The 57,730-nt window shown below is 43.5% G+C and overlaps 1 protein-coding gene across 2 annotated transcripts; it reads left to right on the forward strand.

The window, feature by feature from the left end:
* The first annotated feature begins 9,049 nt into the window (after window positions 1-9,049).
* HSPH1 (heat shock protein family H (Hsp110) member 1) lies at window positions 9,050-33,008 on the forward strand. 2 transcript variants are annotated; one of them, XM_069602242.1, is made up of 18 exons: window positions 9,127-10,101; window positions 12,502-12,559; window positions 14,783-14,923; window positions 15,660-15,782; window positions 18,231-18,330; window positions 19,437-19,570; window positions 19,996-20,240; window positions 20,823-21,051; window positions 21,428-21,534; window positions 21,783-21,916; window positions 23,630-23,838; window positions 25,481-25,612; window positions 27,952-28,089; window positions 29,344-29,469; window positions 30,463-30,570; window positions 30,671-30,790; window positions 31,020-31,181; window positions 32,101-33,008. In XM_069602242.1, exons 1-18 carry the CDS (start codon window positions 9,995-9,997, stop codon window positions 32,305-32,307), a joined length of 2,580 nt encoding a protein of 859 aa, XP_069458343.1. In that variant the 5' UTR covers window positions 9,127-9,994; the 3' UTR covers window positions 32,308-33,008. The 2 variants fall into 2 exon arrangements, with proteins under 2 accessions (XP_069458344.1, XP_069458343.1); XM_069602243.1 differs by lacking the exon at window positions 25,481-25,612 and having other exon boundaries at window positions 9,050-10,101.
* Window positions 33,009-57,730: the final 24,722 nt, after the last annotated feature.

Raw genomic sequence — 57,730 nt, forward strand, 5'->3', positions numbered from 1 at the left:
AGTTTTATTTGGGGGCTTCCTGAGGACGATATAGCCCAGGAGCCACCCTCTCAGAGGGCTCAGAGGAATGGCTCCCAATAGGTAAAGGGCGGGGGTTAGCATGTTACCAAAAGTGGGGAGCTGGCTACTCACTGCTCAAAAGCCAATAAGGAGGCCAGGCTGGTAGAAAAGAAAGTTTGCTTTAGTTTGGAGGCCTGTAATGGACTCCTGTACGAAGGCTGATCCCTCCCATAGACAATCCGCGCAAGAACTTTTATAGTTGGAGGGAGGTGGCTGCGTGCAGAAACAGCACAGGCAGCTCCGACAGTCATCTTGGAATTAGTCATCGGTGGCCTGAGCAGCAGCATCCTGTTTTAAGTACAGTTAGCCTTTAGTCTCGGGGTCGGTTTGTTCCCATCTCTTTGAGGCTGGCTCTCAGAATAGTAGCAGCTATGTCATGTCCACAGTCTTGTCATCATGTAGTTAATTTCTCTGCCTGATGGGGGTTTCAGTATCTATAAGACAGTTCATAGGACATGGCTCAGAATATTATCTGTAGCCCTTAGGAGGGACGAAAGTGCTTGACTATCCTTAATGACTAAACTCTTATGATTTAATCTTGTTGGAATGTTTTCCTTTTTTTTTTTTTTTGCATTTTCTCACTTCTCTGATTAAAGTTATTCTTTGGCTAAAGTTTATCTACACACAAAAGGCAGGCTGAAAACATGGGCAGGGTGGGGAAAACCATAGGGTCCTACTCTGTTTCAAGCACACATGTGATTTTCAAGAAGAGGGAGGTGCAAGCACATATCTTAGTAGATAGAAGGTTACTGCTAGTCACAAGGCACAGATACCTTAATGATTTTAATGCTTTTCTAAGTATGAGAAGATGCAAGAAATTGGGTTCATGAAATTTTCTCCTGAAAATATCTGTGCGTAAGGCCTGTTCTGCCAGTTCTCCCAGAGCACAGAGGGCTTCATCCTGATCTCTATCCTGAACTTTCAAGGTGTATCGAAGGTCAGCAACTGCAGTGGTTAATGACTGAATCCCTGTAGAGCTGGATGACGAGTGCCTTTCTTTAATCGGCAAAGGGGAAGAATTTATACTGTCAGAAAATGAAAAGAGTTCATAAACGGTGAACTCCTCAGAAGAGACATTTTGCACGCATAAAACAAACCCGGTAACATATTTGTGGAGTGTCCTTATTTTTTGTTTAAATGAAAAATAACAGTTTACAGGGAATTGTACAGCAATCTAGGTTAGGAGGTGGTGGTTCCACTGCCAGGTTCAGTGCTTGGCCGGGGAATCAAGATTCTGCAAGCCTTGTGGTGAGGCTCCCCCCAGAAAAGAAGAAGAAAAAGAAAGAAAAGAAAAAAAAAATAACAATTTACAAACTTCCTCAGGAAAAACACATTTAACATTTCACAATTTAAATAGCTGGTTTCAGGGTCCTTAGTCAGCAATACCAGCTTCCGAAGAGCAATACTGTGTTTTTTTTGGAAGCATTTGCTCCCTTGAACATACCTTAAACCTTGCGCTTGCTGATGGAGAAAGCAGCCAGAAGGAAGGTGCAATAATTTTGGAGTGCCTCATCATTCTAAAGAGCCTCTTGATGAGGATGAAAGAGGAGGGTGAAAAAGCTGGCCTAAAACTCCACATTCAAAAAAACTAAGATCATGGCATCCACTTCCATCGCTTCATGGTAAATGGATGGGGGAAAAATGGAAACCATGGCAGACTTTGTTTTCCTGGGCTCCAAAATCACTGCAGACAGTGACTGCAGCCGTGAAATTAAAAGACGCTTGCTCCTTGGAACAAAAGCTATGATCAACCTAGACAGCATATTAAAAAGTAGAGACATTATTTTGCCGACAAAGGTCCATCCAGTCAAGCTATGGTTTTTCCAGTTGTCATGTATGGATGTGAGAGCTGGACTATAAAGAAGGCTGAGTGCCAAAGAACTGATGCTCTCAAACTGCGGTGTTGGAGAAGGCTCTCAAGAGTCACTTGGACAGCAAGGAGATCAAACCAGCCAATCCTAAAGGAAATCAACCCTGAATATTCATTGGAAGGACTGATGCTGAAGCTGAAACTCCAATACTTTGGCCACCTGATGCGAAGAGCCAACTCACTGGAAAAGACCCTCATGCTGGGAAAGATAGAGGGCAGGAGGAGAAGGGGACGACAGAAGATGAACTGGTTAGATAGCATCACCAACTCAATGGACATGAGTTTGAGCAAACTCCAGGAGATAGTGAAGGACAGGGAAGCCTGGCGTGCTTGACCAGTAACTGTAGTCAAGGGGAATGAATGTGCTGATTGACTCAAGCCAAACAGTAACCACCCTCTGGTGCCAGGGTTTAGTTGTGAATAACTAAACAAACACTGGCATTGCAAGAAATACCCTTTTTGCTTTTTATGCTTTGTAATTAAAAGGGAATTAAAGGACCTCCCTGGTAGCTCATCTGGTAAAGAATCTGCCTACAGTTTGGGAGACTTGGGTTCAATCCCTGGGTTGGGAAGATCCCCTGGACTGAGTGACTAAGCATAGCACACAAAGTAATTTTAATTTGCATGTCCCTTAGTTCTCTCTCTTCCACATTTTTCTAGTTGTCCACCATGAGACAACTGACTGTTAGTGATTTTATCCATTCTTGCCAAGATTTCACTTTGCCATCAGGTGGCCAGCTCTTCCAAAGTGTCTTGAAGGAGGGATTTCATTTCATGTGGTACAAACGAGGTAAGAATAGCCCGACATGACTGATGAAATCAAATCCTAAAAAATGCTATTCACTTTACCACTCCCACCCTCCTGAGTGGATTATTAATTCATTGGGGGGAACTGAATACACCCTTGGGTTCAAGAACTTAAGGTGTCCTATACCGATGGCATCCATCATGAATGCTAACATCTCTGGAGTTCAGAAATATCCTGGTTTCAGAATTTATCTGATTTAAAAACAAACAAACAAACAAAAAAAACACAACCAACATTTTGGTGGTTATTTCCTTGTTGAAAGGAAGGTGCTTCCTTTCAACAGGGCAAATCCAGTCTGTACTGAAATGACTCATCTTTAAGTATAAGACTTGACCCCATTATAGTTCAGAACAGAGTAGACACAGGCTCCTCTTTCTTCCTTTGCTTTTTCTCCCATGTGTTGAAGAAACAAAGGAAAGAGAAAAAGGGATCTATTTATGGCATGTGAATTTAGTTTCAGGGTGAAAAATGAGAATGTAAGGCAGCAATGATCCTGGTTATTCAAATGCTAAATTTCTTGATTTTTTCTAGTAAAGCAGAATGGTTAAGGTAATCAGAAATGATTATTTAATAATTTTCAGCAAATGTGCAGGCATTCAAATTATTACTTCACAAGCAAGGAAAAACTAAGGAAAGGAAAGGTGGTGAGTTATACATACTTGCCTGAGGGAAATAATTTATAATCGCAAAAATACGTCTCAATTGCAGTCAAAATGAACTCCTTGGAGTGGACAGGTCACGTTTTCACAACAACCAGTATGTCCTGTAACTAAATGGGGGGCAGCCTACCCCTCCTCATCTGCTGAACCAAATACAAGCTGACATTGCCTGTTTCATTCATAATGAGCTCATCATTCTTCCCATCTCTTATTCTCTGTGGTTCAGAAATCAGACGTTACTTTGTTTTCGCTCAAAAACATGTCCTGAGGCTATGCCTTTTGGGGATTTCCCTGGTGGTCCACTGGCTAAGACTCTGTGCTTCCCAGGGGCCCAGGTTCGATCCCTGGGGTCAGGGAACTAGATCAGGGAACTCAGTCCCACACACTGCAGCTAAGAGGTCACATACCACAACTAGACCAGTTCCTGCAAGCTGCAACTAAGACCAGGTCAGCCAAATAAAACAAATAAATATATTTTTTTAAATGACTGTGTCCTGTTTGCACCAATGAAGCTTAAATAAAATCTTACAGCTGTGGGTCTTAATCAGGGACAGTTTGGGGTGGGGTGGGGTGGAGAGTTGCTACTACTGGTATCTAGTGGGTAGAGGGCTAGGATGCTCTGAAACATCCTATAATGCACAGGACACCCTCCACACACACACACACACACACACACACACACACACACACACACACAGAGCCAAGAATTATCTGGTTACAGGAAAACTGATACATATCCCTTTTCCCTAATAAGTTTATAACAGAAACAAGGTCATTGACTTTCTGAGCCATACAACTGAAAAAGAAAAAAAAAGTTAATGAATAAATAAATAAGCAAGATAATTGCAGCTTGTGGTGCACACTGGAAAGGAAATAAATGGATTAACAATAGAAGATGACTGGGTAACCAGGAGACACTTCAGATAATAAAGCCAAGGAAGCCCTCCCTTACAGAGGAGATTAGGATATTTTTGTCAGCAGATAAAGTGTTAGTTGGTCATTCATGTCCGATTCTTTGCAACCCCACGAACTGTATAGCCCACCAGGCTCCTCTGTCCATGGGATTCTTCACGCAAGAATACTGGAGTGGGTTTCCATTCTCTTCTCCAGGGGATCTTCCTGACCCAGGGATTGAATCTGGGTCTCCTACATTGCAGGTGGATTCTTTACCATCTGAGCCACCAGAGAAGCCTGTCAGCAAGTAACAAACTCCCAATTCAAGCTGACTTAAACTGTAAGGAAATGTATGGTTCATGGAATTCAAAGCAGAGGTGGGGTGGGTTTTGGGGTTGGCTTAGGCCCCTGGTTCCAATGTCTATCCAACTCCACATTGCAGCTTCTTTTTGAGGATGGTAACATCACTGTGATGTCATAACCTCACAAGAGTGTGCCTGGAGGAAATAGGAGGTGGTGGGGGGCACAAAGATGGATAGGGGCAGAGAGGTAAGGCTCCCATCCCTACTATCTTTCTTCTTTAAAAATTATTTATTTGGCTGTGCTAGGTCTTGGTTGCAGCACGTAGAATCTTTGGTTGTGGCATGCATACTCTTATTTTTGGCATGCAGAATCCAGGTCCCGAAACAAGTATCAAACCCCAGCCCCCTGCACTGGGAGTATGAAGTCTTAGCCACTGGACCACCAGGGAAGTCCCCCCATCTCTACTTTCTGAGTGATGGTACTGAGAGTCACCTTGTTGGACTGAGTAGGTCACGTGCCTACCCCTGAACCAATGACTGTGGTTCAGAGGAATGAATGTGCTGATTGGCTCAAGCCAAAAAGTGACTACCCTCTGGTGCCAGGGTCACCTTAATAACTAAACAGACACTGGGTATTCCTTGGGGAAGGGTGATGTGCTTATAGGTTGGCATTCAGGAACTTCTGTGGGAGATGAGATTTATACTGAGCCTTGAAGAGTGAGAAGGAGCTGGCCTAGCCAGGAACCTGAGAAAGAGATTTTTAGACTAGACAAGCACAGAAGCTTCCAGGTCAGGTGAAAGGCCATGTGTGCTCCAGGGGAACTGGGTCTCAGTGAGCTTGGAGGGACAGATATGAGCATTATCCCATGATTTAAGTTTTAGCTTCACCACATTTGTTATAAAATATGATAATCCTTTGTAGGTTAGAGGGAAAAAAAACCCATATAGTCTTGGTTTTCTTCAGGATTTGTCCATGTATTTCTATTTTTAGGTGATCTAACATGACTTAGTTCAGTTCAGTTCAGTCACTCAGTCGTGTCCAACTCTTTGAGACCCCCTGGACTGCAGCACGCCAGGCCTCCCTGTCCATCACCAACTCCCGGAGTTTACCCAAACTCATGTGCATCAAGTCAGTGATGCCATCCAGCCATCTCATCCTCTGTCGTCCCCTTCTCCTCCTGCCCCCAATCCTTCCCAGCATCAGGGTCTTTTCCAATGAGTCAATTCTTCGCATGAGGTGGCCAAAGTATTGGAGTTTCAGCTTCAGCATCAGTCCTTCCAATGAACACCCAGGACTGATCTCCTTTGCAGCTGCTAAGTCGCTTCAGTTGTGTCCGATCTCCTTTAGGATGGACTTAAAAACAAGACAAAATAGAATCTGTGAGTACCAATTAATTTTTAAAGAATAAAGTTCTAGTTAATGTATGAGAAGGAAAAAGAAAATAAAGTCTTTAGAAAGCAGATACTGAAAGAGACTGAAATGGACAAGATTTCAGGTACTGACATTACAGAGAAGCTTTACCAAAGGCACCCTGATTTAGAACAACTTTGATACTTCTTCTGTAACCTCCTTCTGGCACCTCGCTGAATACAGAGGAGACCACAACATACTGGCTCACATCAAAAGCTGAAAGTCATAAGCACTTTCATGTATATTATTCTGTCTATATATCCACTCTTTGCCCATCTCTTCCTTCAAGGAAGTCTGTCACAGCCCTTTACATCTACTGCACATTATCTTTTGACATTTTGATTTCGGTTTTCCTTTTCTTAATGCTTGAATTTTTGTTTTATCTTTTTTTTTTTTTTTTTTTTGCTCTGTGGCATAAGATGTGATATCCTAGTCCCCTGACCAGTGATAGAACCCATGCCCCTTGCATTGAAAGCACTGAGTCTTATCCATTGGACTGCCAAGGACGTCCTCGTCATTGTTCCTCTTTGGGAGCTGTTTCTGCTTCCAGGTTTGAAAACCCTCTTTGTTCTTTAAGACACATATGGGGGAAAAACCCAGTAACTGCAGTGGTAGCCACCACACTTAGGATAAAGTCACCTTCATTCCCTGTTTACCTCTGGATCCACAAAGAGACAGCAATCTGTTGGGATTACTTTTATTTGGTTTCATTCTAAAATTTCTCACTCCATAATAGAAATAGTGTGAGAAACTGTATATATATTAAAAAACATAATAAATCAAAATAAATAAAATACAGTGAGGTAATAAAAATGATAAGGGTTTCAAGCATGTCATAAATGCATCATTAGATAATACATATGATGGTTCATATGGCCCCTACTCATTCACCTGTTCCAATAAATAAATAAGTGGACTGATTAAATACAAGAGGGCTATACAAATGTACAACTTGGCATCAACAACAGTATGAGTTGAGCTCAAAGTTCTGGCACTTGCTTTTCTTGAATAGTATTACTACTACATGGAGAAGGCAACGGCAAGCCACTATAGTACTCTTGCCTAGGAAATCCCATGGACGCATGAGCCTGGTAGGCTGCAGTCTATGGGGTTGCTACCAGTCGGACACGACTGAACGACTTCACTTTCACTTTTCACTTTCACACATGGGAGAAGGAAATGGCAACCCACCCCAGTGTTCTTGCCTGGAGAATCCCAGGGAAGGGGGAGCCTGGTGGGCTGCCGTCTATGGGGTTGCACAGAGTCGGACACAACTGAAGCGACTTAGCAGCAGCAGCATTACTACTACAACAACTTTCTGAATATCTGAGCTTCCCTGGTGGCTCAATGGTAAAGAATCCATCCGTCAATGCAGAAGAAAAGGATTGGGAAGATCCTCTGGAGAAGGAAAAGACAGCCCACTCCAATATTCTTACCTGGGAAACCCCATGGACAGAGGAGCCTGGCAGGCTACAAAATTGTTAGATAAGAGGTAGGGACTAAGCAACAACAATTGAGTATCTACTACCAAACTAGATGCTTTATTCATATCTAACCCTTCCAAACTCCCAAAACGATAGGTATATGTCCACTTTACCCATATTGAAACTGAAGCCCAAGGGAGAATATGAAGAATATTAAATAGTAAAATATTAAAATCAAGCAATAATGACCTATGTTTAGTGCTTTACACGTCCTTTCAATCACTACACATACCCTGTGGAGCGGGGAACAGGAAGGCTTAGTAATTATCTCAAAGTCACAGAGCTGGCAAATTATTGAGAAATATATATGGCCAGGATTCATGCCCATAAAATCTACTGTCAGGAGGCCTAGTGGTCTTATAAGCTGTATTATAAAACATATCAGTATTGCCCCAGGATTTGAACCTGATCCAAATTCTTCTGGCTCCAGAGACCTAGAACTGTTCCTTTCTCCTTTCTGCACAACAGTTTCCTCATATAAATGTGGGAAGCAGACCAAAAAAAAAAAAAAAAAAATCTCAAAGTTCTATTTCTGTTCAAAAGTGCTATGATTCCAGGGAAAAAAAATTTTTTGGGGGGGCCAGGACATGTGGCAAGAGGGATCTTAGTTCTCTGATCAGGGATAGAACCCGTGCCCCCTGCAGTGAAAGAGGGAAGTCTTTTAACTATTGGACAGCCAAGAAAGGCCCCATGGATTTCAATACAAGGTTTTGCTATGCAGGAAAAAAAAAAAAAGCGGGGGGAAGGGGAGGCAAAACAAAAAAATAACAAAAAATAAATATAGCTAACTATACTTTCAAATTTATGAATACAGTCACCTTTACTAAACTCTTCCAACCTTCAAGGTGAGTTAACTGAAGCATGTAACATTATCTAGCTTGTTTGAGCCAACGGGTACACTTGACTTTATTTGTAAGGTAAACCTGGCCTTCTAGTCTTGTCTCTAGAGGACAGACAGACTGTTAATGCTTTTTTTTTTTTTTTAAATTAGAGGATAATTGCTTTACAACGTTGCTTTGGTTTCTGCCAAACAAGAAGGTGAATAGGTGTAAGATTACATATATCCTCCCCCCTGCCCTAGACTGCCTTACTCTTAATTTATAAAAGATTCGATAATAGCAGCAAACTGCCACGCCGCCCCCCCCCCCCATTTTTAATGCTCACCTTCTAATAAAAAATAAGTAATAAGGACATAGCTTTGCAGGGAAAGAAACAAAAGCTGTTTCAGACCAAGTGAAAAGCAAAACTTATCATTTTGGCTTGGGAGTGGCAGGGCAGAATAATGTCTGTTCAAGTCAGATGGAGCAAAATTAAGCAGAAAGTGGTACCACAGATAGCTTTCCAAATTACGCCACACCTAAAATTCGCTTACAAAAAGTAAAACGAAAACGCTAACATTTTATTCCACAAAAGAATATCCTGCCGCTGATGAATACAAGAGCATTTAACACAAATTCTAGGATTGTTACTAGAAGTTGAAACGGAAATTCCTTCTTCTAATTCATAATTCACCAGCTGTGGCGTAATCAAGACAATAATAGAAGCGGATACCGAACAAGCACGCAAACAAAACAACGCTGTAACTGGAGAAAGCGCGCAAGAGCAGCAGAGAAACACGGCCTCTCCCGAGAGCCTCCCAAGACAAAGCCGGCTCCCAGCACGCACCGCAGCCAGGACTACACATCCCACCATGCAAGGAGACACTGACTCCCAGCTGGACTACGGTTCCCGACATGCTCTGTGACAGCGGGCCAGCCTCCCCAGCGTACGGGGGTCTCGGGTCTCCGCAGAAGTGGGGCGGGGGGTGTGTCTCCGGCACCTGAGCCTCTTCTCCCAATCTAAGGGTCAGACACCATCGCCCACTAGTACATTACGAAGATTACGACTTTTTCGAGTCATTCTTCGTTGCCCATTTTATTAGGACGGCAAAGAGCCGGCTAGGGCGGGCGGGGGCGTAGGCGGGTCAGCCTGGCCAGCTTGAGCCAATAGCGCAGGAGTGGCTTTCTGGCTGCCATGGCAACGGCGGCCTTCCCCAGGGGGACCAGCCACTCATTGGGTAGAATCTTTCGAGAAGGCTCGAGAAGAAGGAAGCGGAAGTAGCACGTGGAGGGGCCGGTGGAGGCGCCGGTGAGTAAATGCCGCAGATTCTGGAAAGTTCCGATCAGTGCGATACATAAGGCTGAGGCTCTGGGACCTCCCCTTCTGGGTCGGTAGTTCAGCGGCGCGCCGGTGAGCAAGCGGCGGAAGATCCGGGCCGGCAGCCCGCGCTGCGGAGCCACTCGCGGACACCGAGCGCCGCCTTCTCCCGTGGCTACTGCTCTGCGAACCACCACTGTCCCCGGGAAGCCGGAGGCGCCAGACCGGCAGACTGTCCGTGTGTCCGTCCGTCCGCGTGACAGGAGCGGACCCCACGGGAGCCGAGCGCGGCCGGGGCAGGAAGCGCGGCTAGAAGGACGCAGACCCAGACTCATACCGAGCCGAGGCGGAGGTGGACCAAGAGCCGGCCATGTCGGTGGTGGGGCTGGACGTGGGCTCGCAGAGCTGCTATATCGCGGTGGCCCGGGCAGGGGGCATCGAGACCATCGCCAACGAGTTCAGCGACCGGTGCACCCCGTAAGTGGGAGCCTGGTGGCGGGGGGCAGCCGGCGGGGGCTAGGGATCCTGGGGAACCCAGGCTTGCGGCTGGCCGCGGAACGCCGGCGGCGAACGGAGCGCGGTGTTGGGAGAGGTGCCCCCCTCCATGGGGATCGGGATGCGGGCTGCCTGGCCGCTGGGTAGGGGAGGGCGCCTGCAGCCGCATATCGGAGAGGGGGTGTCTCTGGGATTCGCGGAGGCCAAAGGAAGCCCGAGAATCTAGTCTCCCCGGGGTGGTCATTTCGGGCGGGCTTCCTCCTGGGAGCCGGTCGGGGGCCAAGCCGGAGACTTGGCTCCCTTTTCTTGGCGAGAAGTCTCTGCCAGCTCCTTCCGCGGCCGCCCCCGTTTCCCCACCCGGCTTCTCGGAGCTGGCTGAGCCGCCCCCAGCTCGTCCCCCTCTTTCCTAGCCTGTCTTTGCTCACCGCAGAGCTGGGGCTGCCGAGCCTTTTCTTCCGCATTGTGAATCTCGAAATGAGCTGGAAGCTTCCAGAGCCTGTATGCTGCTGCTTGTGCTGTGAGCCAGTGGATTGTTGTTAGCGACCACAGACTCACTGCTAAGATAGATGAGTGTATCTTCTTACTCACGCTTGGATCATTCGTGAAAGATGTAAAAGACCTTTTTGCTCGTTTTATGAAAGCCATTATAGAGGAATTGTGTTCTAGTTGTTTTTTTTTTTTTAATTTTGCACAGCTTAAATAAGGAGAGAAAATAAAAATTGCACACTTGCACCCTAGAATTGGATGTTGTCAATGGATTAAACAGTATATTCTGCAGTGGCATGGGGTGGGCAAAGGGTAACGTTTTAAAAAGCAACTTTTTTTGGAGAGGGTCTTAATTTTTGAATATAATGTTTATGGAATGAAGCATTGAGCCCAGAGGTGAAATGACTGGGCTTCTATCAATATTTGAGTGCAGATGAACATTTATAAAAGTGAATGGAAATGAGAAAGTACCCAAACAGAGACAGTGTCAGTACCAGTGGGAAGACATTCCCTAAGCATCTCATGCATCAACCTCTTTATAAATCTACAGTCTTTTCTTTAGCTGTGCCAACGTCTCTAATTGGGGTATAGTAAGGAAAAAGACAGAATCTCAGGTTTTCTTGCCTAGGGACAGTTTATATCTTTGTTCTCTTTTGTCCAATAAAAGGAAGAAAAGCTATTGTAGGAAAAAATTGTATTTGTGGTTATAGAGATCACTGTGAAAGTAAAGATGACAGGTGTGTCTCAAAAAATACAAGCGGAGGGCCGTATTGGAGTTTAATGTTTTATATAATAGATGTTTGACTCAACTGTGTTGGCTACTATTAATTTGTTTGGTGTAATTTATTCTCCCCTTGGAAAATGAGTAAATTCGTCGGGCAGCTGTATGTTTACTTTGAGTTGGGGGTGACTGTTTTCGGAAGGTATTTTAAAGGTCCAGCCTTTGCTCCAACAGGTCTCTGGCTTTTCGGAGGCTATTTAGCACCAGCTCAGATAATTTAGGTCTGAGATGTTTCTATTATAGCAAATTTGAATTTGATTCGGTTTGGTATTTAATGCCCTCAATGTATTCCCATTTTGCTCGTATCGCACTGTTACTCTTTTTCCGCCTTCTAATCTGAAACCTAAATCGCTTCCATCCTTCTGACAAGACTCTTGTGCTTGTCTCTGCTCTGTGTTGCCATTCTGTTCCCACTGCTCTGAAGGCTATTTCACAGTTACAAGTCACTTCATCTCTTAAAAGCTGACTTAAAATGTAACTGATTATTCAGTCGTTTTGCTCAGCATTTATACTTGGTTCTGTTGTGGTACTTGGTCTGCATTTTCCCTTGACTTGCTCAAGTAGAGTCTTCTGTATAGGACCCTATTTTGTGCTTTTAAATTCCGGAAGCATAATTTAGGCCCACTTGTTTCTCCTTATATAAAAATTTTCTACAGAGTCAAGTGGTCTATTAGAACAGCAGTAGGTAGGATAGTGATGTTTAGATTTCTATGAAGTTGGTAACTGCCATTATTTTTGTCAGCGGTGTCTAGGACCAAATTAATAATACACTTTAACTGTTGAAAACATTTTCAGAGTCCGCTTCCTAATGATTGGGGCCTGGAGAATTATGCTGGTACTTGTGCTCTTGGAAAATGTCATCTGAGCCTTGAGCAGTCTCGAGTGGGAGCTGGGGTTGGAGCAGTGGGAGTGTGGCTGCCACCTAGATAGCAGTTAAGTTGGAGCCCTCACAGGGTAGCTGACCAAAGCTTTAGGCTCCAAACTTGTGCTGGATTGTGTCCCCCTTGCCTAAGAATGGAAGTTTATAATTCCATTATAAATGGAATTATGTTAAAAAGCATCCACATTTGTGCTTCTTCCCATCTGTGAAACATGGGTTTTTTCATCTTTTCTAGATCAGTCATATCATTTGGATCAAAAAACAGAACGATTGGAGTTGCAGCCAAAAATCAGGTATGTTCAAGAGGATTCTGATCATTTTTGAAAGAAGTTTGATAAGTGAAATCTCAGAAACCTAGGAGAATATGAAATACCTAAGCCTGTGTATGTGTTTTGAGTTTGTGGACTGTAATGCAAGTATTCCTTATGAGTCCTTGCGTGTGTGCTCACTTGCTCAGTCGTGTCCTGCTCTTTGCAACCCCATCAACTGTGGCCGGTCAGGCTTCTGTGTCTATGGAATTTTCCAAGCAAAAATACTGGAGTCGGTTGCCATTTCCTACTCCACTTATGAACCCTTACATCCCTATTTTCCTTTTCTCTTCCTTTTGTTTTATTGAATAAGATATACTTTAACTCTGTAATCCTCCAACCTTAGTTTTTATTGGGTATCCTATTTTCTGAGACGTTTGACTTTTTAAAATGAGATACGTAAATTCTTTCAGGTGAAGTTTCTCATGATACTCAATTTAAGAGTTAAAGATTCCTTTTATAGAAGGAACTTCTAAGCAGTTCTGTTGTTTAAGAGCATTTTCAAGTTACTTAGTAATTAAGGAGAACTAGTTGTCTAGGCCTGTGGTGTCCTATAGAGTAGCCATTAAATACAGTTCTTGAGCACTTGAGATGTGCCTAATCAGATTAAAATGTAAAGTATGAAATACATGCAATTTTGAAGGCTTGAAATGAAATAAAAAAGAAAACCATCTCATCAGTTTTCTACAATGAGTACATGTTGAAATGACAGTATTTTAGATATATTAGGCTAAATAAGTTATTGGAATTAGTTTTACTTATTAAGAGGACTTGACAATTTACCTATGTGGCTCCCATTTAGGGCTCACATTATAACTTGAATTTTGGGGGTTGAGGAGAAAAATATGAAAATCTGAGAAAGGGACTGAAAGCAGTCCTATATATGTAAACATACCGAAGTAAACATACTCTGTATACCTTAAATTCACACAAGGTTATGCATCAGATTGACATAATTAAAAGAAGGTTGAAAAAATTCTTTTAAATACAAAAAAATAGTATTGCTACAAAGGAAACACAACTCTATAAACGCTGGAATTCTGTGTCACGGCTAGTTGGAAGCGAGGAACAAAAGAAAAGACAAAGCAGGGAGAGAAATGGGCATGCCACTCGGTGACCTACTCAGAAGGGAGAGCCTGGTGAGGTAACAGCCTCCCTGACTGGCTGTGGAGAAGACTGGCATCCCAGCCCTGAGAGCCGCTGCATTGTCGTTACACGAGGAGGTCCACGGAGGCTTCGATCTAGCCTGTAGAGTACTAGACATCTGTCATCTCAGTTCCAGAGTCGCAAGGAGTGTTAGCACATATACAGTGTTGGAGATACTCCGTATTATTTGAAAGCTAGTGTTGCCAAGCTGCATTTTTCCCCTTTATAAGAAGTAGACCAGAGAGAGAAGTAAACAGTAAACTGTTTTGCTGGTTTCAAACTAGTCACTTTAGAAGTCTTAGTTTTTCATCTTTTATTGTAATTATGTTTGTGCTTTAAATAAGGTTCCCACTGCTGGCATCTTTGAGTGAAGTATGCTATCAAGTGTGACCGTTGTATATCCAGAGCCTAACCATCAAAAATACCTACAAGCAGTTGAAAGCATTTCCTCATATGGAAACTTTGAATTATCCTTACCTTTTCAGAGTCCAGAGTGCTCAGCCTTACACCATGGAACCACTGGTCTATGCTCACCTTTTCTGCTTTTTGGTATAGATTATTAATATTCTATGCTATTGATACAAAAAGTAGCAATCCATACATTTTGTGACTCAGAATAACTTATCCTGGCCACTTAGCGACTTAATAGACTATAACAGTTAACTCCTTTTTAGAAATATGTGATTGGACTATAGGGCTTTCTAATTACCCCTTTTCAGTTATTTGTTAGGTGTAAAACAAGTTCAGTGGGAGAAAAGGAATGAAATGAAGTGATACATAAAGTTCTTGGGGCTTGTTCAGAGTTTTGGTTGATAGTTTCATTACCTTTGAGTTCATCTTGCAGATTTGGAAGCCTGTGTGTATAGTCCTCTCACTGCTTCCCTCCTGGCATTTCTGTAGGAAAAGGAGAGAAAATAAGGTGTTTTCACTGGTGGAGAAATTCAGGGCTCTTGGGCAAGTCACTTATATCCTGGTGATTTGAGTTGAACAAGTGACTTGCTTTTTAATTGCTGTAACTAGTGATAGATGTTGAAATTAGAATTTAATTTTTTTTTTTTCCAGCAAATCACTCACGCAAACAATACAGTGTCTAATTTTAAGAGGTTTCATGGCCGAGCATTCAATGACCCTTTCATTCAAAAGGAGAAGGAAAACTTAAGTTATGATCTGGTTCCAATGAAGAATGGTGGAGTTGGAATAAAGGTAATTTAACTGAACAACGTTAGATTCCTTACTAAGAAACTGTTCAGTTCATCTACAGAGAAAGGTACTTAATTCTTAGTAAGTATTTAACTCAGTTTGTATAATTGGACAAGGTGGTCTTTTACTTTTTATCTGATTTTTCTTAAACTATGGGTGTATGTTTAAATCATCCTTGAAGAATTACTCGGATGGTATATACTGCTATAAAGCTTAGTTTGTGTTTCTTACAACATCTTGGCAATTAGAAAGATTTAGAATTTCTGGTGTCTAAAGAAATCTAAATTGTGTTGTTGTATGAAAAGCTGTCTGTTCCACTGTAGCTCGTTTGCAGTTGTTTGGAGAGCTCTGGTGTAATACAAGCAGAAACCTTTTTTTAAACTACAGAGGCATTCCTGTCTTATGATCTACACAAAATCATATTTGTCTCCGTGATTCATCTCTTCAGTGAGATTGGAACTTCACTGCTGTCTATAGTACTTGATCTAGTACTTTGGGTAGGGGAAAACATGCCCCAGCTTCGTTTCTCCTCTTCGTCTCTGGGGAAGAGTATTTCTTTTTTCCTTCTGCTTTGCTTTCCTCTCCACTTTTCTCTTTCTTTTTCCCTTTCCTCCTTTTAAACAGCCAAAACAATAAAGGGTTTCTGGAAGTGAATATGTAATGATGTTTGGAAGTTAATATTAGTAGTATGTAGCTTTAATGACTGCAGTAATGAGAGCATTTTCTTTCCTCAACGCAGGTGATGTACATGGATGAAGAACATCTGTTCAGTGTGGAGCAGATCACAGCCATGCTGTTGACTAAGTTAAAAGAAACTGCTGAAAACAACCTCAAGAAGCCAGTAACAGATTGTGTTATTTCAGTAAGTAGAATTCAGCAAGGCAATGTGTTTTATTTTAATTTGCCTTCTTCATGTTACTTTTTAGTATTAAATGTGTGAAAGCTGTTCTCCTACCAGAGATCAGAATTCTGCTGGACTGTATCACTGCAGTGTTTAGCAGCATTGCAGAGTAGGTTTGAATGCTGTCTTTAGCCAGAAGTTGCAAAGTTTTTTGTGTGGTGGTGCATATCAAAATCTCCTGTTGGGCCTTTTGAAAATGTAGATTGGCTGATCAAATTGGAGGATGTTCTAAAGTTAGTTACTGTATTGAGAGACAATTGTATATGTCCATGAGAGATTTCACCCACACATGAGAACCAGTGAGTTCTTGGTGAGCAGTAGTTTTAACTAGGGACTTCCCTGGCAGTCAGTGGTTGGGATTTCACCTTCCAGTGCAGGGGGTGCAGGTTTGGTGAGCTAAGATCCTACATGCCCAAAGGCCAGAAAGCCAAAACCTAAAACAGAAGCAGTACTGTAACAGAGTCAATAAAGACTTTAAAAATGGTCTACATCACTCAAAAAAGATTTCATGCCTTAAATGTTTTTGAACTGCTAGCAAAATTTTATCAAGTCTTCCAATATATACTTCACAAATGGTGATATGCCTGATGGTCCCTAAAGATGTCCAATAAATGGAAAAATTATGGAGTAATGTACTCTGAAAAGAGAACTTACCGTTTGACCTGAGTCGGTAACTTACTTATTCCTCTGAGTTAGAATTTTCATATGGTGAAAATCAGAAGTGTATTATGATAAAGATTAAATAATAAGGTTCTTGTATCCTTAAATTACTAGGATTCTGAATCTGTATTCTCTAGTATGGTAGCCAGTGGCCACACATGGCCTCTGAGCACTTGAAAAGGAGCTAGTCAAAACCGAGATGTGCTGTATGCATAAAATACACACCAGATTTTGAAGAGTTAATATAAAATAAAGAATATGAAATAGTTTGGATATGTTGGGTTAAATAGAATATTTTATTAAAATAAAAATAGTCCACATAAAAAATATCTTAAAAAAAAAAGAATGTAACCAACCAGTAGTGACAGAACCCAGGTTTTTAGCATTGGTAAACTCACTACTTTCAATGGACAGTTGATGATTGTTATTCAGGAGGATTTGCAGTGGACAGGAACCATCTTTTATTGGCGGGGTGACTTGCCCAGACCCATCAGGAGCCTTTATGGTCGTGCACCTTGGGATATGAGAGAATCCTGAGATAAGAGAGGCAGGAAGGCTGAAGTTTGTTCTACTAAAGGAATATCTTGGAGAAATGCTGTTAAAGAGGGGCTTCCCAGGTGGCGCTAGTGGTAAAGAACCCGCCAGCCATTGCAGGATACGTAAGAGATGTGGGTTCAATCCCTGGATCGGGAAGATCCCTTGGAGGAGGGCATGGCAACCCACTCCAACATTCTTGCTTGGAGAATCCCATGGACAGAGGAGGTTGGCGGGCTACAGTCCATGGTGTCACACAGAGTCGGACATGACTGAAGTTGACTTGGCACAAAGTTAAAGTTTTAAGTCAGTGGTCCTTCCTCCTCCCCCACTTCCCTTTAAATAATCTCATATGGAAAACTGCAGAAAGAAGGGTTCTGATTGGAAAGGTGAGCAGAGACCCACCTTTGCTCTTGGTGGTCTTTCCAAAGCATTTATAGATACTTAGGGATAAAATGTGAAAACTCCTGTACCAAGTTTTTTCTTAGGTGCTTTCCAGTTAAGTGATTATGTGAATGTATTATTAGATGCTCTTCTGGAAGAATGTGCTAGTTAAAGTGGTGTCCTAGAAAGTGATCAAAAGAGTTCATCTAGGTAGAAGACAGCACCGTTAGAAACTATCCCTTGAGCTGCTTTTTGTTCTTCCTCTTTAAAAAATCAACAGGCTTTGACAAAAAAAGTTTCATTTTTGTAATCTTAATAGGTCTGCTGAATTAAAAGGTACCCCATCTACTAATGCTTAAATCCAACAAATAGCAAACCAAAGGGCAGTGGCTAGGATTAACTTTGTATTATCTTTAAATTCCTGTAGTCTCTATAGTGTAATTACATTTAATGATGACTTAGCAGAATAATTTCCAAATGTTAGTAGAAATACGACCGCTTTAGAAGTAGTATTTCTTCCACTTAAATGTAAAACTTTGTTAGATTTAAAGAACTGGTAATATATCGTATGAATATCTTGATTAGTTTTTATTTCAGGTTAAAGTTTGGTTATAATAGACCTGATACTTAAAATTTTAGGACAATCTTCTCAAAAGTAGTTACTGTTTCTTAAAGAACTTGCCAGAAACTTAAAGTCCTTTTTCTGTTTCATAACATGGCTAGGCACCTGTTTAGCTGGACTGTTGTGAATTGATCGCTGGTGGTTGTGAGGGATTTGTATGTATTTTGGTTTTCTGGTTAAGTTAAAATTTTTTCCCTTCTTGTTTGCAGGTCCCTTCTTTCTTCACAGATGCTGAGAGGCGATCTGTCTTAGATGCTGCACAGATTGTTGGCTTAAACTGCTTAAGACTCATGAATGACATGACAGCTGGTAAGAAAAAAACTGTTTTTGTGTAAAAGTTAACATACTATTGAAACTAAAGACACACGTGGTCCTGTTATCAAACACTTCCGTGTAGAAATATCGCCTATTAAAAAACTTAGACTTGAAAGCAAAAGTTCTAGTCTTTCTTTCAGATGCTTGTTTTAATCAGAAGTTGGAACCTTGTCAAATGGGTGAATCTGTTTTCATTAGGAAACACTTGTGTGTATTTTTTAATCTTTTGAATTAGTTGTGTTGGGTTTAGTTTTTTTATTTCCTTACGTTGTTTTTATAGTTGAGAAACAAGTTTTCCACAACCTTATTATGGGGTTCTAGAACTACCTTGAGTGTTGATTTAGCAGAAATTTTTTTTTCCCCTCATATGTTTCCTGATTGTTGGTAGTTGGGAGGCGGTCATTCCTCTTCTGTCAGATGTTGATTTAAGCCTCGCCATTTGCTAGGCGCTTTGCTAGGAACGAGGCGATGGGGAGCAAAGTACTCAGTAGCGCCTGTGTCAGTTAATTGTGGTTAGGATGGACCCAAAGTCACTTACACCCTAGTGTATTCAAGCAAAGCAAATAGGACTTTGTTTAGCATATTTTTAATAGCTATTTTAAGGATTCTTAAAGTATTGATAAAGGTGTGTTCTTGAGTATCCACAGTGGTTTCAAAATTCAGGAAAAGCAAGCCATAGACTGTTTAAGGTAGATCAGTTATTTGCCTTGAATCCAGTTGGTAGGAACGTAGTTGCTATAGTTATATATTAAATTCTTAAATTTTTTTGGATAAGCAGTCTCCTAGCAGGTTGTGATTCAAATGTAAGTATTGTGTAATGAGTCTGATACTGTCTGTGTGTGGTTTCTTGTGGTTTACATGCCATTGTTTTTGTATCACATATGTCTTCTCTGTCACATCTCTTCATATATTTAAAAGTGATGGAACGTTGTTCTAAAATCAGGAAGGGATGAAGTATGAAGTCAGATATGAAAGAAATGTGTTCACCTTTAATTGGTTGAAATATAGTCAGGTTCCCTGCATGTGTAATTATATCGGTAACTATGAAATTACTGAAAGAATGTGAACCAAAGTATTGAAACATACTAATTTCCTTTTAGTTGCTTTGAATTATGGGATTTATAAGCAGGATCTCCCAAGCCTGGATGAGAAGCCTCGAATAGTGGTTTTTGTTGATATGGGGCATTCAGCTTTTCAAGTCTCTGCCTGTGCCTTTAACAAGGGAAAATTGAAGGTAAGGTCATAAATTGGAACTAAGTGACCCAGATATTAATGTGTGACAATTGTTGTTACTTTAAGCTACTGAGCTTCTAGGGTAATGAAGAGTTTGGGATAAAGCTATTAACAGAGACTGGTTCCTAAGGTTGATCTCCATAAAGACAATGCAGTTGTCTTAGAATACTCTTAATTGTTCTTGCTTAGGAACGAAAAAACTTCTAAGATTATCTTCTATGTAATCATTAGAATTAAAAATATCATAGAGATGTAGCATTTCATTTGGATTTTATAGTGACATATGTCCTAATTGACGGGTTTCATGTTGTAGTTTAAATAGAAATGTTGAGCCTATTAGTCTTTGATTGAGTTAGCAACGTTTAAGTTTCTGGTTACAAATATGATTGAAAATAACCAGATTATTTGTTGTTTCAACTACATTAGGTACTGGGAACAGCTTTTGATCCTTTCTTAGGAGGAAAAAACTTTGATGCAAAGTTAGTGGAACATTTTTGTGCAGAATTTAAAACTAAGTACAAGTTGGATGCAAAATCCAAAATTCGAGCACTCCTTCGTCTGTATCAGGAGTGTGAAAAATTGAAAAAGCTGATGAGCTCTAATAGCACAGACCTACCACTGAACATCGAGTGCTTCATGAATGACAAAGATGTTTCCGGAAAGATGAACAGGTGTGTCTCAGATTCTGACAAATTGAATAGAAGGAACTTCTCACTGAAACTGTGGTCTGGGTGTCAGTTCTGATTATGGTCTTCTGAATCTTGGCCCACATTTCGAGACTGTACTACCTGAAAGACTGTCAGCATCATTAGAACTAGAGTTGCTTCTGCAAAGAGGGTTTTTAAGAAGATCTGTGCTAAGTGTTCTCACAGTGAAGTCTTTTTAGTATTATTTCTGGGCCAGTGATTGAAAAATGTTTTCATTCACAGAAATGTTTTGAAGTGAATGGAAATATTCAAAGTAATGAAAATGGGATCACATAAAACATTAAGGACTAAAAATGGAAATCTTAATATAAAAATGATTTCTTCTGTAGTTACTAATTTTCTTTTCATTCTCCCTTCTGCATCTGGATTTTGTATATTTTTCAGGGAAAAAGTTATGAATTATGGTATGGCTAAACCTGGCCCATGTGAAATTCAGGGTGTCTGAGAAGAAAAAAGTTTGTTGGGTTGATGAGGCCAATATTCTGCCCTACTTTTTAAATAATTCTTCAGATCAGTTTTCTTAACATTTTCCTCTTAACTGTCAAGGGCACAATTTGAAGAGCTCTGTGCTGACTTACTGCAGAAGATAGAAGTTCCCCTTTATTTGCTGATGGAACAAACTCAGCTCAAAGTAGAGGATGTGAGTGCTGTTGAGATAGTTGGAGGCACTACACGAATTCCAGCCGTGAAAGAAAAAATCGCCAAATTCTTTGGGAAAGATGTCAGCACAACGCTCAATGCGGATGAAGCAGTGGCCAGAGGGTGTGCGCTGCAGGTACTGGCTTCGCCTCTCCTCTGGGAGTCATTCCTCAAACCACTTCTGCTCTGTCTCATCCTGGCAGAGTCCGGTGCCCAGTTAGACACCGCCAGGGAGTTACTTTTCAGTAAATCAATAAGGCTGTGGGGACACAAAGATCTTCCAGTATTGGAAGATTTGTTGTATTATTTATCTTTTTATCTAGTGAATGCCACTATTATTTATCTTTATATCTAGTGTTTAGATGATAAATACTTTATGAATAAGGCATATATATACACTGTAAGTTTTGAATTTGAACCTACCCGTCCTATTTGAATTGATCTTTATGTTAGAAGCTGAGTGAAATTTTTCATGTGCTCACGATACTGTCTTTTTCTTTTTCTTATTTAAGTGTGCAATCCTTTCCCCAGCATTTAAAGTTAGAGAATTTTCTGTCACTGATGCAGTTCCTTTCCCAATATCTCTGGTCTGGAGCCACGATTCAGAAGATGCTGAAGGGTAAGTAGGAGAAAATAATGTTCAGATACTTGGTTTTAATATATATTAAAAAAATGAACATATGGACATTCATGGTAGAGTGTTTGATTAACTGAGATCTTTTAGCAATCAAACTTACCAAAATACTTCTCTCATTTTGGGTTGTAAATGGTGAGATGGAGTTGATAAAGCTTTTGGATTGCGATCTGTTTGTGTAGCACAGTGAGCTTGAACCCTTGAAGTACTGAGTACCTTTGCTTTCCTCTTAGTGTCCATGAAGTGTTCAGTAGAAACCACGCTGCTCCTTTCTCCAAAGTTCTCACGTTCTTAAGAAGTGGGCCTTTTGAGCTGGAAGCTTTGTATTCTGATCCTCAAGGAGTTCCATATCCAGAAGCAAAAATAGGTAAGCAATTCATTGTATTTATTCTTTTGAAGATTTAGCGTACCAACTTAAACACTCTGCTCTTAGCAGGGTTGAGTGGAATACCGTGAAAACGTGAACTGGAACTTAATTGAAGATGTGAGGACGGTTTCAGTTTGGAATAATGAAGATGGGGAAGTCTCTTCTTTATTGATGACTAAACTGGCCTAAAGAGATGAAATGACTGTGTGTGTAGGGACACTTGAGTATTTCTCCTTTTCTGATACAGTCTGTACTTGAAGATTATCACCTACTTCTAGTATTAACCTTTCCTGTGGGCGAAATGTTACTTGCAGAACATTACTTCAGTTTGAAACCTGGCTTGGAAGCCGTTGAAACTATCTCTGAAAGGCACCTTTGTATTGTCTTTTTTTAAAAAAAATTGTATATTTTTTGGGTACATTCTGCCTTGAGAAGTTTGACACTGTCCATCTATTTTGGCCCAAAGTAACACTGAAAATCTGTGGGAGACCTGCAGGCATCTTCTTGTTTCTCTTTTCCCAAGTAAAATGCTAGTATTGCTAGATCTTGTCGGGACTCACCTTTGCCCAGCGCCGCTTCATAGTGAAATTGTTGGAAGGAGTCTGACCTGGCCAGTTGTGTTTTCTTTCTTAATCCTTAAAACTGAAAATGTTCTGACACAGGAGCATTTTATATTTTAGTCATTTTTCCTTGTATTTGTTGACAGATAGTTTAAGTAATCGTTAAATATGGACTATACTAAAATTTTGACAGGCTGGATTGTAGTCCCCATTCAGCGGAGGATAAAATCTAAGCTCTTTAGCCTGGCATTGGTTCTTTTATTTTGTCACCAGAACTGAAAAGCCTGCACAGACTTACAGAGCCATCTTACATATCTCTCCTGTGAGTCTTCTTGAGTACCCTGTGGTTAATGCTGTTTCTTTAACTGGATCTTATGACAGCTACTTACTGAACCTAGTAATTTGATAATTAATGAAGGTCTATTCCAACCTATTTCACTAACCTAGTAAATAAATCTAACTTTCTGTGTGTTTGTGTAAACAGGACTTTAAATACAAGACTATTAAATCCCATGTAGCGCTTTGCACATAATAGGTTCAAAATACTTAGGTTTTTTTCAGTGGTATTTGTAGTAACAATACTGTTGGTAGAGGTGATAACACGTAGCACTTGGTTCCATAGTAAGTGCTCACCATAAACCCTTATGAACTCAAACTATAGAAGCATAGATAAAGTAACTTATAGCCATCACAGGGCCAGGATTCAAGCCCAGGGAGTCTGGGTCAGAGTCACCGCTTTACCCTAAAGTTCCTACAGAATCAGAATGAGGCAAGTGGTCGATACCATGTGCTGTATACTTAGGATTTCCATGTTGAGGTTGTGCTCCCCTGTAAAGTGAGGTAGGAGGAGGCGAGGATGGCTGGCCTGTGTCTCACACAGTGCCTGTGTCAGAAGTGTTAAATAGAAAGTCGTGCGCGTGTCCTTGCCTTGGAAGGGTTCATGGAATTTTAAGACTAATCCCAAGTATTGTAAGTATACTGTATACTTATGAGTCTATTTTAAAAGGTTATGTTTCTGGTATACACTAAAGGACTGAAGTCTTAACTCAGTTGGTAGAGAAAATGGAATTTTGGAATTGCAATCTTTCTTAGCCTTTGTCTGCATGATAGATGAAGATTTGGTTCTGAAATTGTCGATTTCTCTTTGCTGTAGGCCGCTTCATTGTTCAGAATGTTTCAGCACAGAAGGATGGAGAAAAATCTCGCGTGAAAGTCAAAGTGCGAGTCAATACCCACGGCATTTTCACCATCTCTACGGCGTCTATGGTAGAGAAGGTCCCAGCCGAGGAGAACGAAGTGTCTTCTCTTGAAGCCGACATGGACTGCCAGAATCAGAGGCCACCAGAAAACCCAGATGCTGAGGTAAGTTTGTAGGTAAGCCTTTGAGATTGAATATAGAGTTGACTTAATTCTAAGCTCGAAGAGATGGGTAGGAAAAGGTTAAAGTGTGTTTTTCTTCATGATAATTAAAATTTTCATTAATGATGATAATAGCAATTAACTAGATGATGGTAATGTACAGCCTGGAGTTTGGTGATCTGTGATTAAATTCTGAATAGCTTTATTTGAACCAGCATGTGACAGTTTGATTCAGAGTGGGCAAAGTTTCTTGGAATTATATTTTTTAAGACCTAGGCCATATAAGACAAGTCAAATGCTGACTGATGATTAAGAAATAAAAGACTGAAAAACTGTGCATTGAAATAGATACCAGATATTAAAACTTGTTTTGTTTGGCTTTTTAGTCATATGGCAAAAATCAGTTTTGGTATTTTATAACTTGCTTGTAGTTAAATGGTTTTCTGGGTTGTGAGAGGAAGGAAGTGGAGTATCCAACTAGAGTTGAGAAAATTGTTAATTGTTCATGATGTTAATTGAGACTTCTGTTAGCCTAAGTGCTAGTGTTACATGGTCAACCAAAGAATTCTAAGAAACTTTAAAGTAGATGAGCTCTTACAGTTTGCATTTAGACAGTAACCAGAAGTAGCTTAAATGAAGAGGTAGGTAGGCAGATACAGTGTTTTCGTTCCCATGAGCAAGTGTGACGTCCCCGTGGTCAGAGAACTGTTAACCACTGTGACCATTCCTAGAACATTAAGGAACAGGAGCATCTGAGCCTTAGCTTTGTTCTCATCAGGAAAAACTTCAGTGTAATGAATTAAATGACCAGTGCCACATACCAGTGCTGTCTCATCTGGCTACAGACACCATTATTCTAATGCCTGTTGTATCTACTCTCTTAGTACCTTTTAGATGTATATACACCAGGAATGCCTTGCTTCCGGTACTTCAGTGTCTCCCTCAGGATCTTGAGGCTCTGGAAGAAAATTAATGAGAGACTTCAGTCACTGAAGTGAGAATGCTTCAGGCTTCTCCCTAAGATGGGATGAGATCATAACAAGCTCTGATTTACTGGGGATTGAGGCATCTACTAACATGCAGCATTTGTTCTTTTCCTGGGATTTTTTGAGGTGTAGACTGTTGGGTCACAGAAAGAGAGCGGAGACAGAGAGGGTCTTGCATCTCTAAACTGGAGTGATGAGCCCCAGATGATGGATTGTTGGCTATTTCATGTAACTCCTCAGTCCACTGACATGCAGATACGTTGAGATGTGTGATGGCCGCTGGTGAAGTTAGGTTTGGGGAGCTTATTTTTGGGAGAGAGGCCTGGAGTAAACCTACTTGCTTTTGAGAATTAATATCCGTGCAGTGCTAGAGGGGAGCTTCTTGAAGGAGAGTTCTTGTCATCACATCAGTCAAAATGCCTACTACTTGTGTTATTTAACTATTATATTAACTGTTATCGTTCAAAGAATTTCTTACAGGTTTACAATATCTAAGAAGTTTTCAAATACTTGTTCGTTATGCTTTTATCCAGTATCTTTTCCCCCCACCTATTAAGACTTCGGAAATTGAGTGTACTGTCTTTGGTGCCCTATAATCTTTTCAATTTATACAAGTACACCTGCTTTCTACATCCTTTGTGCCTGGGCTTTCATTTCAGAAAAATATCCAGCAAGACAACAATGAAGCTGGAACACAGCCCCAGGTACAAACTGATGGTCATCAAACCTCACAGTCTCCCCCTTCACCTGAACTTACCTCAGAAGAAAACAAAATCCCAGATGCTGACAAAGTGAGTGACTCTTCTAGTTCATTCCATTAGACAATGTTGCGACATGTGATCATTAATGATATCATTCAATCTGCAGTTTCAAGAGCAAGCACCAAGTTACCTTATTCTATATAGGATTTTTTCTCTCCTATTAAATTTCTATGTTTTTCAACTGAAACCTGTGAGGGGTACTCCAGCTGAACTATTCTACTTTTTGGACCTGAAAGCTTCTCTTGAATAACTGCCACTCCAGGCAACCAGGGGCGAATGCATAGCTTTTGTTGTCTTCTGTAGTGCTACAGGGGCCTGCAAATGCCAGCATCCAAAAGAGACACATCCCAGTGCAGTGTGACGAGTTTTCACTCGAAGTCATCTGATGATAAATACATGGGCTATAGGAGTCTAGTAAACCTTTTTTCTCCTCTCAAATTGCCTGTCAAATTTATATAAACTGATTACAACGATCTGGTAATAAGTTTCCATTGTTATTCCAGATCTGTGCTTTGCAGAACTTCCTTCTTTGTGCGGGTTGCATGTAAATTTTTCTTTGATTAGAAGTTTGGTTTTCTCTCATTCTGACGATAGAATTCTTTACCTTCAAATGAATTACCGAATGGTCCATTGGGGTCCAAATACACGTTAAAAGTATCTGGTTTTAAGCTCCCACACCCTGACTGACCCCCTCGGGGGTCCTGATTCTGATTTCTGAGAGAAGCTGCTGCCTCCTCTTGAAGAGTTGGGTGTGGATGGCCTGGCAGCGATGGCTCCTTAACTTCAGTGCTCCTCCCCTTCACCTAGTGCTGAGCATTGACTGGCTGCTGCCCGTGGTCTCCATACCTGTCAGAACACGACCCTGGGTGGCATCTCATGTTCCTAGCTGTAAGTGGGACCGTTAGTGCCAGACCGTTTGGGACGTTATCGCAGACGCCCTTGGAGTGTCCCTAGTCCGTGCCGTGTTGGGTGCCATTTTGTGGTACGTGGGTTTTGTCAGCAGTTGGTGTAATGTTGCACTGCTAGTCTTACCCCGGCTTAGCCTCCATACCTGTGCTGTCATCCGTTTGATTCTCAGTATCTGTTGCACTCCTGTGTTTTTGCCGGGTGCAGGCGTCACTTTTCTTTCTTGTGTTCTGTGAGCCCCGGAGCGTGCACAGTATATTGTGGGGGTGGTGGGGGAGTTCTCATGCTCACTGGAGGGGAGAGACGGGGATGCGGCAGGCTGACTGACAGGATCCGCCTCGTGACCCAGCTCTCAGCACTCCACAGACAAGTGATCTCTCGGAAGCGCAGAAACAGAAGCCTGGAAAACACGCCTGAAAAACAGGCTCTGTCCTTGTGATTGTCAAGCCATTGAGCCTCTTTCAAGTCCCAGTTTCTTTTATAGAGTCTGAAATTTTAGCATCCTCCGTGACTCCCCCAGCTTACCCAGCGTCAGTTCCTGTTGAGCCTCGCGGGCTCGTCTGTTGCTGTTTTACCATCACAGACAGTCAGGGTGCATGTCAGATGCCCCTTGGTTTCTCCTCATCTGTTCTACAGCTGAGTTTGCTAAAGTTGTGCTCTTTGTCATTTGTGTCTAGAAGAACACAAGGTTCTGCAGAAATGAAAATGCTAAGAACATCTTGGAAAATTAAAGGCCATAGGAGATACTTACTTCTTTAGCCCTGTATTTACATACTTTGGAAAAACTTAACAGTAAAAGTAGCATTTGCTGCATCATTCCATTTACTGTTGTAAGACTGTAAACGTTTTTTTGACCTTGCAGAGTTGCTTATGAGAAGTGGTACAGCTCAAAGGCAGATAATAGGAATAAGGAGATGGATGTATACACACACATATATATGTGTGTATATAATGTCCAAATTCAGGGAATTTTAAAAGGTACTCATCAGGGTACTGATGGTTGTAGCTGGAGTTTAGGGACTCAATATATGTTACAGGAGTAGAGTTGATCCTAACATGCTTAGCAGCTGCTCAGTCTTCTCTGTGGTTACTGTTATAGACTGTACTTTAAAGAAGTGGTAGTTTAGTAGTATTTTTGACTTTGCCAAGTCACAAACATCGCTTAAAGGGATTAGAAAGTTAAGGACCTGTGAAGAAATGCTTTAGCCAGAAAGATTAAATTTGAGATGAAAAATGTTCTGGTGAATTCTTGAAGGGGAAGTACAGCAGGTATAAGTGTAATTGCAGCCCTGATTTAAAATGGGTGGGTGGGTAGGAGTTAGATGATTTTGCACATTCTTCCAGCTTTATGATTTTAGGGATTTCACTTTTACCTGAGTCTTCAGTAAGTATGATAGGGATATTTCTGTTATTCAAGAACTATTTAAGAATTTTTCTTTTTTTTTTTAACCCCTCTTCCCAAGGCTAATGAGAAGAAAGTTGACCAACCTCCAGAAGCTAAAAAACCCAAAATAAAGGTGGTGAATGTTGAGTTGCCTATTGAAGCCAACTTGGTCTGGCAGTTAGGGAAAGACCTTCTGAACATGTATATTGAAACAGAGGTAATTACTTCACTTAAATATTTTTATTGTGGAATATATTTATTTGTTTGGCCCTGTTAGGTAAATGGCTATAATTCTTAACATTTCATAAGTTTTATACAACTTTTAGGGGCAGAATGAAGCCAAAAAGTAATGGTTTTTAGTTAAATATTTTTAGCAAGTTTTTTTCCTAATATTTTTGCAATTTCATTAAAGAAATCTATACCATAGATCATTCTGCTTGGTGTAAAATTGATTGCCCAGGTTCTTGTGAAGCAATTGAGTGCTGATATCTTCTAGCACAGAGCACAATACCATTGGTATGTCAGGCCACACTAAATAGTTCTGTTAAAATACATTGTGCTTCTCTGTAGTTTGGATAGGTGAAATGATTGAGACTCTGTTTTCCTTTACTGAGATGGGACCATTGTGTTTAGAAATGTAATAATAAATCCCTTTCTCTGTTTGATAAATAATATGTTTGTTTGTGCATGCTAAGTAGCTTCAGTCGTGTCTGACTCTTTGACCTCATGGACTGTAGCCCGCCACGCTCCTCTGTCCATGGAATTTTCCAGGCAAGGATACTGGAGTGGGTTGCCATTTCCTTCTCTAGGGGATCTTTTTGACCAAGGGGTCGAACCTGCATCCCTTGTGTCTCCTACATTGGCAGGCAGGCTCTTTACCACTAGCATCAGTAGTGTGGTGGCAAAACTGTGTGGCCGTTACACATTGGTCAGTATTAATCCCAGTAGGAGACAACCATATAACTACATAAAACAGACAAAATTGCATAAGAACAGTAGATAATTTTTGTTCCCTTAATGTTAATCTGAATTGTGAAAGTTACATAATTTATTGTGCTCAGTTGTGTCCAACTCTTTGTAGCCCCATGGCCTGTAGCCTGCCAGGTTTCTCTGTCCATGGGATTTCCCAGGCGAGAATACTGGAGTGGGTTGCCACTTCCTGGTCCAGGCGATCCTCCCGACCCAGGGATCAAACCTGCATCGCCTGCATCTCCTGCATTGGCAGGTGGATTCTTTGCCACTAGTGCCACCTGGGAAGCCCTATACAATTTATTATATAATGTTAAAAACAAAAAACCCCTCATTCTGTGCATTTAAGATGAAGAACTTTGTAGGAATCGTTGGAAGAATCTTGATTTTGGGGGGAGGGGTGCAGTATAATTGTTGACTTTGTTAACTCCAGGATCTAAATAGTTAAAATTCAGTTGCATTTAGCAGAAGACTTGAATTAACCTTTTCTGTTTCTGGACAGGGTAAGATGATAATGCAGGATAAATTGGAAAAGGAGAGAAACGACGCTAAGAATGCGGTGGAGGAGTATGTGTACGAGTTCAGAGACAAGCTGTGTGGACCGTACGAAAAGTTTATATGCGAACAGGTGTGTTGAGGGCTGAGTTTTTATTCAGATAATCTCACTTTGAAGTACTTAATACCAAATTTGACATTTAAACCTCTACTAGATTGTGTAACTTGAGTTTTTTGAAGACAGACAACTTGATACAGAAATCATATAAACAGAGTCATGGAGAGAGAGGCTAACTAGCAGTGTGCAGTTTGATACTAGATTATCCTAGTGACTTTACTCTTTACCATTGAAGAAAGAACCTATCAGCACTTTTGTTCATAGTCTGCACCATCACAATTATTGGGGGGGGTAGAAGCATAAACAGGAGACAATCCTTGCTTTCAAAGACCTCAGCGCCTTGGTTGCTCCGTCATTGCTTTTTCCCTTAAGACTTGCTCATCCAGTCATTCCAGAGTTTGTCAGGGACCATAAATCCCAGAGCAGAAGCATGTCTGTGGAAGATGGGCCTGGGAGAAAAATTGGGCTAGTTATAGAAATCCAGAGTAGATACTGAACCTAAAGATAGAGTATAACCACATACTTTCTGAGTTGATTAGGAATGACAGTTGTGTGCAGTGATTGAACTATCAACTTGGCTTAGGTTCCCTTTCAGTATTTGGTGATTGTGGAAGTGAGCAGGAAGTTACTAATCAAAACCTAATTGTTTCGGAGAATAGGAAGAAAACTGCTCTTCTGTGACGACATTTTAATGTACAAATTGTGCAAAGTTGAACTTCTAAAATTCAAGTCCATAAGAGCAGTTTACCACAACTTTTCAAACATCCTTATGTGAAGAGAAACTGGCCTAAGACTAACGCCCTCCCCTGTGTAAAATACTGTCTGGAGCCAAGGTGTGGCATGTTTTTGCACCTTGATGTTTTTCAGTGAAGAGAATCCAGGTAATCAGGTTTGCCATCCTGGAAATAAGATGAGCTTGATACTGACCACTTCTGAGGATGCTGTTTTGTCATGAAAGTTTTTAAAGTAAGGTAGCCACTAATCCTGGTTTTTGTGTTCTGTATCTAGGATCATCAGAAGTTTTTGAGGCTGCTCACAGAGACTGAGAACTGGCTCTATGAGGAAGGGGAGGACCAGGCTAAGCAGGCGTATGTGGACAAGCTGGAAGAACTAACGGTAGGCCCTTCTCTCCCCTGGAAAGTGGTACTTGTGTTTCAGACTGTAGACTTCTAAAATGTAATTGCTGCGAATACTAATTTATCGCGTTTGGTTTTAGAAAATCGGCACTCCAATTAAAGTTCGGTTTCAAGAAGCTGAAGAAAGGCCGAAAATATTTGAAGAACTAGGACAGAGGCTGCAGCACTATGCCAAGATAGCAGCTGACTTTAGAAATAATGTAAGTCTCTGTACACAGTGAGGACATGAACCCTGCCTGGATTTACAAGCTGCTGCTTAAGTGGAGGAGTCTTCATTGTGAACACATGGTCTTAAATCAGAAATTAGGTTTTGGTGTGTGAGACGAGAAGTTATTAATAGATTGGAACTTCATGGAAAATTGGGTGCAGTTAGATGTTAGTTACTGTGAAATACTAGATTCTACAGAATGGCCATGTTTTTCCATTTAGGATGAGAAATACAACCATATTGATGAGTCTGAGATGAAAAAGGTTGAGAAGTCTGTTAATGAAGTGATGGAGTGGATGAATAATGTCATGAATGCCCAGGCTAAAAAGAGTCTTGATCAAGATCCCGTTGTGCGTGCTCAGGAAATCAGAGCAAAAATAAAGGTGAGTGTCACTGTCCAGTGTTTACTGCTGTGGTTTCTTAGGGATTCTGGTTGCAGCGATTTGAACCTTGAGAATAGCCATTTTTCCTTGAATCTTTTTACCTCATCCCAAGATTAGATTTCTTAATGGCTCGTTACTGATATTACAAAATGTGGGAAGGCCTTGTAAGTTTCGTCCAATTTCTATTTCTTCATTTATTCATTTAGTTCAACAAATACATTTGTTGAGCTTCTACCATGTGCCCAGCTATTGTTCTAGGAGGTAAACTGTCAGTGTACAAGGAAAGTCCCCACTCCTGTGGGGGTCGCCTGCCAGGGGCCTCCGCAGTGAAGACTTGACAGTACACAAGTGTGGAAGGGTGTCAGATTGTGTTAAATGCCAAGGGGGAAAAATAGTCAGAAGGGACTAGGAAACTTGGCAATAGGGAGAGTCCCAGGTTGGTGTTTTATCAGGGAACGTCTTGCCGAGTTCCTGAGGCTTGAAGGAAGTTGGTAAGAAAACCAAGGAAGGTGCTCTGTCTGGAAGAATGCTCAAACACAGAGATGGTTAACATGAGCCTTTGAGGTCACGGGCTATAAGCTTGAATTCCAGCTCTTTGCTCACTACTTTTTCTGTTCCTAAGGTTAAGTTACTTAACCTCTCCTCTGTAGGAGATGATACCTTTTAATAATTGCTATGAGGAGTAAATGGGTTAATAATAAACTGAATAGTTAGCAAGTCCCTGATACTTTGTAGATGAATATTTACATATCTAGATCAGGCGTCAAGCTATAGTTTTAGGCAAATGTACTGAGCAAGTAGAATTCTTTGAGCTATGTATGATTGGAGTTGGTTGAAAAATACTGGTTTAAGTATGTAGGAAAGTAATTGAAAACATATTGGAGTTAGTCTGATTATTAGTTTTGTTTTCCTTTCTTAGGAGTTGAATAACACTTGTGAACCTGTCGTAACACAACCCAAACCAAAAATCGAATCACCCAAACTGGAAAGAACTCCAAATGGCCCAAGTACTGATAAAAAGGAAGAGGACTTAGACGGCAAAAACAATTTCAGTGCTGAACCTCCACATCAGAATGGAGAATGTTACCCTAACGAGAAGAGTTCCATTAATATGGACTTGGACTAGATGACGTGAAACTGATTTTGTCCTTCAATTAATAAAATATTTTTGCCATAGTATGTGATTCTACATGACATACTGAGACTATTTATATTTTCTTTTTTAAGGATGTTTGGAAATTTTGTGTATTATATGGAAAAAGAAGAAGCTTAAGTCTGTAGTCTTTATGATCCTAAAAGGGAAAATTGCCTTGGTCACTTTCAGATTCCTGTGGAATTGTGAATTCATACTAAGCTTCTGTGCAGTATTACCATTTGCATCACTGAGGATGAAATTGACTTTTGTCTTTGGAGAAAATAAAGTGTACTGCTTGTTCAAGAGGGCTGTGATTACACTCTTTAAAGCATTTGTTCCTGCCAAGGTAGTTTTCTTGCATTTTGCTCTCCATTGCAGCATGTGTGTGGGTGTGGATGTTTATAAACAAGACTAAGTCTGATTTCATAAGGGCTTTCTAAAATTAATTCTGTCCAATAGAATATGACTTTTGCTTTGGTATTAATTATATTAAAAATCCATTGACTAAAAGCAAAAGCTAGTGAAATGTGTTAGCAGCATGCAGAACAAAATCTTTCAAATATCTCTCGTCATACAGTGCGTTGTCATGTGAAGGTGTACCATGGAAGAAACACTGATTCTGTTTGTAACTGATATTGTGAAGCCTCTTATGAGCTTTAAAATAAAGTTCATCTTACGGTGTCATTTCTAAACAGTTTTGTCACTAATTTAAAAGTGGGATGGGGGCAGCATGACATAGACTGTGAAAATCCAACTTCTTTGCTGTTTCCTACATGTGCTGTTGCTTTTGTAAATGAGAATGATGCCCACCCTGATAAAAAAAAAAGTAGCATATACTGATTAGAAATTTTTTGAACTATAGAGTTAAATATAACTCGTCTACCACCCAGAAAAACAAACTCGTATGGTTATTCTTCCAGCCTTTCTCTCCTGAAAGTGGTGTGTGTCTTTTAAAACTCTGTGTATCAGAGGATTTGGAAAAAACGGTCAGGTGTTCCATATACTCTTCTGGACTGGCCATGTACCATGTGGGAGCTAGTTCCCTGACCAAGGATCGAACCTACACCCCCTACGTTGGAAACACAGAGTCTTATTAACCTCTGGACCACCAGGGAAGTTCTCGGTCAGGTGTAAACCACTTCACTGTTAGTAATACTGAGTCCCATTATAAAAAGATACATACATAAAAATATTTTAACTGGTTCCAGTATGGGTGGGCTTTATCATAGACTAAACAATGCTATAGTGAAACTTAGGACAAAACTGAGGCTGTGTTGAGGGTTGGGTAGGGAGAAGGCCTGCGTACTTACGATGGGTAACACAACCACACTGCACACCAGTGTGCAGCAGTCCCCTCCCTCATCTACCTGCTGCCACCCACGAGGTAAATTTACAAGATCACGTAGGAAGTTGATCAGAGTGTAAAGCCTACACTCAGGACAGCCGTTCTACCCTAAGTGACATGTCTTCATTTGTGTAGTGATAACTTTCACACTAAATTTGCTCATTAGTGTTTCATGCATGGAAACACTATAATTTCTCATTTGTAGTGTTTAAACATCAGTTTTTGCATGAAGTGTTCTTAATCTTCCTTGTGGCACAGATGGTAAAGAATCTGCCTGCAATGCAGGAGACCTGGGTTCAATCCCTAGGTCAGGAAGATCCCCTGGAGAAGTGGGATAAAGCAACCCACTCCAGTATTGTCTGGAGAATCCCATGGATAGTGGAGCCTGGTGGGCTACGGTCCATGGGGTCCCAAAGAGTTGAACATGACTAAGCGGCTAACACTTTCACTTTCTTTCATAAGGATCTTAACCATTCTCCAGGTAGTTAAACATTTTACCACTTGGTAATATCTTAAGTCTTGCCATCTGGAACGTTACATTTATATGTAATCTATGGGTTTTCATGGTTTTTCTTATGTTCTCTTAATGCATGGTAACATACATTCAGTGGGTATACATTTACCCATTGAGAGGTGAACACTGCTCTGTGTACAATCAAGAAACTCATAAAAACAAAGATCTTTTAAAGTATGAATGAAAAAACTTTTTCTTCTATCCCCAAATAGTGCCTGGTGATAATGGAGAAAGTACCTACCCAGTGTAAATGGTCAGAAATTTTCTGTAGCATCACTTTTCTATAAATAATGAAGCAGAATCTCAAAAAAATGGCTCAACTTGCTACAGTTTGCAGGCCTCAGAACCGCATTTTTGACTGTGGGGAGAACACATTGTCACGTTGACTATTTTGAGTACTTGTTAGTAGCATAACTAGTAATCACCTAGAATCCCCAGGACCTAGATCAGTTTGGATAAATGTTCTGTTTAAGGAGTAGATTTTATAATTTTCCTTTAGATTGTCACTTTAGGACTGTTTCTGGAAACGTCTAGTCATTCTAGGAGTTGAACTTTGGATGTTGAATCTGGTTCATCTTAAACACTGGTAAAGCCACAATTAACTTGCTTTCTTGGGTAATGTCCCCAAAACTGACTTGATTTTCATTGTCCTTGATTCCTTATCGAAAAGAAATGTAATGTATCCCTCTGTGAAGTAGCCTGTGGACAGTTACTTTCTGAAAGTAAAAATACATTTCACATTCAGTTAATGTGATCAACGACCACTCACTTTTATCAGCAGCTTTTGAGAAATTTTGTTTGATGTTAACCAGTTTGTCAATTTATATGCAGACTTCTGTCTTGCTTGTGTTTGCTGTGGAGGAATATCTTACTTTATGTAATCAGCACAAAACAGTCGTGTCATAGTTTTATGGGGAACACTGGGTCTTAATGTTTGGAGAGTCGTTTTCTCCTAGTGGGCAGGATGCTGAGAGCTTCCCTATGCTATTGCTGTGTGCAATGGCTTTGTTGTGGTCTAATTTTTACTAGCCCTGGGTGCTTGCTGAAAGACAACTAGTGGTAAAGAACGTGCCTGCCAATGCAGGAGACATGAGAGACTCAGGTTCGATCCCTGGGTCTGGAAGATCCCCTGGAGGAGGAAATGGCAACCCACTCCGGTAATCTTGCCTGGAGAATCCCATGGACAGAGGAACCTGGTGGGCTACAGTCCGTGGGATCACAACGGAAGCAACTGAGCGCAATTATTTTTGAGTCTGCATGTGGTCTTTGAACAATATAAGCATGTGCAGTATAACTGAAAACTTTAGGATAAATTTAGCTTTGCCGGTCACTGGTGGTTTTACTTTCCTAGAACTGTAGTAAAACATGGGCCCCTTAATTTTTCTGCGGAAGGACTAGTGGTAGTATAGTGGAAAGAGCACATTTTGGGGGTGGGAAAAGATTTGGTTTTTCATCCGAGAATCTGAACTTCTGCTCCCACCCCCACTGGCTCCAGCACTGTGGTTTTTAGGCAGATTGTGTAAGTTTTCTGAATCTCCATTTCCTCATCCAAATCTAGAGTCTGTCTCTGATGTGGATTCCTCTAAGGCAGGGTCTTTCAGCCTCAGCTCTATTGATATTTTAATCTGAATAATTTTTTAAAAATTTAACACTCCACTTGTTAAAAATTGGATATTTTGTTCATCATGGACTTTTTAACTCGAATTTTTAAAGTACAGTTGATTTACAGTATTAGTTTCAGGTGTTCAACATAGTGATTCAAAATGTTTATAGATTCTACTCCATTTATCCTGGGGCTTCCCAGGTGATGCAGTGTTGAAGAGTCCACCTGCCAATGCAGGAGACGTGGGTTCGATCCCTGGGTGAGGAAGATCCCCTGGAGAAGGAAATGGCAACCTACTCCAGTATTCGTGCCCGAAAACCCTATGGACAGAGGAGCCTGGCAGGCTACAGTCCATGGGGTTGCAAAGAGTCAGACATGACTGAACACACCATCACCTCATATTCCATTTAAGGTTGCAACATTTTGGCTATATTCCCTATGCTGTACCATGTATTCTGCTTGTTTATTATGCACAGTGGTTTGTATGAGCTGGGTAGTTCTTTGTCGTGGGGGCCACCCTGCATGGTGAAGCATGTTTAACAGCATCCCTGCCCTCTACCCACTGGAAGCCCTTGTTGAGACAACTGCAAATGACCCTGTCCCTTGAGGACTTCAGCTCTAGGGAAAGTGGCTTTGGCCTTCAAAATCCTACACAAAGAGAGGGAAGTATGCTGACACTTACTGAATGCATCCTAGTGAGCCGGCTCTGTGCTCTTCCTCAGGGGCCATGATAGTTCTCTCAGCTCTTTTATTGGTGGGAAAATGAGGTGAAAGATATCTGACCAAGTTAAAGGATTAATCAGAACTTCCGACAGACTCCAAAGCCCACGTTCTTCTGTATGTGGTAGTAGAGTCAACATAACATGCACTTATCCAGGCCGAGAAGTTGATCAGCGCTGTCAAAACATACCTTCATCCTCAATGAAGACTCTAAATGTGAGTTCTCCAAATCTTTTCTCTGAAATTACCCATAAAGGTCAATCATGTTAGGATTTGCTGTGTTTTCACCAGGCTGTACCCAGTTTTCCAACCTGTACTTAAATGAAACACTACAGCTTTTCTTTACTAAATAACTATTCTTAATCTGGTGTTTTCAAACCTGATCAAGATCAGAATCTTTCCTAGAGGAAAAAAAAAAAGTAAAATATCAGTGCATCAGAAGGAGGCGAGGAATTATTTACTGAATGCTTTTGTTTGACAACTGCAATTGTTCCTTTGAAGAACAAGAAACAAGCTTGCCTTTTCTTTGACCGTTATATTAGAAATAGTGATTCACAACACTGGCTGTGTTTCAGTATTTCTCAGGGGCTTATAAAAATGTAAACCCACACTCAGAGATTCTGACTGAATTGATCTGGATGGGAACGAGGCATCCAGATGACTGTAATGTATGAACTGAAGGACCACTGGACTGTGAGCCATCCTATGTGATAACTGACATCTCAGCCCTAAGAACTAGAAGTTTCATTTTCTGATCATTGATGCTATATTTGAAGGATAAACTGATGTGTTTATCCATTTATGTGTTTATGTACTTAGCCTTTTCTCACTGGCTATAGATGTTTACCACCCCTCACCCCAACAACTTCTGTACAAACACATCCTCCATCCCAGACATTTCCTACAAATATGGTTTTTTCTTTTATTATTAAAAATAAGCAAAGTGCAGAGAATCAGGAAAAAACCCTCTCTGTACTGAGTCCTGACTCCAACTGAGTTAGAAGGCAGTTGGGCTTCCCTAGTGCAGAGTACATCATACGAAATACCAGGCTGGATGAAGCACAAGCTGGAATCAAGATTGCTGGGAGAAATATCAATAACCTCAGATATGTAGATGACACCACCCTTATGGCAGAAAGGGAAGAAGAACTAAAGAGACTCTTGATGAAAGTGAAAGAGGTGAGTGAAAATGTTGGCTTAAAACTGAACAACATCCAGAAAGCTAAGACCATGGCATCTGGTCCCATCAGTTCAGTTCAGTTCAGTCACTCAGTCATGTCCGACTCTTTGCGACCCCATGAATCACAGCACGCCAGGCCTCCCTCTCCATCACCAACTGCCGGAGTCCACCCAGACCCGTGTCCATTGAGTCAGTGATACCATCCAACCATCTCATCCTCTGTCGTCCTGCCCTCAGTCTTTCTCCTCCTGCCCTCAGTCTTTCCCAGCATCAGGGTCTTTTCAAATGAGTCAGCTCTTTGCATCAGGTGGGCAAAGTATTGGAGTTTCAGCTTCAACATCAGTCCTTCCAATGAACACCCAGGACTGATCTCCTTTAGGATGGACTGGTTGGATCTCCTTGCAGTCCAAGGGATTCTCAAGAGTCTTCTCCAACACCATAGTTCAAAAGCATCAATTTGGTGCTCACCTTTCTCTATAGTCAAACTCCCACAACCATACATGACCATTGGAAAAACCATAGCCTTGACTAGACAGAACTTTGTTGACAAAGTAATGTCTCTGCTTTTTAATATGCTGTCTAGGTTGGTCACAACTTTCCTTCCAAGGAGTAAGCATCTTAATTTCATGGCTGCAATCACCATCTGCAGTGATTTTGGAGCCCAGAAAAATAAAGTCAGCCACTGTTTTCACTGTTTCCCCATCTATTTGCCATGAAGTGATGGGACCGGATGCCATGATCTTAGTTTTCTGAATGCTGAGCTTGAAGCCAATTTTTTCACTCTCTTCTTTCACTTTCAAGAGGCTCTTTAGTTCTTCACTTTCTGCCACAAGGGTGGTGTCATCTGCCTCTGAGGTTATTGATATTTCTCCCGGCAATCTTGATTCCAGCTTGTACTTCCTCCAGCCATCACTTCATGGCAAATAGATGGGGAAACTTTACTTTGGGGGGCTCCAAAATCACTGCAGATGGTGACTGCAGCCATGAAATTAAAAAATGCTTGCTCCTTCGAAGAAAAGCTATGACGAACCTAGACAGCATATTAAAAAGCAGAGACATTACTTGACCAACAAAGGTCTGTCTAGTCAAAGCTATGGTTTCTCCAGTAGTCAAGTGTGGATGTGAGAGTTGGACTATGAAGAAGCTGAGTGCTGAAGAATTGATGCTTTGAACTGTGGTGTTGGAGAAGACTCTTGAGAGTCCCTTGGACTGCAAGGAGATCCAACCAATCAATCCTAAAGGAAATCAGTCCTGAATATTCATTGGAAGGACTGATGCTGAAGATGAAACTCCAATACTTTCACCACCTGATGAGAAGAACTCACTCATTGGGAAAGACCCTGATGCTGGGAAAGATTGAAGGTGGGAGGAGAAGGGGACAGCGGAGGATGAGATGGTTGGATGGCATCAATGACATGATGAACGTGAGTGTGAGCAAGCTCTGAGAGTTGATGATGGACAGGGAAGACTGGCAGTCCATGGGGTCGCAAAAAGTAGGACACGACTGAACTGAACGGAACAGTGGCTCAAATGGTAAAAAATCTGTCCGCAATGCGGGAGACCCAAGTTTGATCCCTAGGTTGGGAGATGTGGAAAAGGAAATAGTGACCTACTCCAGAATTCTTGCCTGGAGAATTCCATGTACAGAAGAGCCTAACAGACTACAGTCCATGGGGTTACAAAGAGTTGGACATGACTCAGGGACTAACATACACGCACACTGGATGGTAAAGTAAGTGTTTGTGTGGCTTTTTCATCAAGCATTCATTGCTTTACGTTCTGGCTCCACTTTTTACACTTGGCATGGCCTTGGCATTGGTTTTCCCTGGGCAGTTTCCTCTGTGAGATGGGTTTGTCTCTCTATGAAGTGGTTGTGAGGATTAAAGGAGAAAAGTGTTTGGTGATGTTCAGTTCAGTTCAGTTGCTCAGTCGTGTCTGGCTTTTTGCAACCCTGTGGACTGCAGCACGCCAGGCCTCCCTGTCCATCACTAACTCCTGGAACTTGCTCAAACTCATGTCCATTGAGTCAGTGATGCCTTCCAACCATCTCATTCTCTGTTGTCCCCTTCTCCTCCTGCCTTCAATCTTTGCCAGCATCAGGGTCTTTTCCAATGAGTCAGCTCTTCGCATCAGGTGGCAAAACTATTGGAGTTTCAGCTTCAGCATCAGTCCTTCCAATGAATATTCAGGACTGATCTCCTTTAGGATGGGCTAGTTGGATCTCCTTGCAGTCCAAGGGACTCTCAAGAGTCTTCTCCAACACCACAGTTCAAAAGCATCAATTCTTCGGCGCTCAGCTTTCTCTAGAGTCCAACTCTCACACCCATACATGACCACTGGAAAAACCATAGCTTTGACTAGACGGACCTTTGTCGGTCAAGTAATGTCTCTGCTTTTTAATATGCTGTCTAGGTGGGTCATAGCTTTTCTTCCAAGGGGCCAGCGTTCTCTAATTGGTGATGTTGACGCAGGGCAGACACCCAGTGAAGGTTACTGTAGCCGTGACCGGAGCGCTCTGTCTTCTGTCTGGCCCTTGCTGGTTTCCTTCTCGGCCGTCAGTGCATATCCTGTTTACTCCTCACCTCCCACCGCTGCACACACACAAACACACCAGTTTTTAAAAAAATTCTTCCCTTTCATGTTTTCTGTGGAAAGTGTGGCTTTTTAAATGACACAGGCAGTCAGCTCATGCCTTTCTTCCTGCTTGGTGAACCAACAAGCCACTCACTATGAGTTTAGTGGAAACTCAGCATCTGCTTTCACTGCCCAGGGCTACCTCTCTGCTAACCACTTCCAGGCCGGGGAATGTTCGGAAAGCCAGATGGGGGGGCGGGGGGCGGTCACAGATGTCTCTGGGGAATCTCACCGACTTGACAGTCCATAAACAGGGGACAATTATCTTCCCACTTCCAAAGATGTGGTGATTGTCAGAATTGGTGGATTGTCTATTAACATAAAGAACTTCTCTTCTAGAGTCCCTTTGATAATCTTCCTTTCCCTTCAAATGACAACAGTCTCAGAGTAGCATTCTTTTTTTTTTTAATGCTCCACCTTTTAATTTAGAAAAGTTGAAAGCTTAGTGCACTGAACCCAGAACCAGTCACTGCAAGTCTCACCCAACATCCTCACCACAAAGCTTAGCACAGGGACCTCGTCTTCCCAGCGGCCAGTCCAATTTCATGTCTGAGGACCCTCTTGCGGTCATGATAGTATTATCAGATTCAATGTCCCCCAAATGTCCTTTACAACTATTTTTCTGGATTCAAAATACAATCAAGGATTATATGCTTCATTTGGTTGTCATCATCTGCTCAACACTTTTTAAAAATGAAACCAGTTTTGTTTCAGAATCTGGGGCATTTTATAGCAATACTACAGGTGACTCAGTGGTAAAGAATCTGCCTGCCAAGCAGAAGATGCAGGTTTGATCCCTGGAGGAGGAAATGGCAACCCATACTAGTATTCTTGCCTGGGAAATCCAATGGACAGAGGAGCCTTGCAGGCTACAGGCCAAGGGGTTGCAAAGAGTTGGACACGACTTAGCAACTAAACAACAGCAAAAACAGCAGTACTATATGTAAACATTTTGCCTAAAGGATAGCTTTATTAGAACAAGCAGATGGTCTTTATCACATAATTTTTGTTAGTACTTGTATCCACTTAAACAGACAAAAGCAGCATTCATTAAATGTGGCTCATCAACCGAAAGGTTCATATAAAATTTATAGAATGTATTTGTTAAATTACATCTTTATAAAAGCCACTGGGTTGATCCAGTGATAAGGTCATAAACTTTCTTCCACTAGGATGCAATATATGACCAGGCATAAACAGTCCCAATGCTTAGCAGCCGCAAAAATAAGACCTAGACCATCAAGGACTTATCGTATGGCACAGGGAACTCTGCTCAGTATTCTATAATAACCTATATGGGAAAAGAATTTGAAAAAGAATAGATACTTGTATAACTGAATCACTTTGGTGTACACCTGAAACTGATACAACATTGTTAACCAACTATACTCCATATAAAATAAAAAATCTTTTAATTATTTAAAAACTAGAATAGAAGATATCTGCTTGACAATTGCTATTGTTTTAATGGAACATAGGTGTGTGTCCTGCATATAACTGGACTGCACACTTCCCACGAACAGCTAATGTGTTCTGGTCATGCTCACCAGGAGTGCTTGTCTTCCTGGAATTTCTCTCTGCCCGGCAGCCCTGGGTCCTCCGGAGGGGCCGTTGCCTTTACCACACTAAGCAGGCCTCCAGGTTTATGGTGCATCATTAAAGAGCTTGCAAAACACAGAACATGAAGCCCCCTGCCCTTCCCCACTGTGCTTGCCGAAGTCTTGCTTCCTGGGCAGGATGGGAAGCCCCCAGCAGACACACACCTCCCTGTGTCAAAGAGTCCAGAGAACACTTGTGATGGGGATCCTCCTGGGGCGCAAATATGCCCAGGGGTGGGCTCTGTAAGAGCTCGGCCACTGCCCTGAAAGCGGTGGGTGGGGTGGAGGGGAGGTCACTTCCTAGAACAGGGGGCTGCGGCTCCCAGAATAGGAAACACATACACACCCCCCGCTGACCCCACCTCCCACAGCCCAACCCCTTTACTCCCTCCCTAGACCTCTCTCTCCCCAGGAATCCTGGCCAAACCTCCTGCCAACATCCCTTAACTCTCCCTGGGGAGCTCCCTTTGTGTCTGCTCCTGACTCATTGGACATGAATCCGAGCAAACTCCAGGAGATAGTGAAGGACAAGGGAGCCTAGCTGGTGTGCTGCAGTCCCTCGGGCTACAAAGAGTCAGGCATGCCTGAGCAACTAAATAACAACAAAGACAACAACAGTGATCTCTTTACATTTCTCTCCCAATGCACTATGTGTTCCTAAGACAGGAAGAGAGTTTCTTATACCATCTCTGTCCTCAGAGCTTGGGGTACAGCATGGTGCATAGGTGGAATGTTAACTAAAGGAGTAAATGAAATAATAACAGGTGCTGGCCAGATTCCACATTCTTTGCCTTCTTTTTTATTAAAAAAATATTTATTTATTTGGCTGTGGCAGGTCTTAGTTACAGCACACAGGATTTTTTTTTTTTTTTTTAGTTATGGCATGTGGGATCTAGTTCCCCAACCAGGACTGAACCCCAGCTCCCTGCATTGGGAGCATGGAGTTTTAGCCACTGGACCACCAAGGCTTCTCACATTCTTCAGAAGGAAAACCATGTCCCATTCTAGAAACCTTGGAGTCTGTATTCATTTCCTGAGGCTGCTGTAACCAGTAAACACAAACTGTGTGGCTTAGAACAACAGAGATTTATTCTCCTTCAGATCTGGAAGCCTGAAGTCTCAAATCAAGTTGTTGGTAGGCCCTGGTTCCCTCCAAGGGCAGAATCTTCCCTTTCCTCCTCCAGCCTGTGGTGGCTCCAGGCATTCCCTGGCTTGTGTTCCCTCACTTCCTCTGTTTCTCCCTCACCTTTTTCCTTCTGTGTCCCTGCCATCTCCCTTTGCCTCTCATAAGGACCCTGGCAATGGCCTTGGGGACCCACCTGAAAAATCCTTAGTAAAATCATCCCATGAGCCTGAATTAAACACACGTGCAAAGACTTATTTCCCAATAGGGTCACATTCACAGCTTCCAGGAATTGGAACTTGTTATCTGTGGCTGGCCATGATTCAGTTCATACAGTGCTCCACCGTGAAAGAAAAAAATATCACCTCTATCTTCTCGCAAAGTTTTCCTGCCTGTGCTTCTCCAGAAAGACATCTCCCAGATGCAGTGTGCTTGCTTTGGTTTTGTCTAGGAAAATTAAGCTAGTAACATCTCTGATTGTCATAAAGATGCACACAGATGGCAGCATTCTTTGTGAGAGTCCACAAATAGGAGTTTGAAGGAAGAGGGGAGGCTGATGGGTGAGCTTCAGGATGGGAGGTCCAGGAAGGGGTGATAAACTATAAAGTATTCTCTTGGGGCTCTTGACACCGAGGGGAGGGTGGGCTCGGCAAGGTTTCACCTGAGCTCAGCAAGGGCGGGGGTGGTGGTGGTGTGTGAGGGATGGAGGGAAGATCACCTGAGCTCAGCAAGGGCGGGGGTGGTGGTGGTGTGTGAGGGATGGAGGGAAGATGATGATGGTCCCTGGAAGGGGCCCCCAAGCCGTCAGGTTTCAGGAAACACAGAGTGGCCTCCAGGATCTAGAAGAATGATCCTGGCCCCATCCTGAATCTCAGAGGGACCTGACCACGCTTTCAGGAACTGTAGCCAGGCTCCCCCTGACCATCTGGAGTGGAAAAAAGACCACAGTGCCTCCTTGATGGGCCCCTGTTTTCGTTCTTTTTTCTTTCTTTTTGGCCTCACCATGCAGCAGTGCAGGATTTTAGTCTCCCAACCAGGGATCAAACCCGTGCTCCCTGCAGTGGAATCTCCAAGTCCTAATCACTTGACCTCCAGGCAAGTCCTGATGGGCCCCTATTTTCTACCAAATAGGGGTAGAAAAAACAAACAGCTTGTGTCCTGAGGCTTAGCCAAGAAGTGCTCCTTTGGGTTGTCCGGACACGAGGAGAGAAGACAGTCTAACCCTGTAATACCACTGATTAGCGACCAGGATCCTGACCAGACTTCATCAGTGATGGCAGGTCACTCACACCAGGGCCATCAGGCTTACAAACTTGGGGTCAGATCCAGGGAGGAGGAGGCAATTCCCCACTCAGGACAGACAAAAGTCAGATGTTCACTCCTTTGTTTCATGACTTTACCCTGTTTTCTTCCAACAAGGCCAGACCAATTTGAAGTGGCATCTGGGAGTACCTGGAATCCTGTTCGACTTGATTTATAAGATGGGTTTCACTCTGAACGCTGTTAACTTTGTATAATGGCGTTATTTCCTCCTGGGATTAGTTAACAGAGGCAACACAGCCCTCAGTGAAACAACGCTGAGCTCTCAGTTGAAAACAGTACCAGGCAGGCAGGCTAGGACCCTGAGGATTAAACTCTAAATGCTCTGGTTCAAAAATCAAGGATTAAAAATGAATATTTCATTAAAATAGAAATCCAGTTTAAAGGTTTATGAAAAGTAGGGTGGAAAAAGAGGTCTGGACAAGTTAGGCTGATTGCTCAAAGATCTAGAAACAGAGTAGGGAAACCTGTCTGCTCCCCCACTGCCTTTTTAACAGCTGAAGAAATTAAGGCAGAAAGATGAAGTCATAATTTGCTCTGGCCCATTAGCAAGTGGATGCCAGAGTTGGGACTGGGTCCCCTCTGTGCCTCTGGAGCCTGGATTCAGTGTGAAGGAGAAAATTCAGGATTCAAACCCAGGTCAGGAAGGAAGGAAGGAAAAGCAGGGCGAGGGGGATGGGGAGGGAAGAGGTAGGCAGATAGACAGAAACAGTCTGAGACAATGCAACTTGATCATAGACTTTAAGGGACATGCAGAGGACTGTCTGTGTAGCCAATGTCCTCTTCTTTTCTTTCTGGGTAACAGTGACTGCAGGGCCTTTTCATCCCCATGGCTCTATTTTTTTTTTAATTTTAAATTTTAATTTTTTGGCCCAGTGGCATGTGGGATCTTAATTCCCTGATCAGGGATCAAACCCTTGTCTCCTGCATTGGAAGCTCAAAGTCTTAACTGCTGAACCACTGGGGCAGCCCCAGAAGAGCCATTCTAAAGGAACCAGCCCCAGACTTTAGTTGGCTAGGCCAAGGTAAGTGCGGACCTGGGGGTCTGCCAGCGAGTGCCTTTGCTAGGAATCTGGGACTTGGAACCTGAGAGAACTCGAAGTCTGTCTCTCTGTGAAGCTAAGGCTGCAGGTTAAACCTGGAGATTGTCGTGGCCCTGTTTCCTGCAACGTGGAGGGAACTGGTCTGCAGAGAGAAGACAGGCAGCACTGCAGGGGCGAGAGCTGGAAGGACAGTCCTGATGGGGTTTGTTAATTCCTGGTCATAGTTTTTCCCGAAGTGCTAGGAGTCAATACATTTTTTTTTTTTTTTGGCCTAAGTTTGTTTAGCTTGGATTTCCTCATGGGTAAGTCCTCACTGATGTGAAGGTTCTCCACAAGCACGAGCTGGAGGGGCCCAGGTCTGGGTTCTTGGCTGGTTGGGTCAGAAAGATTCTGGGGGAAACCAGACAGCTTAACTTGGTAGCAGAGCAGCTGGCAATTCAGACACATGTGAACTGTCAGTCATGGTTGGGGTGGAGGCAGGGCTGGGATTCCTAAAAAGTGCCCAGTGAGGATCCAGTAGTCTTGGCAAGGATGGTCTGTCAAGGGGGATTGAAGTCCCTAAGTTCTTGAGGTGTGGGGTTAGAGGAGTCCAATAAACGAACAGGAAGTCAGGGCAATCTCACCCCTAGTATTTGGGGGATCCAGGATAAGGGTACAGGTGGAGACCCAGTTTTTAAACATTGTCAAGTTAACAAACTGTGAAATGAAATATTTAACACACGGCAAGTGTTCGGTCTTTCTACCTTGGCCATTCCATGAAGCCCCAGAAGGCCAGTTTGGATGTACAATTCCTGGGGTCCTCATAGTTCCATGGTGGATGTGGCAACGCAGGGACAGCCGGCCCCTGGCTCCCAGCCCTTGGCTGGCCCTCCTTTTCCCTGCACCATGAGGACCTCAGCATGAATATGCAGGCACCCCCAGCCAGAATGTCCAATATCTGTCTGCACCCAGCAAACACCGTCCCTCAGCCACCTTGAGAGCCTGGGACCGTGTACTACTCTGTGGATGGACAGGTCCTGGGAAAGCTGCTCAGGCTCCAAACGTGGACTCTGGGCCACCTGGGCATAAGATCTTGAGTTCCTGAGATCTGCAGCGTGGTCTAGCAGTGGGTACAGACCCTGGGGGGACGCTTCTCCTTGGTCCTGTAGAGCCCAGGTCCAGTGAAATGGGCCTGGCTAGGACAGCACCATCCTGCCCCTCTGAGAAGGATAAGGTCATGGGCTGACCCAAGGCGGGTGAGTTGGTCCTAGAACATGCTGGATTGGGGGAGGGGTCAGGAGTCTACCCAGCTGTGCAGCTGTGGGCTCTCTTTGCCACAAGGTCTTTGTAAAATGATGGCTCTGAGTCAGAGGTAGAGATTAATAATCCACTGTTTAGGGCCAAACTTCGGTTTGAATTTTGAGGGCTTTTATCCCTTTGCTGTGTGATTTTGGGCAAAGTATTTAATTTCTCTGAGGACTGATTTTCTCATCTGTGAAGTGCGGACATACCCTCTCCAGGCGGCTTTGAGGATTAAATGATCTCTCCATGAAGAGATCAGCATAGTAAGTGCTCGGTAACCGGCAGCAGCTGTGTTGTTATTCTTTTTCTACTATTGTTGAGATGGCTTACAGCTCTGAAGTGACTGCTCTAGGGCCATGCTTGGAAGGAGAGACCCACTGGCCCTCTGATGTTATACCCTCTTCTCCGAGAGTCACTGCTGTTGATAGTTGGGGGCCTGGGCTCTGATTTCCTTGTTATCATTTACTTGACTGTGAACCACTGGCAAATCACTTTGCTTCCTGGAACCTCAGTGTCCCTGTTGGAAAAATGGGACAATAACATCATCCATTCCTGACAGTTCTATTAGGAGCGAGCGAGATGATCCATCTAAGATCTTAACCAAGGTTTGCCTGGCACAAAGCAGGCTTCCAAAGCTGTTATTTACTTTTCTTAATCAACACCTCCCTTCTCTCTCCTGGTGTCCTTGGTCCAGCCGTGGGCAGCTGCTGCTGTGATATTCAGGGTTCTAGGGGAGCTGTTTCAGGACCCATCTGTCCTGGGCAACCTTCACTCCATGGAATAATGGCTTCTGAGGAAGGGAAACCTCGAATCTGATTTGTTTGCTTAAGTCCAAGCTCTAATTGCTTCGGGAAAAGGCCCGCGTTGGCCGAAATCATTTCTTGTTTTGTTCTTTTTTGGCCCCTGTCAGGCAAATCTTAATCTCAGTCAGACTTCTTGATTAACAGGGGAAGGAAAGGAAACAGCAGGCTGGTTTCTTCAAACGAGGAAACTGCTATGTGATCAGTACTCTTTCTGGGCAGCTTCACTTCCTTCTTTTTCTTATGTAAGAAAATCTAAGTTAAACAAATCTGCACCAAGGATGGACAAATCCGGCTTCTCTGGGAGTGCTGATAGGCATGGGACCCGGTGGCACCGGAGGCTCTGGTAGATGCTGGGGGTCCCCAGTGCAGGTGTGCCCCCTGGGAGGCTTGCTCTGCTCCAAGGGCGGCCTGGAGGAAAAGAAGCAGGTGATCGCAGATTCCTCAGGCACCTGGGGGCTCACTGCTGCCCCCTGCTTCCATGTAAGCCCTGGGTCGAGCACCGTGGGCCCCATCGTCAAAGCATGTTGTCCACTTGCAAAGACATGTAAACACTGATACTTTCTATTTGACTCTCCATCACCAGGTCTTTCCTCCTGTTGATCTCTGAACACATTGAAAAGCCATCTACTTCCACTCCTCAAACACCTTCCTTTCATGTCCAGTTCCCTGCCACTGTCACCTTTGCCCATCTCTGTGCCAGCCAAGCTCAGATCTCCCAGAAGCTCCCCTTTCTACCTTGTCTAGGGCCTGGCCTCATGCTCTGCCTTTATTTTTCTCTCTCTCTAATTTTTAATTGGGGTAAAATATGCTTCCCTGGTGGCTCAGATGGTAAAAAATTCTACCTCCAATGCAGGAGACCTGGATCTGATCCCTGGAGTGGGAAGATACCCTGAGAAGGGAATGGCAACCCACTCCAGTATTCTTGCCTGGAGAATCCCATGGGGTTGCAGAGTTGGACATGACTGAGCGACTAACACAACACAGAACATGAAATTCACCATCTTAGCCACCTTGAGTGCACAGCCCTGTGGCATTAGGTGCTTTCACATTGTCATGCAACCACCACCACTGTCCGTCTCTGGAACACTTGTCATCTTGCAAAACTGAAACTCTGTACTCAGTAAAAAAGAATTCGCCCTTCTCCTTCCCACCAGCCCCTGGCAATCACCATTTCACTTTTCCACTTTCTGTGAGTTTGGCCACTCTGGAAACCTTGTGTAAGTGGAATCACATGGCATTTGTCCTTCCATAGCTGGCTTATTGCCCTGCGCACAATGTCCTCATGGTCCATCTGTGCTGTAGCAGCTCTGGCTTCTCTTAGGGTTTCCTTTGGAATGGCTGCATCCTACCTGTCTTCAGGGTCTGAGTGTGAACTCCTTTCTTCCAGGAGGCCTCCTCGACCCCTCCCACTGGTGCTCCCACAATGCTTTGCACCCTCCTTCAGGGAGATCCAGGCAGAGTAGGGGCAGAGCCTAGAGACCTCTGCCCTCCTGAGCATAGATCCTCAGGGCACAGGCTCCTCTGCATTCCCGGCTATATCCCAGGGTCCCATCACAGCCCCGTGCCGGAAGAGCAGAGCGGAGCACAAACAGTGCAGAGTGAATGCTGAACACACTTTTCCTAAAATATTCACTGACAATTTCTCTCATACCTTGAGACCAAATTAGCACATACTTGGCCCATCAGGGGCACGGGGAATCTTAGCCAGCACAGGGTTTGTCTCTAAGGCACAACTCTCCATCCGATCACCGATTCTCTGGTCTTTCCCTCAACCCTGCTCTGTCAACACACACTGCTTCTTGGGGAGCCCAGCGGTGTCTCCAGCCCTGAGTTCCAGGCACAGTCCCCGTCACCCACTCGCCTCCTGGTGTGTGTTTGTGGAGGTGGTCACCCCGTCTGTCTCTCCTGGCCTCACTTCACCCTGCATAGCCTGGAAAGCGCCTACTCCTGGCCACCTCTATACCCCTGTTCACTCCAGGAACCCCGGCCCTGGTGTGTCTCAGTGAGTAACACTGACGCCATCCCTCAGGCCTGCCCTCTGGGGAAGAGTCCTCATTCCACAGTAATCTGCCCATTGCCAACAGCTTCTACTTCCTTCTTTCCTATGCTCATACAGAAGCCCTTCTCCAAGGCCTGGTCCTTTCACTGTGAGGGAGTGGAAATCACAATTCATCCCTAAGGCTTGGTTTCCTCATCTGTAGGTGGAGATAACAAGGAGTATGTACCACACAGACTTCGAGAATGATCTTATGATTGCTGAGGGGAAAGATGGGAGGAAGGGATAGTTAAGTAGTTTGGGATGGACATGTACACACTGCTGTATTTAAAATGGATAACCAGGGGCTTCCCTGGTGGTTCAGTGTAAAGAATCTGCCTGCCAATGCAGGAGACATGGGTTCAATCCCTGATCCAGGAAGATCCCACATGTCACGGAGCAGTTAATTCTGTGCGCCACAACTATTTAGCCTGTGCTCCAGAGCCTGGAAGCCACAACTCCTGAGCCCACATGTCACAGTTACTGAAGCCTGTACACCCCAGAGCCCGTGTTCTGCAATAAAAGAAGCCACCACAGTGAGAAGCCCACGCACCATTAGAGAGGAGCCCTGACTCGCACATCTAGAAAAAAGCTCATGCATAACAACAAAGACCCAGCACAGCCAAAAGTAAATAAGAGTTAAAAAATAAAATGAAGTAAAATAAAATGGAGAGTAAATAAGGATCGACTGTATAGCGCAAGGAACTCTGCTCAATGTTATGCGGCATTCTGGATGGGAGGGGAGTTTAGGGAGAATGGATACCTGTATGACTGAATCCCTTTGCTGTTCACTTGCAACTATGACAACACTGTTTGTTAATTGGCTATACTCCAATACAAAATAAAATGAAAGATAAAAAGGAGTACGTCCCCAGAAGCCTGTGAGGATGAAGCCAAGTCATGTAGCAGTTCCCCACCTTGCTGTCAGTTATGGGCCTGGTGGAAGTCTCTGGACAGTGGTTGACACTGGATGAGGCTGGTGCTGTTGGAGGAGGTTGGGCTGCATGGAGGTGGAGGTGATGCAGGTGAGGTAACGCTAACCTGGGAGACTAACCATGAGGACATCACCTGCCTCCTCCCACGTTTTCCCTCCCTGGCCTCGTGCTGTGGCCAAACTCTCCACGGAAAGCACCCATCTGATTTCTAGGCACTCCTTGCTGCTCAGGGGATCACGTGTGGTGGACACTCTGCCGACTGAACTGATGGACTGACTGACTCTGTAAACACCCTGCCAAATGCCCACAGAATGCTCTAGATACTCACGTCTGCTAGATGGTACTTCTACTCCCAAAGGCTGGAGGTTGGGTGGTGTACTTAACAAGAATCAGCTGTGTTTGCTCCCAAACTTGTGAATGCCAGTTGTACATTTTATTGTGATCATAAACTTATTTAAACAAAATGAAAATTGATGAGATTAGTGTGAAAGAACTTTGTGAAAACTAAGATGAATACTTGGAAAAGACTCGATGAAGGGTCATGTTGAATTGAGGATAGATGAGACAACTGTTAAAGCTTGAGGGAAATTATAAAAAGGGAAAACTAGAAGCCTAGTGCTTTCTCATTGCTTTGCAAATATCTTTAAGTTCTAGTTCTACTTTTAAAAAAAGCAGAAACTGAAAATGATAAATAATGCATTTATGGCAGGCTGTGCTGAACTTGCCTCTTATGCGAAGAAAAAGCCTTGGCCCTACATCAAAAGATTGGGGATGACTGTACGTTCTACTCTTGCAAATTGAAGTAAAATGTTTACAGGATGTACATATCATGTTTTAATGGCCCCTTGCTTTAAAATCTGCATTTTTAAATTAACCCAACAAGCACTGGTGTTGGTCCAGCTGGGTGAGAGGGTTTCGGCTGTTCAGCCTCCTGTTTGGGGCCCTCCAAGCAGCCCCATTCTGGCCTCATTCACTGCACACATCTCCCACTTTCCCTTCCACTCCTTTCGCCCCTCACTGAAGATTGACTGAGAATCGGAAGCAGCCCTGAGTTCAGAGCCGACTTTCGTGCTGCCTCTACCTGGAGAGGGTGGAAGCAAGACAGTACGAGAGTGTGCCTGGCCCCTCCTGCTGCGTGGGAGCTGCTTGTCTATGGTGTTGTGGAGTCTTTCCCCACCTGACATCCCACCGCACTTTCAGTGCTTTGGATAGAATTGGGTCCCAGCCCGAATTCACATGTTGAAGCCCTATCCCCCAGTGAGATGGTATTTGGAGGTGGGGGGCCTTTGGGAGGTAATTAGGGTTGATGAGGTCGTGAGGCTGGGGCCCTTCTGATAAAATTAGTGGCTTCACAGGAGGAGGAGGGGATAGAGGTTGCTCTCTCTCCACCCTGTGAGGACACAGAGAAAGCGCAGCCTGCCAGCTAGGAAGAAGGCCCTCCTGCACCTGGAACTGACCTGGCGGTGACCGTGAACATGGCCTTCCAGCCTCCAGGGCTGTGAGAAGTCAATGTCTGTTTCTTGAGCCGCCCAGTCTCTGGTATTTTGTCACAGCGGCCAAGGCAGGCTAACACTCGGAGGCCCCTAAGACCACAGCAGGTCCTGGGAAGGTATGCAGAGCATGTCTGTGAGCCTGCTGCCACCGTCGAGGAAGCGGCTGTCGATGATGCCACACCCTAAAACCCCCGAGGGTCCCGCTTCCTTCCCAGTCTCAGACTCCAACACGCCGTCAACACTCACCATCTCATGAGACCACAGACCCACTGGGAGATCTGCAGAGGTACAGTCAGGGAGTTGATTGCACAATCAGGGAGTCTCACCTGAGGTCACACTGTTTTCAAAGACACACCTGTGACTGTAACCAAAGCCCATGACACGTTCTGATAAGCCAAGTAGCCTCCCAAATAAAACTTTAAATTCACGACTCTCTGCTGTGAAATGCAAGATGAATAATGTTTCTATGTATGATACCCTCTGACTCTGATGGCATCCAGAGCATTTAACTATCTGACCTCCCAGAACAGAGATTTCTAGTTGTCTACCCTAATCCTCTCCCGCCTTCCTCCTTAGTTACAGAACTCCCAGCCTCTCCTGCAGGGAAATGTGGCCATGTGACTAAGTTCTGGCCACCAAGACATGAGCAGAAGTGTTCAGGACATCCTGGAAAAGTCAGTAAAGGGGGTTGATCTGACTGGAACGTGCACCCTCTCTGTCATGGACCCTTGATTTGCACGCCATTTCTTCCCGCTGCTGGGTCCTGCTGTCGGACCATATGGCACTGTGAACCTGGAAGCCAGAGCTGAGAAGGGGCAGAAGCATACAGAAGGGGCCTGGTCTCGTTACCATGGAGGTGCTGCACCGAGAAATTGGGAACGTTGAGGTGGGGGGTGGGGGTCATCCCTCATGCAGGTGCATGACCTTGATCTTAGCCCCGTGATGAGAGGAGTGGCAGGGAACACTGAAGGGATCATTTCTATAGTTGCCTTGGTGATGGGACCTCAGGAAGCCTGGTGTGGGGCCTGGGGAACTGGAGTGAGGTGTTATTCACTCCCCTTAATTCTCTTGCCAGACTCCAGTTTGAGGAGAAGGTGGTGCCCCGGGTTCTCCCAGCTTTGGAAGCCCAGGCCCAGACCCCCAACCCTCTCAGGGGTTGCACGGAGCTCCCAAGGAAGGAACAGTGAGATGGTCCAGCCTCACACAGCCTCATGGGCAGTTAACGATAGCCACAAAACTCAAGACAAAGACCCTGTGAAGTAGCCCTTGACTGCATGTGATGGCCGGACAACACAGGGACTTCTGGGAGTGTCCTGAGCTGAGCAGGCTGGACATCACACTGGTGGGATTTGAGTTGCGACCTCGCTGTACTCACAGGCTGTGGGGCTTAGGGACAGGTGGCTCACAATGAGGGCAGAGTGGCCTGGATCCCTCAGCCAGGAAAGGCTGCCTTTTATTTCACCTTCAGCCTGGCTCATCTCTCACTGCTGAATCCACCCCTCCACAGGAGTCTTCCTCCATTTCAAGGACGCAGTCTCCTGGAGAGCGAGGATCAGAGGTCTTTTCGGGCTGGAAGGAGACGGAGCAGATTTGGGAAGAGGAACCCAGGATCACACTGTGACGGGGAGCAAGTTTAACTCCAGTTACATGGAGTTTCTGTGTTAGAACAAGACCCCGGCTGGCTGAATCCATGAGACAACAAGAACATTTTCCCCTGAGCTTTCACTCGACTCTCAGAATCATTTGTGATGTTTTCCAGGTAAATTGTTTTCTGCATTCAGTCAACTTATTTTAGTTTGTGGTTGTGTTTGATAGGCTGGTATGCTGGAAAAATCACTCCAGACATCCAGAATCCAATCAAAACAGACGTGCAGAGAAACACGTGTTGAGGGCTGAAATGAAACTGGAAAATCAGCCAACCCAGCTCCTCATTTTATAAATCAGTGGAAGTGATTCCTGGAGCTCACACAGCTAATGAAGGCGAACTTCAGAGCAGACCTTAGTTAACCCTAACTCATAAACAGCACTTCAAACACTTTGCTTCTTGGGTTTTTTGGGGGGGAGTGGCTTTGTTTTTTGTTTGACTGTGCCTCGAGGCATGCGGGATCTTAGTTCTCTGACCAGACCAGGGATCAAACCAGTGCCCCCTGCAGTGGAAGTGTGGAGTCCTAACCACTGGCCTGCCAGGGACGTCCCCTCTAGATATACTATGGAAGAGCTCCTCAGGTTCTTTGTGTGTGTGTGTGTTCATTTTTCTTGGAAAGAATTTACAGAGTGTTTCCTGAGGCATTTGGAGTCAAGTTGGACAGATCTACAAACGTCGAAGCAGCTTTCCCTACACAAGGACAAGGTCACTCATGAAGTCTGTTGCTTGACCCTCTTTCCCGTCGTAGGAGTTAGCCGTTTGGATTGTGCTAAATTGAGTATCCTTCCTCTCCTCCCCCTCCCCTTCTCCGGCTTCCTCCGCCTCCTCCATCCTCCCTCTCTCCTTCTGCCTGATGCTTCCTGCATCGCACTCTGATTTTCTCCAGGTCTGCTGTGCTGTATAGCACGGACCCTGGATTTTGTGCTGATCAGCATATTTCCCTCATTTGCTTCTTCCTTCCTATCTTCCCACCCCTTTCTGTGCTTTTAGTTTCCAAATCGTGGGCCTATCTAAATTAATGAACTTATTTGTTTTCTCTATATCAAATGCACGGAAAAATGACTGAATTTCTAAATAGGCTGATAGTACCATGTAGACGCATTCTGAGCCTCCCCGGAGCTATGAAAGCTCCCTGTTAAGCTCATGAGAACAACATGGGGAAATGAGGGTGTCCCTAACAAGGCAGAAGGCTTTCTTGATCAATGCTTGCCTGGTGCCCTATTCCCCACGTTGAGTGTGTCTCTGTGAAGATGTCAGTGACGAGGATCCATTGTGTGATCAGTATTCCAAGAGGCTGCAGATACAAAATCCTAGACACATTATTTTGTGGGCAGAGCAGGTGTTCTGCCTTGAGTTGTAACATAACCAGTGAGCAATAGTTCATGAAATGACCTTTCTTTCAGTTTATTAAAGGGCAAGCATTTCCTGGAAATTCATATATTTCACTGAGCTCTAAATCAAGACTGCATCTACCAGGGTCTTTTCACCATCTCTTGCTCTGACATTGACTTTCATGGACCCAGGCACTAAACCCATCATTCCTTCCTTTCACTCAGGAAGCCCTGTGTTAAAAATGTATTTCCTAATGGGGACCGTGTGCTGTGGGCTGCAGTTTCAGCATCTGTCTCTCTGATGAGACAGGGGGTCGAGCATGGTGCTGAGTCCATCTGTGTTCCAAGACAACAACCTTTTTGCTGGTGAGAAAGAGGGACAGTCAAGTGATGCTGGGAGATCAGCTCCAACTACCCCCAGATGAACCAGGAGGCCCCCCGGCCCTGGTCAGTAGCAGGATCTTGGGATATGCTTTTATTCCTGAGTTGACTTGGTTCTCTGGGTCATGCCTTGACCCTTTCAGGGTGCAGTTTATAACCGGTGCCGATCTGTCTGGAGCTATGAGCAAGCCCAGGTGAACTGTGTGTGCCAGGACCAACCTCAGCACTGGCCTTGCCCTCTGCCACCTTGTCTTTCTCTTCTCCTCTGCACGTGGCAGGAACACCTCCTTCTAGCACTGGGTGAGCAGGCATGCTCTGGGGATCTGTCAGGACTTCATGGGGCACTCTAGGGTGGCTCCAGGAGGCAGGAGTGAAAATGTCCCAGGGGCTGCTCTGCCCAAAGTTCCCTGGAAAAGTAAATTGGTAAACGGTAAGCATAAGATGGGAGGTAACCTGTCTTAACTCTTGATAGGTCCACTTAATCAAATTCAGTTCTGGTCCTGTAGTTTCATAAGAAACAATTCCAGGGAAATTGGCCCTGGAGGTTCTAGTCCAGAAACACCTCCTACAGAATGTATCACATTGGGGCACAAGTGACTCAGAATGTACTGAGGACCTGCATGACAAATCCAAAACAGTTCTGGTACCTTCTTCAAGAAACATCAGCTAGGGAGACAAGAGAGCCTGCTGAAACAGGCAGAGTCCCTCTGAGCAGTCACTTGGGTTAATCTTATCACCACAGCCCACTCAGGCCAGACCTTTCCCATCTCACAGCTCCCTAGTCCTGAATCTTTTCTATAAAACATCATAACATGTTTCTGTACCAAATTCACTGTCACCAGTCTATCAGAGTTCTCTAAATTTAAATGTATCTAATTTTGATAAATTTTGTGGAAGTAAACTGGTTTTAAGGTATACACTGAATTTGGTACCCTTCCCCCTAATTCTTATGTTGAAGCCCTAAACCCTAGTGTGACTGTATTAAAACATGTCTTTTAAAGAAATAATTGTGGTGTTGGAGAAGAGTCTTGAGAGTCCCTTGGACTTCAAGGAGATCAAACCAGTAAATCCGAAAGGAAATCAACCCTGAATATTCACTGGAAGGACAGATGCTGAAGCTGAAGCTCCAGTACTTTGTCCACCTGATGCGGAGAGCTGACTCATTGGAAAAGACTCTGATGCTGGGAAAGACTGAGAGCAAGAAGAGAAGGGGCTGGCAGAAGATGAGATGGTTAGATAGTATCACTGACTCAATGGACATGAATCTGAGCAAACTCGGGGAGATGGTGGAGGACAGAGGAGCCTGGCATGCTGCAGTCCACGGGGCCACAAACAGTCAGAAACAACTTAGTGACTGAACAACAGCAAAGGTTGTTCTAAATGAGGTTCTAAGAGTAGCACCCTGATCCAATAGGAACAGTGTTCTGATAAGCAGAGACACCAGAGTGTCCACATTTTCTCCCTTTCTCTTCCTCTCTCTCCGGGCCATAAAGTGAAAGTGAAAGTCACTCAGTCATGTCCGACTCTTTATGACCCTATGGACTATACAGTCCATGGAATTCTTTAGGCCAGAATACTGGACTGGGAAGCCTTTCCCTTCCCCAGGGGATCTTCCCAACCCAGGTCTCCTGCATTGCAGGTGGATTCTTTACCAGCTGAGCCACCAGGGAAGCCCAGGAATACTGGAGTGGGTAGTCTATCCCTTCTCCAGCAGATCTGCCTAACTCAGAAATCAAACTGGGGTCTCGTGCATTGCAGGAGGATTATTTACCAACTGAGCTATCAGGGAAGCTCCCAGGCCATAAAAAGACTCAGCAAAAGGTGTCCATAAAAGGAGCCCATCTGCAAACCAGGAAAAGCCCCCTAAGCAGCACCTGACCACACTGGGACCCTGATGTCAGACTTCCAGTCTCCAGGATAGCACACACGTGACAGACAAAATTCTGTGGCTTAAGCTGCCCAGTCTATGGTAGTTATTTCATCATGTCACCTAATCTGACTAACACCCTAGACCCCAGAGAATTCACGACCCGGTGGAGACTTCAAGTGAGGCCCCAAGCTGGGACTTAACTGGTGGCCAGGTGGACGGTCCTTACCGATGAACTCCTCGCCCCTGCTCCACAGGCGCACAGTGCGGTCCAGGGAGGATGAGAGCAGAACCTCTTCTTCTATTAGCTCCAAACTAATGAGATGAAAGGGCAAGGGAGATGTGCTGAGGCTGCCCCAGCAAGAAATGCTCAATGCATCAATACCCCAGTATTTATAGCTGGAATATAGAAGCCAGGTTCATCTCCTGGATTATTCTCGGTACCATCCTCTCCCTGCCTCCTACCATGCCACACCCCCTTCAGATGCCCCAGCTCCAGTCCCAAGATAGCAGAAAAGATATACTGGGAACATTTCATGGACTGTGGGAACTGATGGGTCTGT

Source organism: Ovis canadensis, chromosome 10 (assembly GCF_042477335.2).
Source record: "Ovis canadensis isolate MfBH-ARS-UI-01 breed Bighorn chromosome 10, ARS-UI_OviCan_v2, whole genome shotgun sequence".
Taxonomy (NCBI): domain Eukaryota; kingdom Metazoa; phylum Chordata; class Mammalia; order Artiodactyla; family Bovidae; genus Ovis; species Ovis canadensis.

Bases quoted from the DNA above. Each gene is read 5' to 3' on its own strand.
- HSPH1 (XM_069602242.1), top strand. From the start codon at position 9,995: ATGTCGGTGGTGGGGCTGGACGTGGGCTCGCAGAGCTGCTATATCGCG. The intron at 20,241-20,822 runs GTGTGTCTCAGA...TTAACTGTCAAG, and splicing joins GTTTCCGGAAAGATGAACAG to GGCACAATTTGAAGAGCTCT. The intron at 25,613-27,951 runs GTGAGTGACTCT...CCTCTTCCCAAG, and splicing joins AAATCCCAGATGCTGACAAA to GCTAATGAGAAGAAAGTTGA.